This window comes from Sciurus carolinensis (genome assembly GCF_902686445.1).
Source record: "Sciurus carolinensis chromosome 14 unlocalized genomic scaffold, mSciCar1.2 SUPER_6_x, whole genome shotgun sequence".
In the NCBI taxonomy this organism is placed as follows: domain Eukaryota; kingdom Metazoa; phylum Chordata; class Mammalia; order Rodentia; family Sciuridae; genus Sciurus; species Sciurus carolinensis.
Window position 1 is genome coordinate 1,121,578 of NW_025920104.1, and position 72,089 is coordinate 1,193,666.

General features: G+C 39.2%; 1 non-coding gene and 2 pseudogenes across 1 annotated transcript; 2 read left to right on the top strand and 1 right to left on the bottom strand.

Moving 5' to 3' along the window:
* The first annotated feature begins 15,264 nt into the window (after nucleotides 1-15,264).
* LOC124973142 (suppression of tumorigenicity 18 protein-like) lies at nucleotides 15,265-41,268 on the top strand (annotated as a pseudogene).
* Nucleotides 37,874-37,980, bottom strand: LOC124973174 (U6 spliceosomal RNA). The gene has a single exon (XR_007106626.1). It is a non-coding gene; the product is annotated as a U6 spliceosomal RNA (small nuclear RNA).
* Nucleotides 41,269-69,018: 27,750 nt separating the features above from the next.
* LOC124973143 (elongation factor 1-alpha 1-like) lies at nucleotides 69,019-70,318 on the top strand (annotated as a pseudogene).
* Nucleotides 70,319-72,089: the final 1,771 nt, after the last annotated feature.

The window sequence follows — 72,089 nt, forward strand, 5'->3', positions numbered from 1 at the left end:
CAGATCCAACTCCCTTTCTCTTGATTAATGGCTAATTACTTTGAGGTCATCTGATTCACACAGGAGGATTTTTTCCACCCCAAAGACATCAGTGACTTGAGACGTTCCCTCTTACCTGACTGATATCAGGATCAGTCATTTACTTGGTTGCTTTGGCCAATAAAATATTTTAAAAAGTAATAAGTCATTTCCAAGAAGCTGGTTCTGCCTCTTCTTTTCCCTCTATACAGAAATGGCAGTGTTCCCCCCTCCAAAAAATAATAATGGCAGCATTTCTTTGGCTTAAATCTTGGGTATGACAGAGGATGTGGAACACAGCCACAGCCAACATATCATGAGTAAGAAATAAACCTTTATTTTAAAGAAATTAAAACTTCACATTTGAAACTGTAGCTTGTTCTTGGTTTAACTGACTGCTTGAAGTGAAAAAGCAAATCTTTAATACTTGCCTGGATAGCTTCCACAGTTGAGTCAAGAAAACCTAGCAGGAGGTTCTTGAGAATGGCAAGCTTACCTCTCACTGTTTGGCACAAAGGAGTAATTTAATTTTTCTAACCCTACAATGCCCCACATTCTAGTCAGTTCAGACTACAGATAATGGGAAAAAAAAGGAAACTTCAATAGCAATAAAATTTAGATTCCCTTTGAACTCTAAATACAAACTAACTTGTGCCTTGATGCCCTCTTGTAGTTCCTGCTAAAGAAGCAAGCAGTACACAATTCATATTAGCAATCTGATTCTTTCTAACACACCCCTGCAGGTATAGACTAGATAGAGAAATTGATGTCTTATAAAAATTATCAGAGGTGACAGTTTCACCAAATATTTTATCACTGTATAATTAAGTCACTGGTTTTTTAGCTTGTAAAGAGTTTTAAATTATGTCAGCCAACCACTTAGTCAATGTCATGCATTTAAGCTTTTTATTATAGAATACCCATTTCAGGTATTAAATTTTGACATTTTATAGAGTATGGGTTAAATAGTTGTAATGAAGTCATACCAAAATGAAATGGCTCAAACAAGAAAAAACAAAACAACATGGAGATAAACAGGGGGCTGTGGGGGACAGCAAGTAGTAGTTAGTTTTCTCCACAAGGTCATCCAGGACTGATATCCATAGGCAGGACTTTTATCTGAGTTCAAGGCAGTTGTCATTCTAGTCAGAGGGAGGGAAAAGAGAATGGGCAGATGAAATCCAGGACAAGCACCTTTAAAAAGACAATCCAGAAACTGCATATTTCACTTCTATTCATATAAGTGGCCCAAAACTAAGCACACAGCCATAGCTATCATCAGAAGAAGATGAAACTAGTGTCTAAGTTTAGGTAGCCATGCTCCCAGTTAAACCACAGGAGTTCTAATTATAGACTGAAAGGCAGAGGAACTAGACAATGGAGAAGATTTAGCTCTATCTGCCATACCCTCAAACCATCTTTCATCAATAGTCATCAGAAAGCTTCTTTTTAAAAGCATTTTTCAGACTATTGCACCTCTGTTCAAAGCTTGATTTCAGTAAGAATAAAAACCAAAGTCCTCACTATAGTTTCCTATTCTTCCCACTTCTATATCCCCAGTTAACTCTCTAACTTCATCCCTTGCTCCTTGACTTAAAATGGGTTACATCACAAACCTATCAAACTCTAAAATATAATTCAAAAATGTGTTTAATATACCAGATCTAACAGACATCACAGCTTAGCAGCAGATCACACTATAGAGTACCAGTAATTTATCTTCATGATCTGGTGGCACACTGGGTTCTTCAGCTCCCGCTATTGCTCAGCATCCATAAAGAATATCATGCAGACATGAGGGCACAAGTCTATTATCCCAGCTCCTCGGGAAGCTGAGGCAGGAGGACTTCAAGTTAAAAGCCAGGATGGGTAATTTATCAAGAACGTGTCTCAAAATAAAAGGAGCTGGGAATGTATCTCAGTGCTAATAACCACTGTGTCTAATTTGTTCTCCCCCTAAAACAAACATCATGCTGCATATGGCTAGCAGAAGAAAAGCTTTCAAGTTGAAAAATATTTGAATCAAACCATCATAAGTCTGGCCATTTATGTTTGGAACCATCAGTGCTCTTCTCTTCTCTGGAAATAAAACCAAATAGACTAAAAACCTATCTGTGAGGAATTAAGCTATAAGACCAATGAAAGGAAAAGTAGAATAACACATTTGCAATTGTAGATGATGAAAATGTCTTAAAGAAAATAGAAGTATAAGGAACATGGGGGAATTTTAATGGAATTTACTGTCAAAATTAAGAACTTATCAACAAAGGACAATATAAAGTTAAAATATAGTCAAAACACTTAAAAAACATATTCTTCAGAAAGTAAAATGAGAATTACCAGAGAAAATTCAGAATGGCCCATTAAATTTGAGTTTCAGATAGAGAGTGTTCAGGCACAAATAGATCCCAAATATTTCATGATAAATACAAAAATATTATTTGCGATTTACCTGAAATTCACATTTAAAAGGAATACTTAATTTTTATTTGCTAAATTTGGCAACTACAGGTTGCCAAATCCACACAACTTATAAGTAAATAAAGAGAAGTTCATCTTCACCACCAATCAAATAATGCAAGTTAAACCAAAAATACCATTTTACATACTGTATTAGCAAAGACTAGAAAACAAAGTTTTTATTGAAAGGCAGGCATGCAATCTTCATATTTTTCCAATTTATTACAGAAGACTACCTAACCTGGGATACTTTTTAAAATCAGGTCAGTAGGCAATAAAGGTTGATCTAGTCACTGGATAAGTGCAAAGAGACACATTTAAAATCCATTATTTTATACCATACATAGCACAGAAATAAACCCATAACCATGTTCAGGAATCAATGACATCATTTTAATATAAAATATAAATACAAATTAAGTATAATATTTTAAATTTTAAATAAAGATAAACATACTGAATATCATGTGGTAGATAAACAATTGCTCTTTTATAACTAGTACTCTAACATTAATTTTAATACTGGGTTAATATTAATGTAGTTGGTGATCCTCAAAGGTCAGATATTTGGCCTGTAAAAAAAATTAAGAATCAGGATTTATATTTTTTAAGAGTTTTCACATAAAATTGCTTTATCTAAATGAAAAACACAGCTTAACCAAAAAGGAGAGGTGGAGAGCAGAGCAGAGCAAAGCAGAATGGAACAGAATAATGGTTTTGTTCATAAATGTCCCCCAAACGTTCATGTGCTAAAAGGTTTTGATGCCAGCCTGTGGCCTTACTGGGAGGTGGTGAAAACTTTAGGTGATGGGTCCTGGTGGAAGAAAGTCTGGTCATTGCAGCATGTCCTTGAAAGGTATATTGGTATCCAATTGCCTTCCTTCCCCTCCCTTTTTCTCCCATTCTGCTCCCCAGCCACCATGAGACACAAAGACCGTCTCCACTCTGCACTCCCACCAGCAAGTACAGTGCCACCACAGACCCAAAACAAAGGGCCAAGCAACCTTGAACTTAATCTACACTGAAACCCTAGGTTTATCTCAGACATTGTCTCAGTGATAGAAACATAACAAAGAAAGGGAGAAGAATGTGAGGGGGAGGACAGGAAAGGAGGGATAAAATAAAATTAAATGATAAGAGATTATGTAATTTCTCAACATTGAGAGCACCGACATTTTTAACTTGATAATTTTTACTACTATTGGGAGGTTGCCTGATGACTTGCAGGATATTTCTGGCATCAACCAATTAGATACTCCCCACACAGCTGACACAAAGATATCTCTAAATATTGCAATATATCCCCAAGGTGTATTGGATAAGATACAATTATTCTTCCACTAGTCTAAATTCATAGTATGATATTCCAATAGCTATCTAACATTTACTGCTCTACAGATTAATGACTAAGAATGGAGTTTTGAAACATAAGAACCAAATAATTGATGCCTGTGGGATGCTAACGACTTAAAGATAATTATATTTATAGTAGGTATCTATGCTTAAGCTATGCTTTCCATCAACAGGAAAGGGATGATTTGTGTTTAATACTAAGAATTTGATTTTGATTATTATTGTGGGGTGACAACTTGGTTGACTTGTCATTAAAGCTTAATCTCACCCAGAGTTACACATTATTATCCATAATTGTTAATGTGAAAAAAATCAAGCTAGAGGTTTTAATTTCTAAGAAACTATGAATTATAATTCAAAAATTATTTAAATTAACATAAATTATTTAAATTATTCAAACATTTACAGTGTCAAAAATCCAAAATGTAGTATCCAGTTATAACTCCTAATATAAATAAGCAAAAAGGTAATATGTAAAAATAAAGGTAACTGCAAGAAGTTGAATTTTATGAACTATATTTAAATGCTTGGTATGTACCATCACTGACTATACACATTGTTTTCTACCAGAAAAAGTTGCCATATATTTATATTACCAATCTTACATTAAAATGAACTTTAAAATTTGCTTGTACAAGTAGAAATTTTAAAAGGAATTTGAATTTTATTCATTATATATGATACCATATTTCACATATTCAATGTTAGAGTGGCTTCTCTTATCTTCAAATAGGACTTACTATCACACTTGCTGTTCTGGGAACTACCTGACACAATCAAGTAATCATCAACCTGCCCTCATTGAGCCTGAGCTTAAAATTCTACAGAAACTGTGCAATCAACAGGCCAATAGTTATTTCTACTTTATAACACATATGGGTGTAAGACTTTGAGAAATTAATTTGCTGAAAAGGACACTTGGGGAGCCTTAAATTATTGCAATTGCTCAGACATTCTTTGGCTCCTTTACCCTTTTCTTGCCCCATCTCTCAAGTCACAGGGTAGAGTGAAGGGGGCCTGTGGAAAACTAGAATGAGCTAGTCAGCATGTATTTATGCATTTAGTTTACTCTTATTTTTTTCCTACAGATTTTTTATTATACTCTGCTCCTGCAGAAAGAGAGTTTCAGTTATTTATCCCTGAACTCCCACAGCCAACTAAATGCCCTTCATATAAATTCATCCTTAACAACTACTCCATGACAGGAAATGTATAAGTAGTAGAGATGGAGAAGTTAGAGAGAAACCTTGCCCTCCTGGAACATACAGTGGTGGGATGAATCAGGAAAGACAGAATTTTGCCTGCATGAACCCGATCAAGTAATGCAATACACATCAGCACAGCTCCACTCCTCATGACCCTTTCTCCCAATGACAACCAGGTTTAGATGCAGAACAAAAGCAGGTTTTCTCTTTAGAAATATAAATGTGATTCTCCATCCCTGACCACTACCGAGTTCCACATTCATATTTAATTATGTTCACCCCATCCACATGGAGGCAGTTGCAGAGATTAACTGCATGTTCTCTAAAGCCAGAGAATGCTTGGATGTGAATCTCAGTTTTCCCACTCATGAATTGGGTGAGTTAAGGAGGTTTTCTGTACCTTCTTTGTTCATCTGTAAAATGAGGACAAAAACAGCTCCTACCATATACAAATGTTTTGAGGACTAAATGAAAAAATATGCAAAAGTACTTGAAATACTACCTAGAACAGCTTACACTTACTGTGTTAACTATTATTACTAGCATTTATATATTATTACTATATCTAACAAGCATCTAAATCTTACCCAAAGTTGAATTCATACTTTTCCCCCCAAAAGCATGTTCTCCATATCCTCTCATTTTAGTAAACTGCACCACTACTCTCCTGGTTTTTCCAGTTTAAACTAAGAATTTATTACTTCTCCCTTTTCCTCACACTCCCCACCAAGTCCTGTCAAAATATTACATATCCTAACACATCATTACTACCACTACCTTCCCAAAACTAAAATATCACCCTGTTGGCTCCCCAAAGCACAGCAATAACCTCCTATCTCTCCATTTTGATTTCACTCTTACCCCATTACTCTAAAGCTTAAATTAGATGCCACTGTCTTGATGCAGACTTGCCAGTAATTTTACATTAAAATTAGAACACTATCTTTACTTCAACACAACCTCCAAAGCCCCCCCTAGCCTGGCAAGCCCACCACCCTCATCTGCCACCACCTTCCCCCTTAGTTATTGTGCTCATAAAACTCAGTTTACTGTATTTTGACCACTTCTCACTTGTTTCCACCTCAAAGCCCTGTCCTGAGGTCTGGAAAGAAAAATAGTCATGTGAAGCATGGACTCTGAAATCAGATTGGCCGAATTCACAGTCTCTACTAACATATCAGTCGAGCAAATTCCTAATCTTTGTGAGTTTTGTCCTTTATCAAAATGAAGATAGTTCTACTTACTTTAAGTGATTAAGTATTTGGAGTTTAGAAAAGTGTCACATATGTAAGTCTACTTAAATGTTCACTGTTGTTATTATCCCTCCCTGAGATGCTTTTATTTAAGTTCTTCCCTTACTTCAATACATTAAACTGTCCCATTATTTAAATGGCTTCCCCTGTCATAGCCTACCTTAAACAACCTTCCTGTTCCACTCTCTTCTCTTATCATTTCATTGTACTTATTCCTATCTGAAATTATTATGTATTTATTCTTTGGTCCCTATTTCTCAACTTTAACGTGAGCTCCGCTAGTTTGGAGACTGTCTTCTTTGGTGCTATATTTCTAGTTCTAACCCAGAACCACATGTTTGAATGCATATTTCTTGCTCAGGGTAGGAACCAATGCAAATCTCCTAATAATAATATCATACATACAAAGTCTTTCATTTCCTTATCATCTCATTGACCCTTGAAAGAGGAAGAACCATCATCTTACATTTTAGAGATAAGAAATTCCCAAGTTTGAGTGACTTGTCTTCAGACACAAAACTGGAAAATGGTAGAACAAAAATTAGAAGCCCTGATTTCTGATTCTTAGGCTTCTCCCAAGAGGGTAAAAGGATATTACACCCTTCAATTCAATTTACAGAAATGTGAGTTCTTAATCTCCTGTTATTAATCTCCTGATATGTGGGTAAAACTCTTTCCTTCAGTACTAGGCAATTATTTCCCCCAGAGTTTGAGAAGTATTAGAGAATAGTACTAACTCAACAATAATGTACTAATCCTTGGCAGAAGTCAAACTATTCAAGTAGTCAGCAAGAGTGAATAATCCAAGTCGACAGAGAACCAACTCTCAAACTTCAATGTATGTTTTTGGGCCGGAGTTGGGGCCCACAAGCCAGAGCCCACCCAACCTGCGGGTGCCCCAGGCCTGTGACTACCCTTGCCCACCGAGGAGGCGCCCTCGGCCTGTGCCCATCCGACCTTCCCCTTCTGGACTCACCAGCAGGCCAGCCCCACTATCCCCTCACGGTGCCCAGCCCCATCGCCCCCTACCTTGAGCAGCGCGCAAAACTAATGCAACTGGAATCCTGCAGCATCCACCATCCAAGGTCTCCTGGGCTGAACCTTGCCGCCCATCGCCTCCTGCTGGACCGAGCGTCTTCCGTGCTGAACGGGGCCCACGGAGTCCGCACCGGTGTTGCGGCCAGGAGCGATCCCCTGCGGACTCTCCTCCAGTTCAGGGGGCGCTGCGCCGCAGTTGATCACGGAGTGCCAAGAGCCCTGAGCACCCGTGAGGGCAGGGCCATGGCGGCTGCCCCTCAGCGGGAACGAAGTCAGCAGGGGCTGGGCGGGCCAAAGAGCGGCGTCTGGAGCCCTCGAAGGGCGGGCGAGGGTGGGGGCTGTTGAGGACAAACACTGCACGACGCTTCTTCTCTAACTGTTGGCAGCTCTCACTGATAACCCCGCGAAGGATCTGGAATGAGACGCTGTGTGGCCGCCACGCCCCACGCACAGGCCATACGCACGTGAAGCTGCTGCCCGACGCGGATTGTTGGAGAGAGGTAGCTCTGTCCTGGGCCCGCCCCCTGGCGTTTGCCTATTTTCAAACTCGCCCCGCCTGCCAGCCTGGAATTTTGCTGGGGACCTTGCGTCTTGCTGCACCAGCTCCCCCTAGGCACCTGAGGTGGAACCTGCAGCCGGCACAGTCTTGCCTGCTCTGCTACTGCGGGATACTGTGTCATGCTTGCACAAAGTTGGGCCACCTCGCCCTGCTGTAGGCTGTCGGTGCCCAGGTGCTGTGGGCGAGGTGGAGCAAAGGTAGCACAGAGGGAGCTGTGAGAAAATGAAAGGGGAAAGATCGAAGAGGAGCAGCAGTGACTTCTCTCACTGAAGGATTAGATGACTAAAGAATCTGTCCGTCAAAATACAATTGACAGTTTTTTTTTTAAAAATGATAAAAAGTAGTATTTGTCGTGATAATATGTCATAATTTTAAGGAATGAGTTTATATGCCCTACTCAATTTCAAAGAGAAGCATGATTCTTTTTTAAAGGCCTAGAAAAAAAACTATAAAGTTTTATGTATCATTTTAATTTTTACAAAACTGAGAAGTTTTTACATTGGAAATATACTTTTTAATTTTTAGAGACAAAACTAAAATCTATAAAAAGGTGGTAGAATTATTGCATACAATTTAAAATATTCCTAAAATAAAATATTTAATCGAATAATGACAACTTTAAAATCTTATCAGTACCATAAATATCTTTTTTTAATATTAAAAAGGGATAAAGAAATTTAGTATGTGTTGAGAACAATGTGTCAAAATATATAACAAGACCTAAAATATCAAATTTAACATTATTTTAGATAGATTTTATTTCAACTACAGGGAGAGGATAATGGTGGAATTGCTTTTAAGATGTCTGGTATGAAATGGCAAATCCAATTCTGAAAATTGTATTTTAATAGATATTGTGACTCAGCTTCCTATTGTTTCAAATGGTGTTGCTTTTGACATTTTAGATAAGATAACTTATCTTAAGATAACATAAGATAAGATAAGATAAGATAACATATATATGGTGAATACATATATGAAAAATTAAAAATTGCTTTAAATTTCTTATAATACAAATATGAATTTTAAAAGGAAATAAAAATATGTAGCTAAGTAATACCATGTACCTGAGATCTTGTCTAAAAATTGGGCTGAAATAAATATACTTAACAGGTTTTCATGATTATAAATGATAATGTTTCAATGTTTTGTGGTCATTTACACTGTCTTTTTTGTACAAGAATGTCAGTTGATAGTTCCTTTTGATGTTAAGGTAATTAAAGATCTCATAGAGGAAGATTATGGACAAAGGTAGTATCATGAGTTATTTCCAGGTGAAAAATCCAAAGAATGCAAGCTCTCTTTATCTTTCCATCTACATTCCTAGCATGTGCTTTCTACCAGTCACAAGGTGACTGGCAGCACTTCAGTAGTTCTCTCTTCCCACATTTACTAAAAAGAAAGAAGAGAACCAAAGGAAATTTATCTCCACTTCTCTGTTTTTGACAAAAATTAAATTATTTTTCTTTGAAGGATAAAAGACCACATCTTTACTCCAGGATTACCAACACAAGTAATCTCAATTCTACTATGCCTGCCAGAGGTAAAGTGTAAACAGATTGCTAACTGACTTAGATTGTTCCTTTGGGGTGGATAACTGACATCTAACCAAAATCAAGCGTCCATTGGTGAAGAAAAAGGAATGGGAAGGCAAGTGTCATTCTTGGTAAGAAAACATATATGCTAAGAAATAAATCACTAGCCTGTTTAGTAAAAGATTATCTTTGATAGTCCAAAAAATGGGAAGGTATTTTTAAAAATACCATCTAACTGGACATGATATAAAGCAGGACAAATAAAATTCTTACTTCCTTCAGATGGAGCAGTAAGAAGATTAAAAATATCCAAAGGAGATAAATCAGTGTACAATTTCTTGAACAAATAACTGTAATATTTTGATATATTCAAGAAAAGAGGGCTTTTTATCATATGTTTTATGATTACATAACACACACACACACACACACACATACACACACTCACACACACACACACACACACAAACACACCAGGGTTCTAACCCATCAGTGCTAAATCACTAAGCCTCATTCCTAGCCCTTTACACTTTACATTTTGATACAGGGTCTCCCTAAGTTGCTTAGCACCTTGTAAGTTTCTGAGGCTGGTCTTGAACTTGCAATCCTTCTGCCTCAGCCTCCACAGCCACTGGGATCACAGGCCTGTGTCACCACCCCTGGCTGAGTAGATATTATGTATAGGACAGCTTTTTGTCAAGAACAATCTGCAATATCAGGGAAATTATAGCAAAATATCTAAAAACATGATCAAATAAATAAAATGAATACTGATAATGGCCCTGAGTATTTCTTATTCATTGCTTATGGAAATAACAAATAGCACAGCCCCTTTGGAAGATTTTTGGGAAGTTTCTGGCAATAGAGAAATATAATTACCATTTTATCCAGTCAATAACAAGCTTGTTATGAACCCATATTTGTCAAACTTGTGTCCACACGAAAAACTGCATGATTATGGCAATTTTACTATAATTGCCAAAACTTAGAAGCAATGACAAGTTCTTCGATAAATAAAAGGATATTCAAACAGTGGTACATTGAAACACTGGAATAATACTCATTGCTAAAATAATATTCATGCATTTTACCAAGTAAAATAAATCAATCTGAAAAGACTGGCTACTGGATGACCCTTCTATATGCATTTTCACCCTCAAAATACATACAAACCTGCTTCACCTATGAGACAGGCAGACCTATGGCATTGCTCTCCTCTGAGGGTGCCCAGAATGCAGGAGGAGTTCAATACACACATGTTCTGTAAGTGATAATCCTAAAGGGTCTCTGATCTCCTGAGATCACTGACAGAAGAGTACTTGGGAAGAATGAGCTCAGCACTCACAGTGGATAGCACCTATAGATGCACATTCCTATTTTCATTTGCCTCCCCCAAACTTCCTCCTCAGTAGATTGAAACAATGGACTAGTATTCACTACTAAAATGACATTCATGCATTTTACCAAGTGAAAGTGGTAACCATAAAATGGGAGGGAAGTGCCAGAAAATTTGATTTTATTGTTCCACATGAATGCTATTCAATTTTCCAAGTGGGAACCCTGAAAATGATAATTGAATGTTGTCTTATCTTGTCTAGGTTCATCCCTTCTAGTGGTTTCCTGCTGGTAAACAACTGAAAACACAAAAGGCACAAAACAGGAGGCAGTGGAGTGCAGCGTGGTGTGCACTTGCCACTCCCAGGCACTGCCTGCGTGGAGGGTTCCACTGGTCTATATACAGACAGGTGACATGGACATAAGGGCCTTTGTTTTCCCTTAAGCAGGTTGGCTCAGGAAGTATGGTGAGCAGAGTCAAGGAGTGACTTGGCATCAGTGACCCAGCTCCAGAGTTTGGGTTCTTTGTTGACTGCTATGACTGTGTGCACGTAAGGACATAGCACTATAACCTTCAGTTACCACTCCTGCTCTGGGAAAGTGGGCAGCAGAGCTTGTCCTTGGTGAGAAATTTCTGGACAATCAGAAACAGTCTTGAATAGCACACTAACATAAGAAATCCTGTCTGAGATGATGTGGTTTTCTGTTGTATTTTGCCTTCTTGGAGGAAGTTATCATATTCCATTAGTGATGACTTGAGATACTGCATAGAGAAAAGATGTGACTAGTGAATATAACAGGTGACCCTCCTGCAACTGCTTTGAATTGTGAGAGTAGCTGGAGAGGTCATTTTGTCATGATCACTCACCCATAAATACCTGCAATGCTCACCCACACCCAGCTTCTTCACTTCCTCTGGGCAGATGATGGAGAGAATGGAAGGAATGGAGAGGTGACTAGGACACAAGGGGAGATCACCACAGAACTGGACTTCTGACCCTGCAGAGTGGAGACAAAAGGCCCATTTGCATTTCACAGGTTTTCCACACTCAGGAGACCAAAGCTGACGAGTGATGCCTCTGTCTGCACCACAGTCTCAACAGCTTTCTGTCTTCATGTTTTCTGCACAGTGGCCAAAGTGCCCAGGGGTACTCAGTTCCCTAACTGTCAGATGTGGTCAGTGAGACAAAAACCAAGAGCTCAAGAAGGCATCTGTACATCCTGGGGGTGTGTGCAATTGACATCTGTGCCACTGGAGACCCCTGAGACCAGCTTAAGCTGCAGAAGGGCCATGTCAAGGGTCACCATTTGTCTTCCCTGGGCTCAAGTCCTATCTGCTAATACAGAATTCCAATTATCCAGAAAAGTATTAACTTTCTTGTCCTGATATCCTCAGGGGATGAGTTTTTACACACAGTATTGAATCTGCTGGTATCTCTGTGGTGTGCCCTAGGCACACTCTGCAACAGGAGTCAAGTTGTCCCTGTAGAACACCACTGTCTCCCAGAGCCTCTGCTGCCCCCTACCTCACTGCCTTGGTCTGCTTATGGGCTCAGTGGAGGACTCTGCCACCTCCCATAGAGGAATGGGTCCAATGTGTCTATTCTGGGTGCAGGACTGTGCTGAATCTAAGGACAAGCTCTCTGTCAGGTCATGCTGTAATAAAATCATCTGCACTGGCTGGTGCCTTGCTGTCATGCTAAATGTTATTTATTAGTGTTGAAGGAAAGCCATTTCTCTCCTATTATGCAGAGATAGGGACATGGAGGTGTGCTCCCTGATAAGTCAGTCAGTGACAGGTATCACCAGATACTGCGCAATGTCTTATACATTGAAGTTGCCTAAAGTTTAATTAATAACTTTAAAATGTTACAGAAAAATGTTAAATTAGGAAAATGGTCTGCTACGTTAAATGCAGCTCTGAATTCATAAACATAATAAAAAATAAATAACACATAGAAAGTTAATATTTATGCATATAGATGAACATGTATGACTTTCTGTTTCTTTATTTCCTTAGAATTGTCGCCTGGAAAAGTACCTGCACTACTTTTGAAACTTCCTATAGACAGATGCCACCTAGTGTGCACTGTACCAGCAGCTCTAGAGCTATTCAATTAACATGCTGTTAGTGTTTAAAAAAGGAGAACCCAAAACACTAGCTTAAGAGTAGTGCATCTGCAAATTGGTGCAACCACTCTGGAAAGCAGTATGGAGACTTCAGAAAAGTTGGAATTGAACCACCACTTGACTCCTCAGCCTATACCCAAAGGACTAAAAATCAGCATACTACAGTGATGCAGCCACATTAATATTTATATCAGCTCAATTCACAATAGATAAACTGTGGAACCAACCTAGATGCCCTTCAATAGATAAATGGATAAAGAAGTGGTGTTGTACATATATACAACAGAATATTAATCTTAAAGAAGAATGAAATTATAGCATTTGCAGGTAATTGGAGGAGTAGAAAAATATCATGCAAAGTGAAATAAGCCAATCCCCCAAAAACAAAGGCCAAATGTTTGCTCTGATATGTGGATGTTGATCCATAATGGGGGGGAGGGAAGAATGTAGAAAATTTGGATTGTGCAGAAGGGAGGAAAAAGAGGGGAGGAAGTATGGGGGTGGGAAAATGGTGGAATGAGATGGACATTATTGCCCTATATACATGTATGATTGTATGAATGAGGTGACTCTGCATCATGTACAGAGAAAATGAAAAGTTGTGCTCCATTTGTGTACAATGAGTCAAAATGCATTCTGCCATCATGTATAACTATAACAAATAATAAGATAATAAATAAAAAAGACTAGTGCATCCCAACTACGAATACCATTTGGAGGATTAAATTATAACCTTTAAGTTGGCTATGGCAGGAGACAGGAAAACAGCAACAGTGCTTCCTCTCAGCACCACCCTCACACACCATTGGCAGGGTCTGCATGGGGTAGGTTATGGTCAACACTGGTGATCACAGCATGCCAGTTGGGGAGCTGCAAAATACCAGCATCTTTACCTCAGAGGTTTTATTATCCCTGCTGCTCTAAGATGAGATAAATAAAATTTCAAGATGTAACTTGTTTATAGTTACATATCTAATAAGCCTTCAAATCATATTCAGAGCCAGAGGGGTCCAATCCCCATGTCTGTGGACTTCTAAAAGACCTACTCTTTGGGCTCTCCAAGTAAGGACAACGGTGGAGGATGCCTCTGGTTACATGAAGTTTCAGCTCTTTCCTCCCTCCTCTTCCTCTCTGTCCTTTCTTCCCTTCTGGCTTCTCTTCTCTTTCCCTCTCTTCTTTCCTTGGTGAGGCAAGAGGGCAAAAGACACATTTGAGAGTAATAAGATATATACTTGCTTTCCAGCAATAAGCTTGGATTGGAGAAGATGAGACACTAGGGATAGGAAATGTGAATTGAAATGGCTAAATAGTCAATCATCAGAAAGTAATTTACCTGTCCTGGAAGGGTCTTGGAGATTCATGGGTTCTGGCACTTTATAGCAAAGACCAAAATATAGGACTTCTTGTGAAACATACAATGGAAAATGCAGAAGCCTCTCCCTGCTGGAGGATATTTGGACTGAGCCACCTTACTCCATCCATTGCTGCCTTTCCCGAACTTCATAGCATAGATCCATACATTAATTTCAATGCACGCAGCATTCATAATGTACTGTCTTTGCACTGCTCTTCGAATTGTTTCCTGTGTAAAAATTCCAGCAGAGCAGTCTTGTTCTTCCCTGGGAATGGTCTTGCTATTTAAACACACACTTTTCTGTGGTCCCCAGAGCAAAAAGCAGGCTTCTGATGCACTCGCAGAGCAGAGTTTTCATGAGGGGGTTTCTTGATGCACTTGCAGAGACAGAGTGGAATTATACCATATGATGGTATTTCATGCATTATTCAATAACACTTACATTACTCTTTTGATTTCCACTTACCCAAAACAGATGCTTTCTTGCTATTAATTCTAATAGCAACACCCAGACTTTCTGAGCTGTATTGGAGGCATTTTTTAAATTTCAGCAGGACCTATCATTTTATTTTACTTACTGGACCATATTCAAACACCTCTGTGCTGTGTGAGAGGTTCATATGCTCCTGAAACACTCTACTACATGGGAGGACATACCTTCTAAAAGGCAAACAGGGCCTGGCAGGGACGAAGCGCCAGGGAACTGTGGTTATGTAAGTGGTAAGCTGCACTTGGCTAGAGGGCATTGCTGTTTCTCCTCCCCACGGTCGCCTCTGGCCCCAAAGCATATCTCATTGGGTTTGGGACTCAGACATCCAGAGTCCACAGTGGGAGGAGTCACATGCGAGCGTTCCCAGGCTGCCGGTGTTTTTTGCGCATGCCCAGCTCTCAGGCGGTGCACGGGCTGGACAGGCAGATGTACAGCGCAGGTCTGGAGCCGCGCCAGCGTTCTGGAGGCCTCGGCATCGTGTAGGGTGTTGGTATCTGGTTGCTTCAGAGCTGGCGGAGACACGCTGCCTGCACCATGTGCCACTGTGTTCGCCTGACTGCTGCGCTGCCCTGCCCTCGGGGAAGATCACAGCCCTTCCCCTCGGGTCAGGTGGACACCCTGTACTTGGGGAAGACCGCCCTCAGGAAAGGCAACTTCCCTCCAGTAAGGTCGCTGCCCGGGGGTAACGCCACCTACCGCTGCCCTCAGGTAAGACCGCCTCGGTAAGGCCCTAGGGGAAGTCGGCCTCCGGCCCCCGCCCCCGTCAGACGCTGCCCTTGGGGAAGGCCGCCTCCCTCGGGTAGGCCGCCCTCCAGTAAGGCCTCCACCCTGGGCAGGGATTCAGGTTGGTGTGTCCTGGGGTGGCGGGAGCTCCATCTTAGATGGACCCCAGGGTTCTGGGCCTGAGGTCAGGCATCTGGGACAGGGAGGCCTCAGGGGTTAGGCACAGATGGACAGGAGGCCAGGGACTCCCTGTGCTCGACCCATCCTGTGGCAGCGACTGCCATCAGTGATGCACCCTCTCTTGGTAAGGTTGCCACCCTCGGGTCAGGCCACCCTCAGGGTCAGGGCAAGGCAAGGCGGGGCGGGGTGGGGCATTACGGGAAGGCAGCTCAGGGGGATCAACAATGACCTTTTCCCCATCCAGTGGCATGCTTTTTCACTCTTAATGGTATTTTATAATTGATTTTGAAGGGTGTGCACACGTAGAATGGTGTGCATCTAAGAACAGCTCAGTGAAACATCACTAGCCTGGATATGTTTGAATAAACTGACCAAGAAACAGAGTATTGGCAGAAAACTCACCACACTTGTTGGTACCTTCTGATACACAAAGGATTTCAGTGTGCTCTGCTAAATCAGTCTTTTCTTTTAAATTTGTGGTTTTTTTTTTTTTTTTTTTTTTTTTTTTTTTTTTTGTAAGCTTGACAAATCTTTTCTAAGTTCATTACGATATGGCCTTACATTTTCTTTGAAAAATCTTTACTGTTCCACTTTCTGAAGTTTTAAGTCCATAATTCTTCTAGGATCATTTATTGGACAATCCTTATCCATGGGAGATTTTTTTTTTAGATATTTTTTAATGGTCAATGGGTCCATTTTATTTATTTACATGTGGTTCTGAGTATCTATCCCAGGGCCTCACACATGCCAGGCAAGTGTGCTCCCACTAACCACAACTCCAGCTCTGTAGGAGATACCTTCTTTGGGCTCTAAACATATTGCTTTTTCCTCATTGAAGCACATTAGACTGTTTGCTTTATTAAAGGAGATTACTTGCAACTCCTGTTTGGCTTCTCCCTATTGCCAGATCCACCGCTGGTTGTGTTTAGGGATCATTAGGAAGTAAAATGGGTTCCTTGGAAACAAGCACTGTGATACTGCTGCAGATGGTCATGTAACCAAGATGGATACTGATTGACAGGGGCAGGGGAGCTTCTTGTATAGCATGGGCATGCTGGACACAGGGATGCACAGCCTATGCAGGAAGAGCAGGCTGGTGCCTGATTTCATCATGTTATGCAGCGTGACACAGGATTTGAAATTCATGAATTGTTTATTCTAGACTCTTGTTTAATATTTTTGGTTTCTATTTGACAATGGGTCATGAGCTTGGAAAGATAGTACCTAATGGAAGAGAACAATTGTATATACTGTGAGGTACAAATAAAAACATTATTTTAGATCAACCTAGACCTTTTCACTGAAGAAACAATGCCCTCCTTAGTGACACCATTTTATCCATTAACCATACATATGTGGGTCTATTTCCAGACTGAGTAGATAGAAGAGTTACACTGCCCCAACCATTTAATTATGCTGGAACTAATGACAAACTATATTGAATAATATAATTTTATGGTAAGCTTTTACTTCCAAGAATGGCAATCTTCCAACTTTGTTTTTGTTCTTCAAGATTGTCTTTACTCTTCTTACTTCTGTTAATTTCCACAGAAATTATAGAATTAACTTGTCCATTTTTTTAAAGTGCTCTTGGGGTTGGATAGGGATTACATTGAATCTAACATAAATTGGGGATGAACTGAAATCATGCTATACTGAAAAATTTATTCTATGAATATTTTACATCTTCATTTATTTAGATCTTCTTTAACTTTCTCAATATTTCTTGGTTTTGTATGGGTTTTACTTTTCTTTTGTAAGACTTATCCCAAGGATTTCCTATTTCATGTTATTGAAATGGTTTTTATTTTTTGTTTTTATTTCCTAATTATTTGTTACTGGTTTAGAACAATTGATTTTCGAATAGTAACCTCACAAGATTTCCTTCAAACACAATTATGTCTTTGCAAATAATATTTTTTTACCTATTCAGTCATTATACCTATATAATTTTTCTATGAGTCTTATTAATGCAAATTCATACTTCTTGGCACCTTTTAATTAGTCTGTGATATTCTGCTTAATTTGAAGAAATCAGTAGAAATGCTTACTATGAATTTTCCATGAAAATGTTAGAACATATAAATGGTTTCCTTAGACTCAAGGTCTCATAATCTCCATTTCTTTTTCTGTGTAATTCATTGTTGAGGACTCAGACTATATTTGTGGGTGTACCTATTCTTTCAAAATTGGTTTCTTAGCATGTGACAACTTACATTGAGAATTTATAACTGGAAAATATGAAAGACTCTGCTTGTTGGACAGAATTTGGGAATCTGCAGTTCTCTTATTTGTTTTTGTTTTTGTTTTTTTCCTGAAATCTTAAATTTCAATGAATTTATCCCAAATGTAATTCCATAACTGAATCTGGATCTGTAAATTCAGATCCTGTAAAGGTATGTTAATAATCTGAAAACCTGAGATATGATTTGGAAAGTATTTGTGCACTGATAAATTTCCCTGTTGAGGAGTGGGAAGTGTCTGGAGGTTTAAAGCAACAGTTTGATTGAATAGAACAATAAATGCCAAGGTGAATGCATTCTTTTTTCACTTTCTTTCTCAACTACTATAAAAATATAGAAAACAGAGATCATGTTTCTCCTTAACATTTCAGAGCTCTGCAGACAGGAAAATACAACCCAATAGAGATCATTTCTGGAAACCTGGAGAAGATGTGTTGATGTTTTGTGGCATTTCTTTCAATGACATGTAAAGCATGTCATGGCAGTGTCACAGTGAAGTGCCATGATAAAGCCCAAATACTGTGCCTTCTGGGGAAACTCAGAAAAGGGACCATTTGCCATACACACACAGAGGGTCATTTATTATGAAGCCTTAACTTTTATCTCCAAATGCTGCCTGGGCTGTGAGTACTTTGCAGTGGACCAATGCACAGAACATGAGATTTAATGCAGATGCTATGTGCAAATCTAACGTGATTTATGTAATATAAATAACATGTAGAAGAGTGTCATACACTTAGGGACTCTCATGCATATATACCCTGCTGTGTGGCAGGATTTGAGTTGGTGAAGCTTCAGACTGACGGCAGGAGGCACTGTTGAGGAAGTCCAGGGAGCTCTGGGCTGGGAGTCAGATGGCTCTATCTTTACCACTGCTTTGTCACTATCAGCACAGATATTATCTCCTTTATCCTCAAAAATGTGATATAGAAAGTATCATCTACATTCACTGGATGATAAATTTGATGTTCCAATAAATTCGACTGTCTGTTCCAGATGATTTAGCTAGGATTACTGAAGATAATCCTTGTACACTTGGTATCAAATGCAATGATTTATTTTAAGACACACTTGTACTTTAAATCAAACCTTACATATCCCTCCATCCTACACTTGCACAGTTATTATTATGACATAAACATTGCTCTCAATTTTTATTATCATTAAAACATTTTGCTAGGCATGAGGTGCACATGATTGACTAAGGCAAGAGCATAGCAAGCTTGAAGCCAGTCTCAGCAACTTGTTGAAACCCTTTCTCAAAATGAAAAGTGAAAATGACCAGGGATATAAAGCACCCATGTATCCCTCAAAATAACCTCATCAGGGTCAGCTAATATTTCCATTCATTTAGGGAATTGTTGCTTTTTGGTTGTGGTTTTGTTGTTTTTGTTTTTGTTGTTCACTTTTCATTTTATTGATGCACTACAATTATACATAATAGTGAGATTTTTTGTTACATGTTTTTCATGCACACAATATTGCATTAAGGGGATTCTTTTCTTTTTCTTTCTTTTTTTTTTTTTTTGGTACTGGGGATTGAGCCCAGGACACATTTCTCCTGAGCTACATCCCCAGTCCTTATTTTTTTGTTTGTTTATTTATTCATTTTTATTTGTTCTAATTAGTTTTACATGCAGAGGAATGCATTTTGACTCACTGTACACAAAAGGAGCATGACTTTTCACTTCTCTGGTTGTACACAGTGCAGTCACACCATTCATGCAATCATACACATACATAGGGTAATAATGTCTGTCTCAGTCTACTATCTTTCTTTCCGCCACCTCGTCCCACCACATTTTTCTCTATACCATCCGAAGTTTCTCCATTCTTTCCTTACTCCACTACCACTGGACCCCATTTTGTATCATCATCCACTTATCAGAGAAAACATTTGGCCTTTGGTATTTTGGGATTGGTTTACTTCACTTAGCATGATATTCTCCAGCTCCATCCAATTACCTGCAAATGCTATAATTTCTTTCTTCTTTTTTTTGATTTTTTTTTATTATTGAATAAAAATGGGATACATGTTGTTTCTCTATTTGTACATGGAGTCAAGGCATACCATTTGTGTAATCATAAATTTACATAGGGCAATGATGTTTGATTCATTATTTTTTCCTTTCCCCCCCACCCCTCTACACAGTCCTTCCTTCCTCCATTCTTACCACCCTTCTTATCCCTAACCCTAAACCTAACCCTTACCCTAATGCTAACCCCTCCCACCCCCCATTATATGTCCTCATCCGCTTATCAGCGAGATCATTCCTCCTTTACTCCTTTACTTTTTTGAGATTGGCTTATCTCACTTAGCATGATATTCTCCAATTTCATCCATTTGTCTGCAAATGCCATAATTTTATCATTCTTCATTGCGGACTAATATTCCATTGTATATATATGCCACTGTTTCTTTATCCATTCATCAACTGAAGGACATCTAGGTTGGTTCCACAATCTGGCCATGGTGAATTGAGCAGCTATGAACATTGATGTGGCTGTATCTCTGTAGGACACTGATTTTAAGTCCTTTGGGTATAGGGCCAAGGAGTGGGATAGCTGGGTCAAATGGTGATTCCATTCCAAGCTTTCTGAGGAATCTCCGTACTGCTTTCCAGAGTGGCTGCACTAATTTGCAGCACCACCATCTATGTAGGAGTGTACCTTTCTCCCCACATTCTCGCCAACACATGTTGTTGCTTTTATTCCTGATAATCGCCATTCTAATTGGGGTGAGATGGAATCTTAGGGTGGTTTTGAATTGCATTTCTCTTATTACTAAGGATGTTGAACATTTTTTCATATATCTGTTGATTGCTTGTACATCTTCTTCTGTGATGTATGTGTTCATTTCCTTAGCCCATTTGTTGATTGGATTATTTGTATTCTTGGTGTAGAGTTTTTTGAGTTCTTTATAGATTCTGGAAATTAGCGCTCTATCTGAAGTATGGTTGGCAAAGATATTCTCCCACTCTGTAGGCTCTCTCTTCACATTACTGAGAGTTTCCTTTGCTGAGAGAAAGCTTTTTAGTTTGAATCTATCCCAGTTGTTGATTCTTGCTTTTATTTCTTGTGCTATGGGAGTCCTGTTAAGGAAGTCTGGTCCTAAACCAACAAGTTGAAGGTTTGGACCTACTTTTGCTTCTATAAGATGCAAGGTCTCTGGTTGATTCCGAGGTCCTTGATCCATTTTGAGTTGAGTTTTGTGTAGGGTGAGAGATAGGGGTTTAATTTCATTCTGTTGCATATGGTTTTCCAGTTTTCCCAGCACCATTTGTTGAAGAGGCTATCATTTCTCCATTGCATATTTTTGGCCCCTTTGTCTAGTATGAGAAAATTGTATTTATTTGGGTTTGTGTCCATTTACTCTATTTTGTACCATTGATCTACCTGTCTACATTGGTACCAATACCTTCCTGTTTTTGTTACTATTGCTTTGTAGTACAGTTGAAGATCTGGTATTGGGATACCCCCTGCTTCGCTCTTTCTACTGAGGATTGCTTCAGCTATTCTGGGTTTTTTATTCTTCCACATGAATTTCTTAATTGTTTGCCCTTTTCTGCAAGGTACATCTTTGGGATTTTAATTGGAATTGCATTGAATCTGTAAAGCACTTTTGGTAGTATGGCCATTTTGACAATATTAATTCTGCCTATCCAAGAACATGGGAGATCTTTCCATCTTCTAAGGTTTTCTTTTATTTCTTTCTTTAGTGTTCTGTAGTTCTCATTGTAGAGGTCTTTCATCTCTTTTGTGAGATTGATTCCCAAGTATTTTATTTTTTTTGATGCTATTGTGAATGGGGTAGATTTCCTAAATTCTCTTTCTGAAGATTCATCACTTATGTATAAAAATGCATTGGATTTATGAGCATTGATCTTGTAACCTGCTACTTTACTAAATTCACTTATGAGTTCTAAAAGTTTTCTCGTGGAATTTCCAGGTTCCTCTAAATATATAATCATGTCATCAGCAAACAAGGAAAGTTTGAGTTCTTCTTTTCCAATTCCTATCCCTTTAATTTCTTTGGTTTGTCTAATTGCTCTGCCTAGAGTCTCAAGGATGATGTTGAATAAAAGTGATGATAGAGGGCATCCCTGCTTTGTTCCAGTTTTTAGGGGGAATGCTTTCACTTTTTCACCATTTAGAATGATATTGTCCATGGGCTTAGCGTATATGGCCTTATAATGTTAAGGAATGTTCCCACTACCCCAATTTTTTCTAGTGTTTTGAGCATGAAGGGATGCTGTATTTTATCGAATGCTTTTTCTGCATCTATTGAGATAATCATGTGATTCTTAACTTTAAGTCTGTTGATATGGTTAATGACATTTATTGATTTCCAAATGTTGAACCAACCTTGCATCCCTGGGATAAAACCCACTTGATCGTGGTGCACTATCTTTTTAATATATTTTTGTATGCGATTTGCTAAAATTTTGTTGAGAATTTTTGCGTCGATGTTCATTAAGGATATTGGTCTGAAATTTTCTTTCCTCGATGTGTCTCTGTCTGGTTTAGGTATCAGGGTGATATTGGCTTCATAGAACGAGTTTGGAAGGGTTCCCTCCTCTTCTATTTCATGGAATACTTTGAGGAGTATTGGAATGAGCTCTTCTTTAAAGGTTTTGTAGAACGCGGCTGAGAACCCATTTGGTCCCGGACGTTTCTTTGTTGGTATGCTTTTGATGACCTCTTCTATTTCATTGCTTGAAATTGATTTATTTAAGTTGTGTATGTCCTCCTCGTTCAGTTTAGGTAATTCATATGTGTCTAGAAACTTGTTGATGTCTTTGAGGTTTTCTGTTTTGTTGTAGTATAGATTTTCAAAATAGCTTCTAATTATGTTTTGTATTTCAGTCGTGTCTGATTGTGATATTTCCTTGTTCATTCCGAATTTTAGTAATTTGGGTTTTCTCTCATCTTCTCTTTGTTAGTGTGGCTAAGGGTTTATCAATTGTTTATTTTTTCAAGAAAGTGTATTCGTTCTTTGTTGGATGGTATATTCTATATATGTTGATTAAGACTAAATTGTTGATTGTATTATGGTTTCTTTATTCAATTTTTGTTTGGAAGATCTATCCAGTGGTGACAGAGATGTGTTAAAATCACCTAGTATTATTGTGTTGTTGTCTATTTGATTTCTGGAATTGAGAAGGATTTGTTTGATGGATGTGGATGAGCCAATGTTCGGGGCATAGATATTTATGATTGTTATGTCTTGCTGATTTATGCTTCGCTTAAGCAGCATGTAATGTCCTTCTTTATTCCTTCTGACTAGTTTTGGCTTGAAGTCCACATTATCTGAAATGAGGATGGATACTCCAGCTTTTTTGCTGTGTCCGTGTGCATGGTATGTTTTTTCCCATCCTTTCACCTTTAGTCTATGGATATCTCTTTCTATGAGATGAGTCTCTTGCAGGCAGCATATTGTTGGATTTTTCTTTTTAATCCAATCTGCCACTCTATGTCTTTTGATTGATGAGTTCAGGCCATTATTATTCAGGGTTATTATTGTGATATGATTTGTATTCCCAGTCATTTGACTCATTTTTGTTTTTTGACATGATTTGGTTTCTCCTGTATTTGGCTATTCCTTTAGGTTTGTTCCTCCTGTTGCTGATTTGCATCATTGTTTTTCATCTCTTCCTCATAGAATATTTTCCTGAGAATGTTCTGTAATGCCGGCTTTCTTTTTGTAAATTCCGTTAGCTTTTGTTTATCAGGGAAGGATCTTATTTCGTTGTCAAATCTGTAAGTAAGTTTTGCTGGGTATAAGATTCTTGTTTGGCTTCCATTTTCTTTCAGGGCTTGGTAAATGTTGTTCCAGGCCCTTCTAGCTTTTAGGGTCTGGATTGAAAAATCTGCTGATATTCTTATTGGTTTCCCTCTGAATGTAATTTGATTCTTTTCTCTCAGCGGCCTTTAAAATTCTGTCTTTATTTTGTATGTTAGGTATTTTCATAATAATGTGCCTTGGTGTGGTACTGTTGTAATTTTGTATAGTTTGGAGTTCCTATAAGTCTCTTGTACTTGGTTTTCCATTTTGTTCTTCAGATTTGGGAAATTTTCTGATATTATTTCATTGAATGGATTGTTCATTCCTTTGGTTTGTTTCTCTAAGTCTTCCTCAATCCCAATAATTCTTAAATTTGGCCTTTTCATGATATCCCATAATACTTGTAGATTCTGTTCATGATTTCTTACCATCTTCTCTGTTTGGTCAACTTTGTTTTCAAGATTAAATATTTTTTCTTCAATGTCTGAGGTTCTGTCTTCCAGTTGTTCTATCCTATTGGTTATGCTTTCTATGGAGTTTTCAATGTGGTTTATTGTTTCCTTCATTTCAAGGATTTCTGGTTTTTTTTTTTTTCAGTATCTCTAACTCTTTATTGAAATGATCTCTTGCTTCCCGTATTTGGTCTTTTCACTGTTGATTGGTGCGATCATTTAATGCCTGCATTTGCTCTTTTATCTCCTCCTTGAATGCCTGCATTTGCTCTTTCATCTCCTCATTAGCTTCTCTGATCGTTTTAATTATGTACATTCTGAACTCCCTTTCTGACATTTCTTCTGCCATGCTGTCATTGGGTTTTATTGATAGATTATCTAGGTTTGTCTGGGACATTTTCTTCCCTTGTTTTCTCATATTGGTTAGATGTCAGTTGGACCCTGAGATATTGCAGATTTCCTCTATTGGCTTATAGTGTCCCTGTAGATTTCCAGTGTATCACCTCCCAGCTTTCATTAGCCTGAAGTCTTGGAGGAACTTGATAATGCAGTGCTTCCAAAGAAAGCTGTCCTTAGCCCCCTACTGGTTCTACGGTTTGGAGCTGGCTCTGTGCGGAAAGGTTCTCACCTGACTGGCCTGCACCACGCAGTTGGCTGTGTAGGAGGAGCCCTCCGCTGGAGTGTGCAAGGCTACCTGGGGAAGACTCTAACTGCCCTGCCCTTCTCCGATAAGCTGCCCCTATCTGTACCTGCCACCCAGGCCGAGCTTCATCCGGTGGGGGAGACTCACCCCGTGGCTCTATTTCAGTCCGAGTCTCTCAATGCCTCCCCTTCTTGAATCCTGGGTTCTGGAACGACTGGAGATGCAGTCACCCTCTAGTCTGCCATCTTGGATCACCCCATGGAAAGAGCCTGCGGTCGGAGGGGGCAAGGCCACCTGTTGAAGTCTCTGACTGCCCTGCCCTGATCCCAGAGGCTGCTTACGGGTCGATGTTCTTCATTGGCTTGGGGACTCGTGGCTGGCTCTGTGTAGAAAGGCTCTCACTGGGCGGTCTGCTCTGAGAAGCTAGCCTTGAAAGGTGTCTCCCGCCGCAGGGGGCTGGGCTGCTTGGGGAAGTCTCTGGCTGCCCTGTCCTGGTCCCTAAAGCTGCTTGCGGGCCGGAGCATGCCACACTGTCTCCGGGACTTGGAGCTGGTTCTCATCCGAAAGGCTCTCACTGGGGGGCCTGCTCCGAGAAGCTGTAGAAGCTGGCGGTGTGGGAGAGGCCCACCGCTGGAGTGTGCAGCGCTGCCTTGGGAAGACTCTAGCTGCCCTGCCCTGCTCCCATAAGCCACCTCTATCTGGGCCTGCCACCCAGGCTGAGCTTTACTCGGTGGGCGAGACTTACCCGTGGCTCTATTTTAGTCTGAGTCTCTCAATGCCTCCCCTTCTTGAATCCTGGGTTCTGGAGCGACTGGAGATGCAGTCACCCTCTAGTTCACCATCTTGGATCGCCCCCCCCCAGTCCTTTTTTATGTGAGACAGTTACTAGCTAATTTGCTAATGCTCTTGTTCACATGCTGAGCCTGGCCTTGAACTTGGTAATCCTCCTCTTTCCACTTCCCAAGTTGTGGGGATTACAGATGTGCACTACACCCAACTAAGGGGATTCTTCATTGGGTTTTGCAGTATGTTTTTTCATTGTGGCAACTCAATAAAATCTTCAGATTGTGTAACTGTCCTGTATACCCACATCTGGATCATTGGGATGAGCACCTTCCTTCTAATTATAGAGTTATGATTTTATTCAGTTTATAATTCAGTAAATTCTCAAATGCACACAGAATTCACACAAATCTCTTGTCCTGCTCTGGCATCATGAAAGAGACAACATCAGTTTGGGTACCTGTAGACTTGATTTCAGATATTACCTCTCCATCAATTACTAAGTTATCTGATGATAGGTATAATACATATCCTTAAAGGTAATATTAGATGATAATATCTACATGTTGTGAATATTATTATTTTGTAAGGATCAGCTCACCTCATAATCAAAGAAAGAAGGGATTTTTTTTCCCTGACTGGTCATTAGCCTGTCTCACGGATGACTGCCTCCTGATTCCAACAGATCTTTTCCTCCGTCCCTTCTCCCCAGTCCTCTCCCTGCTCTTCCTCCTTCTCCTCCTCCCTTTTATCTTAAACTTTATTGTGGTAACACATTTACTATCATACCTACCTCTGAACTCCTTTTATACATTCTTGTTACCCTCCATATGGTGTCATACAGCAGGTCTCTAGGGTTCATTCACCTTGTTTGAAAAGTTTTGCCTGTTGATCCTCCTTTTTCCGCTCCCCTCAGACTCTAGCAGTCACTATTTCATTCCTTGATTCTATGAATTTGATTATTTTTTATTCCTCATAGAAGTGGAATTGTGGATGTTTTTCCTCTGTGTCTGACTTATTTCACTTAACATAATAAAATTAATATAGGTTAACAATTATGCTCAAGCCTAAAAGTCTTTCTTCTGGATAATTCACCTTACCTCACTTCTGCCCCTTCTCCTTATGAAGTGAGTCTCTGATGACCAGGAGGGTAGTGTGGGTGGTTCTGTGTGTCTACTCCAGGTTCCTTACACAACAACTGTGTGGTAGACACCGTGTTTTCCCTAACACGTCAGCAGACTCTGCCCACATCCATCTCCACTTGATACCATGTATTCTTACAAAGGAATTTTTGGCTTTCATGGTGATCTGGTTGTATTCTCCATGCTCTGGAGCACTTAAATTTGGGCACTTCTGGTCACTGGAAATTTGAATTTTAGATATTTTTGAAAGCACTTAGTTATTTGGGGAGCTCACTCATCTTCTTCTATCAGCATAATTTCTAATTCTCTAGGTTTTCATCTTATTTGAAAGATTTCTGAGTCTTGAATTATCTATTCTTCCAGAATCATTTTCTTTTCCTTTTTGCTGGAAGGAATAGCATTTCCCTTCCCTTGGGTGTTCTTGTATCTGGTCTTCTACATACAAGAACTCATGAGCAACCAGACGCAATCTGTTTTCATGAGCAGGCCATCATATTTACACTGATGTTTATTCAAGAACACTTGAAGGTCTCTGTTGAGCAGTATTACTAAGGATTTAATCATCTTTTAGAGGTGGAGTTAGTAACATTTCCTCTGGATTTTTCCATCTAAAACCTCTGCATTTTTCTTTGGAAAGCATTGAATAAATATGTCTCATAGACTTGCTGTTGGTTGAACTCTTTGGTCTTCATGGATCCTGCCAAGAAAATATTTATCTTAACTTCACACAGAGAGTGATCTGCATTAATTATGAGTGAGGTAGCTATATGTAGGAAACGTGATGAAAGGGCCACACTCAGGGGCATTTCCAATTAAAACCATGCGAGAGCAGAAATAAGGATAAACTTGTCCATTTTTGTGAAATCCAGTTGTATTTCTCCTCTTTTTATTTGTTCTGTGTGCCAAATGAGTGAGAAACTAATGGCAGAATGCTATGTAGCATCTTTTTACTGGTGTGTGTGGCGGGGGGAGAGGGAGAGGAGAAAGTAGGGAGAGAGGGGAGAGGAGAGGCAGAGAGAGAAGAAGAGAGAGAGAGAGTAGGGGGAGAGACAGACAGATACTGGGAATCGGTCATTTGGATGTTCGTAGCTGGTCCTCTCACTCAGGCGCCCCTTCATTCAAGTCCTATCCAAAGACCTGTGGTATCTACAGTTCAGGGCACAGCTATGGCAATGATAAGCAGATTCTGTGGCAAAAAACTATTTGAAAACCTTGTGATTTATCCATACTGGAAGCATATTTTGTATCTGGTAGTAAATTTTTCACATCAGCTGTTTCTTAGGATTAGAAGACCATTGCAAATCTTGTTTCATCCCTCTCTGGGTATTCAGTGAAGTGCCAAGCAAAGCACAGATTAACATATGCTTATTTAGTATGAAGGGTGATTGTTTTTTCAAAAAAATGTTTTGTGCTACACAGTGAAATAGAATACACACAGTTAATGGATTCCATGGACAGACTGTTCCTGTTAGTGCCAACTGCTAACCCTAAACCTTTGGTCCCAGGTTTTCAAAGGCTTTGGTTAAAGCCAGATTAAAAATTCCAGAGAATGCTATTTTACCATGTTCTTAATTTGCCCAATCACTACAGTGCTGCATATGATTGTGCCATGGTGAGGAAGAAGCAGGCTGAAGAGCAGACTCTGGGTGTCCCACTTAAGGAAAGGAAGTCCCTGCTCATGATGCTGCAGCACCACAGCCCAGACATGGACTGCAGGGGTTCAGGGAAGGCAGGACCAGGACAGCAGCCTCTTGGTGACATGTGGTTGTGCTGATGCAGGTAGTGGGGACAGAGATCTGAGGGCTTCTGCTCCTTGGTATCAAGGAGCAGTCTTGATGTATGTACAGCCTGGGGTGAGTATGGCTGTAGAGACGTTTTTGGCATTTGGAAGAAAAAACAAGCATTGATTTCCTTCGGCATTCACCTCCTGAGGATGCATACTTTTAATTAGCACCTAGGGGGTCTGCAGATAAGCATCATGGTCCCTGCCCTGAGTTCCTATGGGGGAACTAGATGGCCATGACTCTTTCTGAAGAAAATAAAAGCCTTAAAGTTGAAGAGTGGTTTTTGTATGCAATATGATGAGTGTCTAATTGCTGAGGGATGCCTTCAGAGTATAGTTCTTATTTAAGCCTTAAAATATCTTTTTAATGCTCAAGTTATCTATAATGTTCATTATTGATTTTCATTAATTATTATTGTGGGTGTATGTACACATAATATAGCTAAAACATTTATTTTTACTTGTTTATGAATATATATAGTCATTAATAGTATTATTTAGCCCCCAAAATAAAATTAGTAATTTAGCCCACCCAAATGTAATTGGTAATAACAGCATAAACCAAGGCAGATGGTTTGTGACCTTAATATTGTCCATATTTTTTAATAAATACATATAGTAATGGACTGTAGAATTGACTTAAAGTCATCATCCTGGTGATTCCTTCAATAGGAAAATTGTATACAAAGTATATCACTGCGCCTATTATTTCTAAAATAAATCATTGAAATTTATCTTCAGGTACATGTTATAATTGGTACATTAGCTTCTTCATTCTCCTCAAACACTGGTTGCATTCTTTGTGAAATGTGGTTATTTTGAAGCTTTAGAATCTGTTTCTCCCCAGCTCATAGCTAGTCTTAGTGGATTTTGTGGTCATATATCTATAGGAGTTGGAAAATAACTGATGGCTTGGTGCAGGACACTGAAACTGGAGACATGCAAGTTTCGAAAATTACAAAAAAGCAAAATCAAACTAATGCTTAACTTAGCAATAGATGAAATGAGGTGTATGCATGTTCTAATAATTCTGAATGTGACTGTCTAAGGAATCAAAATATACTAAATAATCCTTTATTTGAAAAGAAATTATTATACAAAGGGCACCAGTATTCTTAGATAAGAGCTATTTATTAATAGCTATTATTTATTACAACTATAACTATTAAAATATGATAAATAGAATTATAGGAATATCCTTTGGTCTTAATTTAAAAGATATAAAAGTATATTGACTGAGCACATATCTCAGATTAGATTTATTCTCTTTAGACTATCTTAGCTGTCTCAGGGCTCATCTATAAATTAAAATCATTCTCATTAAATTTTTTATTTCCTTGAGATGGTCAGTTTTACTTGTTTTATGAAAATTACAGGTTGGATCTAGTCTTAGGGAAAGTCATTGAATCATGGCAAATAGAGTTGAAGTCAGCTCACCTAGCTAGCATTAATTAGCCAAATATTTAAGAAAATGAGTCTAATTTTGCATCAACATTTTCTCATAAGTCCTTGAGGCCAAAAGACTGTGTCTAGGTTGGTGTCTTCTCACCTTTACTATAGCTGTAGATCATCCTGGATGCTTAATATCAGCCAGGTGAATACATTGCTGAAATGTATTTAGTTAAGCATTCAGTTATATGCACTGAAGAACACCTATGCAGGTTTACAAATGCTAATGATTATGTTTATATTTAGTATTGGAGCAACTACTGATGATAATGAATATAGTGAAATTGCAGCAGTAGTGACCATTATTTTTTAGTTTTTCATATATTCCAGGCACACACATTATATCCCTTATTCCATATTACAGTACTACAAAGTATGTATGATTGTGGTCATAGTTTTACAGATGAGATCTTTGGGAATCAAAGAGATTCAATACTGAAGGTAATGCAGCTTACAGGTGATAGAAATAAAATAATTAAGAAACAATTGGAAAGACAAGCAAAATAATTATTTTCCAGTTAGTCATGCTCTATAAACCAAATCTTCCCTGCCTCTGACTACCTTCAGAATGCAGACTGAGCAAAGTTTTCACAGCATCAAATAATTAAATCTAAGTTTCTAGAAATGGCAGGTCAGCCCTCTACACAAGTTACCACTAGCCCAAGAAGAAGCTGAGCTAGTGCCCAGCCCGGAAGAACTGCTTTCCATCTAGCCTCTCATGTACTCTGGGTACCCCAGAGTTTTTACCTGGCCAGATGTGTGCCAAATTGTATTTTCAGCTGGAACATTCAGATAATGCATGTATGCAGTGTCCATGAAGGCTAAGGTTATCTAGAAACATTTTCTTCTTTTTTATGGCACAAACTATATTCCTTATTCTCAAATGTCTGTCTCAAAGAGATGCAGGTGGGCATTTATAGGGATAGAAGAGAATGTGGACAAAACCACAAAAATGCACCTTCTTCACTGGGAATTCAAGCTTATCACTCTCAGGATGTAGGACAAGCACAGACTTTCCCAAGGTAGACAGGTACAATGAGAATCACTTTCTAAGTGGAATTAACCAAGAAAGTGCATAGATTTCCAACAATATGACCACATGCTCATGATTTGAGGATATCTGTCCTAGACATTGAAGTTCTAGGGATTGGAATGATGTCTTTTAACAGATCATCTCTCAATGAATTGCAAATAAGGAATAAAACACTGCATTTTCAGAAATTTGAATGATGAATTCATTTTTCTGGGGGTTTTTATTCCTGGCAGAACTTGCAATTTCAAGAAGCCTGCGTAACTAAGTTGCCTATAAAAGTAAACTTGGTAGTTAAAGAAACAGAACTGAAATACAGTGATCATAAGATACAGTTACAAAGAAGGAACCTATTCAAAACATGTTGTGATTTTCAGAAGAATTTTTTTAAAGTTGTTTTTAAAACAGAATCGCTAATGTTAGGATATGGCAGTGTATTGGTATAGGATTACCAATTTGATACCTTGGACTAATGTAAACAAGCAGATATGAACTTTTATACAGGAGTAAAAGTTTTTTTAAAACCCTGTACACAAGGAGAGCACCCTGGTCCCACCTCCCTCCTCACCCACACTAGAGCTGCACACAGGACAGAGAAAGGCCTGCACTGATCATAGTCCACTCTTGACCCAGTTCCTTGGCTGTGTCCCCACAGAGTGAACCCTCAGAATTGTCCCACCTTCCATCTTTATGGTACTAACAAAGTCCAGATTAGTTTGCTTGTTAGGTTTGTGTTGTGCTTTTTGTTTTTTATCTGCAGGATAAGGATCATCTTTTTCACTATTGCTTGATAACAGTGGTATTTCTGGTTCCTTTGTACGAATTCACTCTTTTCAAACATGTGTCCATGTTTTATGGTACATTGTAGCTGTAAATAATGATGAGGTGTTGTTACATATTCATACATGCACCCAATGTAACTATATAGTTTGGCTAAATTCACTCTTGAAAATATCCAAACTTAGGATAATAATAGTCTGTTAGTATTCTGAGCAGTTTTCCCTGGGAGTGACTGTGTTTGATAGACATCAGTCATGGCACAGGTATGCTCAGGCTATAGGTTGTAGAGTAGCATGTCAGAGAGGCAAGGACACAGAGTTGGAGCCAGGTGGCCCTGATCTACAGCTCTACCCTCTGCTGGGTAGTGGTGTGGTTTTTAGCAAGTCCTTAACTCCCTAGAATTGTGGTTTATCTTCCATACAATGAACCAGAAAAGACCTTTCCTATAGTTACTGTGAAGATTGATTGAAATAACATTTGGAACACCTTGCCAGGGACATACCATTCCATTGTCCTAAGAAGGATGGTTGAGGCATACAGTCATGGGGTTGCTGGACCATCCTTATTTTGAAGATAAGGAGCCAGGACTCATGAGACTGAGGACGTGACCAATGTCATCCAGGAAGGCAGCACTGGGATCTGGAACTCATACCCTGTCCCACTCAGAAAAATAAAAACTAGCATTTACAAAAAAAAAAAAAAAAGAAGGAAAGAAAAAGGAAAGTGGCCCATCGCAAAGATTTGTCAGGTTCAAAAGCAAACTGACATTTTTTTCTTATGACCATTAAGAAAGTCAGGGAACTATTTGGGAATGTGGAAATTTGATTTGTAGTGTGAAGAACACCCCTAGAAACCAGCACATGAGACACACCTAGGCACCTCTGCAGATGGGCATCTCTTGTCCTGAAGAATAATTAATACATATTTTTCTGTAGCAAAACAGTTGAACCAAACAATTGTGTAAACTGGAAATGATGCTGAATGCCAGCAGTGAGCAGCCTACAATGAAGTGCATTGCCCTGCCAGTGTGCCTGCTGGTCTTGCTGCTCTCTCTGGTGATCTGCACTTAGTAGACACACTTTAAACTATGTAGCTTAGCAGCAGAGGTCAGTACTGCTGTCTACAGCATTCTCAGTCAGCCCAAATATGTGTACTCAGGTAAAATGTCCATCAATCATCACGGGACACCTGGAGTAACTAAGAGGAGTGAGAGAATGGATAAATGAATTGAGCATGTTCACTGAAAGTGCTTTTATCTGTAATTCATCTGGTAAAATTATCATATTTAAATTTTCATATTTAAAATTTATCTTAATAGCCAGCCATGATACTGAGAAAAGCTCCATTTGCATTGTGGAATATGTTTAATAGAGTATTGAAACCTAGGTCTGAAGCCTTGGCTCCTCTTGGAGAGCGCTCGCCTAGTAATCAGGAGTATTGAAACCTGGAGTCCCCTTGTGTGCACTTCACAGGCAATAGGCCCATCCTACCTAATATTCATGCCTCATATCCAGACCTTTTTCTAGGAACTAAAGTGTCAAATTTTTCAGTTTACACTGAACAGATACCAACAGAAAACAGTACCCTACAATCAGCATTATTTAGAGGGGCCAGTGACAATTGTGACTGAATTCTTCCCTTCCTCCAAAAATGCCTGAACCACAGTATGGGAGTGGGAAATACAAGCTAATCAGCCCCTCTGTAGACTGTTATAGACACCATGTGGAGGGTGTTCTGTGATCATGTACAGCTCTGGAGGAAGAAAGGCACACAGTACTAGTGTCAGGGCTGTGGGAGTAGGTGTTTGCCAGGAATACCATGTACCTTTTTGTCTGATTTAAATTCTTACATTTTCTCTGACAAGGACTCTCAAAAATACATCTCCATTGTATTCCTTCCTGGTAATTATCTTTCTAAACCAACACTGCACTGCCAGGATCAACTAAATATTGCCCTGGTTACTAAAGGCTGGCTGTTTTGTACCCTGTTGTGTACTGGAACCACCCATGCACTCTGGTCATGGCATCCTGAGATGGTCAAAGCCTCAGTGGGTGCATGTACCCTGGAGTCGGATCTGAACTGTCACCCTCCCTGGGCAAAGGGTGGCACTGGTGGCCATCCCAGGGTGAAAACTGGCTCTGGCTATGTTGGGCAACTGGCTCCTGGGGCCTGTTTGGCCACAGATACCCTGATGCACAGAACCCAAGGTAGCTATGGACCAGGGACAGCTAGCTCACATCTGCATTCTCCAGTCAGTCCTGCTCTTGTCTCATTTATGTGTCACACATGTTTGTGCAAATACTGAACCAGGAACCATGTCATTATTCAGGCTACCCTCTGATCTCCTATTGTCCTGTTTGGGTTCTCCTGAATGTGGAATTTTACTTTGCAATCACAAAAATAAACAGGAAACTCAAAAGCTTCAGAGTTCCTTTAGTTTTCATCTTTATGTGGATGTATTTTATTATCTTAGAATATTCCACAGTCTCTGAGAGTACATCTGAGAAAAGTAGAGAACATAAACCAAATAAGCTTTGAAAGTATATTGCCATGCCAACAACAGCCTGACGGACATTTCCATCACAATATAAGTCTTACGTACATTTAGTTCTTCTGATTGGCTAAGATATGGGGATACATAGAACAAGTTCAGTAACAATCATTCCACATCCATAACTCTACTATTGTTAAATATCATCTTGTCTTGGTCAGCAACCCAGAGGCACTTAGTTCTTAATATGCTGAAAATTATAATTGTTTGTATAAAGACAATTTTAGAATATTAAGCTCTAAGTTTTATTTTAAGAGCATATATATTTTTCTCTCTAATGTTTATAAAATTAATAATGACCCCATATTACATATATTAAGTATGTGTATGTGTATATACGTGCATGTGCATGCACACACATATGCACAGGGCTATGTATTTGTGTGTGTATATATATATGTGTGTGTGCTTGTGTGTGTGTGCTTGTGTGTGTGTGTGTGTGTGTGTGTGATATTTTGAATTCTTGATTTTCAAATACTGGTGTTCTTTTTCCCCAGAAAAAGTAATAAAGCCTGTGGGTAAGAATCTTCATTCAACTGCAGAAGAAAACTTCCCTCAGAAAGACCAATGCCCTTCTTATCAAGAGCTGGTAGTCACATCTCTAATACACTTGGAGAGATTTGAAAAAAATCCATCTGTTGAGACCATAAGTGGAAATCTGAATGACAGTGGCATCCAGTCTTTATCAGCAGAGAGTGATGACAATAGCTTTGTTTTCTTCTGATGATGAAAGCGACAATGTGGATGACTCCCAGACCCACTCTGCTCTTCCAGTGACAGCAGAAGTAACTCTGAAAGGGCAGAGAATGGGTAGGACAGTGGCCCCAACTGTTCAGAAGACACCAGACCTCATAGAGACCCAAAGTACATGTTAGCAGGTAAAAAAGATCTATTGGAAGTTCCTGAAATTAACACCGAAGGTGATAGATTTGTCCCTTGTAAGAAGAGAGGTGATTCCAACCCAGATTGGGGACAACCACAGAATGCTCATATGGAGCCCTTGGATGGTAGAGCTGAGCCTTCCTTCCCTGAGACCAAGAAGGACCACGGGGAGAGCATGGCCACAATTGCAGAAGAGCCCAGTGATCTGGAGAAAGACCAGGGGAACCTAAGTTTGCATGTGCAAATCATTGCTCTGCAGGCTGAGCGAGACTCAGTTTTCCACAGTACGTGCAAAGAGCTGGGCAGATCTCAGCTGGTGCACCTGATGGGGGTAAGGCAGCAAACCAGAGCTATTGAAATGGGTGGAAGACCAGTCATCTTTTACAACAAATGTAAGAAAACATCTTTTAATTCATTTTAGAAGAGCATTTTCTTAAGGTTAAGAGATTATATTTTATTATTTCTTCCAGATGCTTTTTGACAACTTAATGCTATTTGAAAGTCAGTTTATGCTGGGCATGGTGGCACATATCTGTAATTTCAGTGACTCAGGAGGCTGAGGCAGGAGGATCTCAAGTTCAAAGCCAGCCTCAGCAATAGCAAGGTGCTAATCCACTCAGTGAGACCCAGTCTCTAAATAAAATATAAAATAGGGCTGGGGATGTGGCTCAGTGGTCAATGTCCCTGAGTTCAATCTGTGGTACCAAAAAAAAAAAGGCAATTCATAAATGGGAAGTAATTATTTTTATCCCTACTCTTCACATTTTTAAATCTGATTAGTTTTGCAGTAATTTAAACATAAAAAAATATTCATTGCATGTATTTTTTAAATGTAATTACATTTTAAAGTCTATCACACCTTTAGAAACTACTTTATTGGATATTGTTAGAAGTAAAATAGTACTAGTTGCATTTCAGATTATTTTCATTATCAAATCAAGTCCAGAAATTTAATTTTTCTTCCCTACCCTCCTTCAAAATCTTCTGGTTGTTTTTGAGCTTCAAACTGATGTCAAGTTACTTTTCAACTAGGCGGGATGCTCTGATCCTTCTTGGATCAAACTGGGTGTAGTGGGTTTATGCAGTCTTACTTGCCCTCTAATGCAGGGCCACAAATATCTGGGTCAAACTTGAATTAACAAACTGAATACATTTTGGGAAGACTTTAAAATTGGTCCTGTGTCTTTAAGAAAATTGGGTCTGCTCCCCATGAAGTATTCTGCCAGTTTTTTCATCAGGGTCTTGCACCAGATCAGCCCAGTTGATTTCAACAGTTATGTGGAATTTCTCAGGATTCCTTCAGTGCCTACAAGTCCCATTTAAGATAGTTATTTTCAGAAGCCAGATTCAGAACTCCATGGTTTGAATTTTTTTTTATAAATCTTAGGTAATACTCAGACTCAGAATTAGGGAAATAATATCAAGATCCTAGATCTAAAGGGCTTACAAGAATCCTATATTAGTATGGTTTAGAAGTTATAATTGTGGGGATTTATGCATAAATGAATTATATATTTTTTAATTTAATTCCATTTGAGTGCTCACCTGCAATCTTGAAAAATAATGTCTTTCATCTGAGAGCTGAGAAAACAGAAAAGACTAAAACAATGTCATGAAGCAAGGAGCATGATCATAATGCTATGCAAACGTCCTACAGAGGGTGGAAGTAGGAACAGAATTCTAATGACTGATGTGGGTTTCTGGACAGACATTGTGTTCAGTTCTGTGCACTACCATTAATATGCTGCTTTTTTAAAAAATTGCCTGTTTTCTTTAATGAGCTACAACTCTGACAAAAAAATTAATTTTACAAAAGTTACAAATTTTCCAAATCTGTAATTTCTTTTTTTTTATTGTAAACAAATGGGATACATGTTGTTTCTCTGTTTGTACATGGAGTCAAGGCATACCATTTGTGTAATGATAAATTTACATAGGGTAATGTTGGTTGATTCATTCTGTTATTTTTTCCCTTCCCCCATCCCTCCCACCCCTCTTTTCTCTCTATACAGTCCTTCCTTTCTCCATTCTTGCCCCCCTCCCTAACCCTAACTCTAACCCTAAAACTAACCCCTCCCACACCCCATTATGTGTCATCATCCACTTATTAGCGATATCATTCTTCCTTTGGTTTTTTGAGATTGGCTTATCTCACTTAGCATGATATTCTCCAATTTTATCCATTTGCCTGCAAATGCCATAATTTTATCATTCTTTATGGCTGAGTAATATTCCATTGTATATATATACCACTGTTTCTTCATCCATTCATCAATTGAAGGGCATCTAGGTTGGTTCCACACTCTGGCTATTGTGAATTGAGCATCTATGAACATTGTTGTGGCTGTATCTCTGTAATATGCTGATTTTAAGTCCTTTGGGTATAGGCCAAGGAGTGGGATAGCTGGGTCAAATGGTTGTTCCATTCCAAGTTTTCTAAGGAATCTCCATACTGCTTTCCAGAGTGGCTGCACTAATTTGCAACCCCACCAGCAATGTATGAGTGTACCTTTTCCCCATATCCTCGCCAACACCTGTTGTTGCTTATATTCTTGATAATCGCCATTCTAATTGGGGTGAGATGGAATCTTAGGATGGTTTTGATTTGCATTTCTCTTATTACTAGAGATGTTGAACATTTTTCCATATGTTTGTTGATTGCTTGTAGGTATTCTTCTGTGAAGTGTCTATTCATTTCCTTAGCCCATTTGTCAATTAAAAATATGGAACGCTTCATGAATTTGTGTGTCATCCTTGTGCAGGGGCCATGCTAATCTTCTCTGTATCATTCCAATTTTATTATATGTGCTGCCAAAGCGAGCACTGTAATTTCTAATACATCATGTTTCATTGATTTTAAGAGATAAAGTTCCTCCATTCTGACGAATTTGAAATCAGAAAGGTACACACTAGTTTCTTAATGGAATACAAAGTGATGTTTCATCCTACAATTAGTGTCTGACTACCAATGAAATCCAGAATTTGTATAAACTTTTTGAGCTATAGTGTAAAATACTTCTTGGTTCTCTGGTTATTTTTATAAGGCATTTTCAACTTTTGTTTTCAAAACAATAGAATCTGTGTTTGTTAATGGTGGGTCACTTGGAGTCAAAAAACAATAGAATGTCCTGTGGTATAGAGCCTGTTCCTGCTCTAGGGCATTTAATTCTGCAAGATCAGGGCTATGCTTATATAAAACAGGTAAAAAAAGTGAAACCCATGTTGCAGGGGAATTTTAGGCTTCAATAAGAATGCCCATGAGTTCACATTAAGTACTCACATTCCTCTTCCTTGTTCCTGGTGGGCATGCACCAGAGGGAGTTTTCTATTCTGATATGCACTCGATATTAAATGAACATCCATCCTGACTGATAGCCATCTTCTTCAGGCAATTCTGACTTAGCATACACTTTGGACATACAATTGCACTGTTAAGAACACTGGAATGTTAACATATCATTTTACCCAAGACTTCAGATGAGTCAGCAGTTCTACAGTAAAATTCCAGCATACTATGGCTACTGAGCATTTAGAGAGACCATGGATCTCAGTGTAAGTAGAGTCACCATGTAATTTATTGCCCAGCTTATGACACTTTTTAAGTAAAGGGGGACAGTAGGAACTTGCATAGTTGTTATGGACAGAACAACATATGGGGACTTCATAACAGTTTTTTTGAAGACAGTCCCAGGAAAACTCAGATCTAACATACTTAAAGTATAAGGTCTCCCTCATTGTGCAGCACTGCAAAAAGAATAAAAAAGAACCAACTTTGAGAGTTTCCAAGAGTTCAAGCTCTGGCTTGTCATCATGCAAATGGGCTCCTCCCTTCAGAGCATTGTATCTGCATCTTTGTTTGGGCAAGCAAGGAAATATTTGAAGAAAAGGTGCCTGGCTCAACCTGGGCAGTGCCAGGCTGTGTGATCTCCAGCACCCTCTCTGTCTCCCCACAGACAAAAACATTATGGCACAGAGTGCAGTGCCTAATTCCAGACCTTTCCCTGTGGTTTAGAAACATGGCCCCTCCTGGAGATCTGAGAGAGGAAGGGCATCAGAATGCACATGGCTATTCTTTGCTCCCTGTGAGCAGCACTCCATGGTGAAGTCAGCCCCTCTTGCTTCACTTGAATCAGACTTCAAGAATTTTGACTAGGGATCTACAGATTTTATATACCTAAGTCAACTTCAAATTTGGCACCAAAATTGGATTAAATAAGAACAGATATGCTTAAAGTCATGGAACATCACAAACTCTTAATATACCTTTTGTGTCCTTTATAAATACAAAGACTCATGCCTCTGGTCCCTGACCCTTCCTCCATTTGTAATGCATGCTATAACTTGAAGAGTCCTTGCTTCTCCCTCTTCCACTGAAACCATGCCCCCATATAATTAATTGCATCACATACCACCTGCTGTGCCCATCTGCCCAGGATGGGTGTTACATGGTATCACAGTGGCTTGTGTCCTCACAATAGATCACCCCAGAGACTCTTCTGCATCCTGCACAGTGGCCTTTTCCTGGTTCCCCACCTGGAGAAGGAGCATATGAGGAATCCACATCCTTGCACACAGAGTCCTTTCCCACAGTCCACTCCTGGAAGCTACCTGTGCATAATCACATGGATTATTGCAGGTCCTTTCCCATGTTCCACCCCTGGAAGCTTCCTGGGTAGAATCATGGATTATTTTATTTTTGCTTACAGCATCAAGCATTCTCTTTATTCCCATTGCTTTGTGTGCTGAGAAGCATGCAACCCACCTGCAGTCCACTTTTCTCCCTCTGCTAGGGCTCACAGTCTTCTCTTTCTTCTTCCAGACACCCTTAATACTGAGAAGAAACACAATTCCCTGTGACTGCTATCATTCAGAGCATGATTTAGGGGCAATATTGGCTCTAGGACAGTATTTCTGTCTTGAGCTTATCTAACCTCTCCATCACAAATATATTCATTTGTAATCAGAGCCTGGTCCACGTTATCTCAGACTTCCTCAATATTCCTGTTTTTGCTCATTTATGTTAAGTATTTATATAACCTTTTATCTAACCCTCAGTACCATGAGTGCCAGGAAAATCATAAACTGCTGAACTTGTCTTTGGTCCCCTTATCTGCAGCCTGTTGTCCTGTGGCAGCCTGACTGAATGTGTTGCAGGTGACTCTTGCCCTGTCTGGATGCACCTGAGAGCCACACCACACCTGGCTTCCCAGCAGCTCCCTCCATACCACCAGGAAGGTGGTCGCTGCCCTCTACACCTGTCTCTGAAAGGCCCCACAAGATTGTTGCCTTTCCAAGTGGTGCTGTTGCCTCAGTTCCCAGTCCCTGCAGTCAGTAAATCAAAAAATTGTCACCCTAGTCACTGTGCTTGAAGCTTCAGTGGCAGCTCACTGAGCTGGGATCTGGCAACTCTGCAGCCCTTGGTTAGGCAGGACAAAAGTGGGTCCTGACTTATCAGTTGCTCTGCAGGAAGCTACTTCTGTGTATGCATGAGCTGCTGGGTAGTCCTCAACCCCAGGGCCACCTCCTGCTAGGGAGGCCTTTCCCAGGTATGGTAGTTTATTTTGTAATTTTGAATCTGACTTTTTCCTGACTCTTTCAATAGGAGGTGGTTTGGAATAAAATATATTCTTCTTTCTCACTTTTTCTTTCTGCTTTTCTTTTCTTTTCAGGAACCTGTTCACCCTCTGGCAGAGGGGTGATTTTTCATAATGAGACTTTAATTGCAATATGTGACATGACAACTGAAGACCATCTTTTTATTTTTAACAGTCCCCTCCCCGTGTCCATCTTTGCTTAGGAAACCAAGGAAATTGAAAATGTGCTTTACATTTCCACAGATCTTAGCTAAGGTTCTTTCTCAAGGCCATGTGGAAAGAATGTTTCTGATGGTCAAAATGAATGAAGTGAGAATGTCACCTTGCCAGGTCACTGTTGAATGGGAAAAGAAGGAAGAATGACCACATGGATGTCTCCATTTAATTTCTCTGTAGATTCACCAAGGCCTGAGAAGAGGAGGATCAGGTACCCCATCCCTGAGTGTTATGGCACAGGACACATCACTGGGCATTTCCCTTATCACCAGTGCCTCTCAGGGTGCCCCCACAAAGTGTGATTCCCCCAGGAAAGTGGGCACACCTGTCCTAAAGATGTGGGTGTCACGTTCTAAGTGCCAGAACACCACAGTATTGTGTGTTTTCTCTTCCAGTTTGGAATGAAATGGAAACAGTTTTCTCTAGGTCAAGCAATTTCCATCTAGCTGTAGGTTTTAAAGTAGAAAGGATTAGTAGAAAATTGGACAATAAGGCCAACAGGCAAAGATAAGATTGCCATTGAGAAGAGAGAGTGTTTCCCGTGCTTCCTAGGATGGGGTCTCTTTATGCCACTGGGGAACATCCAGGTGAGTCAGGAGGCAGGAGTAAGAGGAACTTCAGGCCAGAAGAGAAGCCTTCATCTTCTGTATAAAGGAACATACAGGCCAGGGTAAGTGGGCTAAGGGTTTCTGGTTCCTCTAGATCTGGGTATAAGGTCTGTCCCTATTCTCTGGTCCATAACCCTAGGGTAATTAAAGAGGGAAAACAGTGACCTGGAATATTAGGACCAAATCAGCCCCCTGGGGTGCTGGTTCCAAAGTGGTTACTTGGCACTTTAAGACTGTTCTCCACTGATCAACTGCATGCCGCCTTTAGGAATTGGCTCATTCTGGAAGGAGCAGTTCCTCCTGGGTCAGCAAGTTCCAGGTGCCAGAGCATCACAGTATAGAGAATAAGCCACCCTGACCTGTGTCACGCAGCTCTTTCTCAGACTGAAGCATGGCCTCCAGTATGTCCAGGATCAGGTTCAGCCTCAACACATCACAGGGAGTTCTCCAGCACCCTTGTGGCCTCCACTCAAACTGAGAAAGTATGCGCTCTGCAGCATTGTCCTGGGACATCCTGTCACACTGAGAGCCTTGAGTGAGGGCAGCCCTTCATTCATCTCCCCATTGCTCTCATGCTGTGAACTGGGTCTCTGCAGATAAAAAAAGGACTATGACATTTCAGGCTGGGAAGATGTAACACATTTCTTGAATCTCTCTTGAGATACCTCTTGGGCCACACAAACTCGAAGAATAGGGGCACCTTAGCATCCCCTTAATACCAAGAGTTAGCAAATCACTAATCTAATCAAGTTCATCCTGTGCTACTGAGTTAACAGTTCCTTAGATTGATTCTCAAATGGTCACTTAGCCATGCCCTACTTCCTCCTCCCTCCCTGGTTCTAGGTGTTGAACCCTGGGGAACACTACTTCTGAGCTACATCCCCACCCTTTCATTATTAAGTTTTTTTTATGTTGAAACAGTCTCACTAAGTTCTCAGGACTGGCCTCTAACTTAGGCTTTCCCTGCCTTAACCTCCCAAGTAACAGGGATTACAGGCAAGTGCTCTCAACCATACTCTTGCCTACACACATGTCAGTGGATGGTGATTGGAGAGAGAATCAAACTAGCATCACTTAGGAACTGAAAAAGACCACAGGCAGAACCTCATATTGTTGAAAAGGCAGCAAGAGCTATGTGGCAAATATTATTTTCTAAACACTTCTCCAGGGGAGAGTACATATTTGTGGAAGAAAGGTCATGGATGTTTCAGTTTAAATAAGATCCAAACTGTCTCTCCAAACCAGTTGAGTTGGCTACACCTGGGAGAGTTTGGGGACCAGATCCAGGATGTGTTGGTGTAACCATGTCCAGTTTTGTATATTTCAAGGGAAGATGGGAAGAACCTGCACCTTAGTGGGACATTAGAACCATCTTGTTTGAGGAAAGAGCTTTAGGTATAGAGTCTCCAAGGAAGTGACCTCACTTCCTTGACCGTAGAACACACAGAACTTGGAACCCTAGTAGCTAGGCACCCACATTCCAGATAAACTCCCATTCTGCTCACTTGTGTTGAGACAGCAAGTCCAGAGTCATGAGGTCTTCTTCTCTACTCATCTTTGGATGCTTATTTCTCAGGAGAGTCCCTAGTAGGGGCCTTTCCCAAGATTGGAAGCACTGTATCAATGCTGGGACCAACAATTCTAGTGATATTTCTTGAGAAGATCAGAGGTGAAAAAGGACAGGCCATTGGAAGTGAGTAGAATTTGGTCTTCCACTCAGATTCCCATTTAGATAGCACTAGAACCTCAGAAGTTTTTGTCTGTGTGTGTTTATATTTGTGTCTCACATTTGTGACTCATTGAAATTGATGTTGATCAAGCTGTGATACTATCCTTTAAAAGATCACCCACCATCTTACATCATTCCCTCAGACATAACTATATATTTGAGTGGGTACAAACTAGCACTTCACAAGTCCTAGTAACTATACTTCTTTTCAAGTCTTCTCCAAACACCTTAGAGAGCCTTTCTACTCATCTCAGAGAGCCTGCAATACAAACCTCAGAGAAAACTTTTGACTCACCACAGACACCTTTCCTATTCACTGCAAATAGCCCTTTTATTCACTTGAGTGAACACTTATGCTCTCATCAATAAACCTTCCTACAAACCTCATAAAGTCCTCCTACACCCTTCAGAGGTCCCGCCCTACATGTCAGAGAGCTCACCCTAAATAAAAATTAGAACCCACTTAACACCTCAGAAAATCTTTCCTTCACACCTCAAACTCACTTCCTACACATCTTAATAATGACTCCCTACTAATACCAAGAGCTTTTTCTACACACCATTATATAGTGCAGTCTCTGAGTTGTGTAAGTTTAGGCAATGTTTTCAATGTCAGTTTTCTCTGTACCAAGACACTCCAAGGTGCATGTTGTAATTTAGCCTCCCATGCTCACACTTGTAAATGACAAAGCTGTGCCAAATTCACTCCAGCAGTCACTGGTGGTGGGCTATGGTGTTTTTTTTTTTTTTTTCTGGTTTTCATACTCAAATTTCTGAGTCTATAAGGTTCTTTGAGTATTCGATATTTAATTTTGGTGAAATCTCTTCTTCACTCACCTAGGCTGAGAAGCTTCACACCCACTGCTTTAGTCTTAAAATTTGGAAGGCAGCTTCTTCTACTCTGCTGTATTCCAAGTCTCAGAAATTAGCATTTAAAAAACATTTTCCTCATGTTTACTACAGATATCATATTCCCATTGTAATATTTTAAGCATTGTTAGGTTACACAGTTTTAGAAATTGAAATATTATGTCCATTGTAAGCAACACCTTCTCTTTCTCCTCAGCTTTGTCCATTAAAAATGAAAATAATTTAGTGTCTTTAATTATGCAAACAATAGTTCATCAATATTGATCAGTATTAAGCTCATTGATGTGCACAATTTCTAAATTATGTTTTGCCTAAATTTCTAAGTCACATTAAATAGCAACTAAAATGGCACAGAGTAAAAGAATTTTGAAAATAGAAGTGTATTAGAGTCCTAGAATTGCATTAAGACTGAGAACATATTTCATAGCCTTACTTTTATTTGATCTTAATTGTTACACAAATGAGTTGAATATATAATGTATAGATAGTAATTGTTGTACATAGTAGTGTTGTCAAGTTTGTCCCAACAAAATTACACATGCGTGAAATTTGATTTTAGTTCATGATTCAATCCCTTTCCTGCCCTCTTTCCCTCTGTCCCTCCTTTCCTCCATTGTTCTCTTTACTCTTCTCTGATAGACATCTTTTCCCTTATGTATTTATTTACTTTTTATTGATTCTTTTTACTTATACATAACAGTGAAATTCTGTTTTTTTATTTATGCATGAACATACCATCATTTTTGAAGAGTTTGTTCTCCATTGCATTTTCTTTCTAGTCCTTCCAGTTGTTCCCTCAATATTTTTCTACACAGCGATGTTCCCTATATCTTCTCATAATTATATCCTTTCCTTCTCCTATCCTTTGTTTTACTCTATCTTCCACTTATGAGAGAATACATTTGACCTTTGAGATTCTCAGTTTGACTTTTTTCATTTAACATTGTATTCTCCATTTCCACCAATTCACTAGCAGTTGACATAGTTTAATTCTTCTATATGGTAAGTAGGATGACATTGTGTATGCATACAACAAGTTCTTAATCCTTTCATCCACTGATGGACATCTGGATTGATTTTATAATGCAATTCTTGTGAATTGGACTACTATAAATATTGAAGGAGCTGTATCACTGTGCTGTGCTGATTTTTGTTATTTTACAAAAATAAATAGGAGTGGGATGTTGTGGTTCCATCTCTAGTTTTCTGAGTAATCTTTAAACTGCTTTCCAGAGTGATTGTACTAGTCTACAGTGCTTCAAACAATGCACAAGTTTCCTTTCTCTCCACAGTCTGGCCAGCATTTATCACTGTATTCTTGATCATTACCATCCCAACTGGAGTGGTCTTAAATCTTATTGTATCATTTCCCTGATTGCTAGAGATGTTGAACATTTTTTGTATGGTTGTTGTCCATTTGTGTTTCATTTAAAAAAAATTATTCTCAGTATTTTTACCCACTTAATTGTTAGGTTATTTTGGGGGTGCATGAAGTTTTCTGAGTTATGTAGGCTGAATATTTAACCCTATCAGTGGAGTAGATAGAAAATACTTCCACCCATTCTCAAGGGAGAATATATTTTTGTATTCAGCTTTCAAACTTACAAGGTAAATATCTTCCATCTAATAATAATAACAGAAAACACAGGAACAAATTAAGGAAAAGCAAGAGTCTACTTAGTCTTTTCTTTTCAATTCAGAGCCCAATTTCTTAGTGAATCATTTGGAGCATGAATGTCTGAAACCGATATCTCGAATTCTGAGACAACAAATGGAAGAGAATCAAGAGGACTTGAGTAACATGGAGAAAACTGCCATGTTATTGAAAAGCCTATACCTGCAAATTTAGTTTTTCATATTTAAATATTTGCTATGAAAAATCAGTGTGAAATAGCTGTTAAGCAGTGGCAAAGATGTGCCCATAATACAGGATACATTATGCACAGTTTTGTAAAATTTCTCTAACAGTAAACCAGGGTACCTTTCTGGAAAGACTTGGTATTTTTGGAAAAGTAGATATTCTTTGGAATGTAGATTGATAAATCCTGAATAAGAATTAAAAAATTGGCTTATTAATTAAATAAAATACTTAAATCCTTTAATAATATCTTTTAGGGTATAGGACTATTGAGAAAAAGATGTAGTCTGTGTTCTCAAGAAATGACTAGAGTTTATGTGGCATTTCTAGGCAGAGGAACAGCATTGCAAAGAGAAGGATTAGCACATATGGAAGTGCAGTGGAATGAGAAGGAAGAAATTACCCTTACTTTAATTATTTATCATATTATTATGTTCAGACAGCATTGTGTAAGAGTTTTAGTTCACTTGTGGAATTTTGCAAATTTACTGTTTTTGTTGTTTTCCAGAATGACCGTACACCACTTTTACTTGCCATAAAGTATAAAAAAGAGCTGATGGTAGAGACTTTAATTAAGAGGAAAGCAAATATACCTGCTGTTGAACTGAAGGGATGGTACAGTACTTTGTTCATGTATAAAACCTTAGTGGTATAGTAAAAATCACTCAAGCAAAAATGATTAACTCAATAGGAAGGAAAATATTAATATAGTTATTTAGAATAGAGTGATATATATATAAACAAAAACCACAGTTAGGATAGAAAATCAATTATTCAAGCTGAGCAATATAAATAAATGTGAATATGATTCAAAAGTATTGGCAGATATTTGTTATTTGGTTTGTGGTCATGTGATCTTTTGTTAGCCAAAGAGTTTTTCTATTAGTTTTGTAAATTATGGACATTTACTTTACATTTTGATTCAGTATTGAAAATTTAAAATTTTCTTTTGTATTTTTAACTTATACTTCTGATATATTGTTCTTTGAAATGATGTATTGAGCATAAATAAGCATTTAAAATTATTTTGTCATTTGGTTGACTTCTAAATTGCTTTCCTTTTAGAATATTGATGCTACATTATTCCTAAGTGTTTATTAATTTCTATTGCCAGAAACTGTCAATTATTAACATATTTTGATGCTTTTGTTTTTAATTGGAAGGGGCAGGGAAAAGAAAATATTTTTAATGGGATAAATGTTTATTTTAATAAAGATAAGATATAGACAGTCAATAAAGAGAAAAAAGATAAGCCTTAGGTTTATGCATTAGATTTCTTTCCTAGCTTTTGTAGTGCATCACATTGAAAACAATACTTATGACTAAATATAAATGTATTTCTTGATCTCTATTATTATTACTATTTTTATTATTATTAGCAGCCTGGAAATAACCTGTTGTGTTAGATCTTTAGCTGACTGTGAGTTGCAATACATTACATCACACTAGGAAAGAAATGGAGCTTTCTTCATTGAATTCTTTACCATTTTCTGATAAATGACTTAATCATAGTTACTGTTCATTGAAGGATTTTAAATTTGTAACTTCTCCCTCATTGGGAAAAGAAGTTTCTTTTTTTTTTTTCCTTTTTGACTTTGAGGTCATTTGCAGAACTGAACATTTGCTGTTCCAAGATGTTTATGTCTACTAGTATCTGTAAAGTAAGATTTTGAATTGGAAAAATATTATTCAAGTAACTCTTTTAAAATAATTAAGGTTGAAATGATCTCTGTTATTGTAGAACAGCCCTCATGTTTGTTCTGGAATATGAATCAGAACACATAGCTGAGCTGCTTCTCCAGAATGTTATTGATGTCTCTGCTACAGATAACTTTGTACAGATGGTGTTAGCTTATGCTGCTGCTAGTGGTCATAGTGGGTAAGTGTTTACATTAAAATACTAATCAACCTTGATTGGAGGCTCAAAATAATAACAGCTATTGCATTTTACACATAAGGTGAAATTTTCATGGTACAGCTATGTAAGAAACAATACTGTGTTAGAGTACTTCATCAGCCAGCAGTCCTGCAAGAGTCTAGATGAGAAGTGGTGATAAATGTGAGTTTTCTCCAAGGTTCCTTTCTTCCCTCTCCTCTCCTTTTCTTCTCTCATCTTCTTATACATCCTAGTGAATTGCTGTACCACGGAAATGCATCACTAGCCAGTATCTTAGGGTTTTAGAGCTTTTATCATCAGGGTTCCCAGCCTTATCTCTGCCATTCCAAGTGTAATTCCTGACCATGGGGTATAAACCGTGTCACACTTTTTCTGAATTAGCTATTTGGATCTTGAAATGCCTAATTGACAAGAAAAATCTTTATACTCTCCCATTAAAATTAGCTTTTCCACCATCCTTTAATTTCTTGAGGAACTGAGGATTTTCTTAAAGTCTAAGGAGAGGAGAGAGGACTTTTAAAATGCTTTTGTTTCTGTCAAATCTGTTGCTGCTGTGTTACTCTGCAGTCTGGTGATGATTACCTTTTACTACAAAATGCCCTTATTGATTCCAGTCCCTGAGTGTTTATGGTAATACACACTTAGACTTAAAAGTTACAACATTATTTTAAGTTAGGGTTCAACACTTATTTTTGGAAGAAGTCCTTAATCTTAAAAGAAATTAATTGTGCAAGAAGAAAGAGCTATTGTTTATAGGGACATGATATTTTCTGAGTTCAAGCTATCTATATTCATTTAATATACTTACTTTATTGCCCTCAATGCGTGATCATTACATCTTTCTTTCTTCTTAATATAAGCTTATGGGTGCAGTGGCATGTGTGTGTTCACCCCAGTTATTTGGGAAACTGAGGCATGAGAATTGCTTGAGCTCAGGAATTCCAGACCAGCTCAGGCATCATTGTGAAATCCCATTTAAAAAACAAAAGAAAATAGGACAATTTACAAATAATTGTCAAGTTAGCAAAATGTCTGGAATGACAAATTTGAACTGCATTTTATAAAGTCTGATTTTATATTTATGTTGTCTAAAGCATTTTTATGTATTGAATATAGTTTTTGTTTTTTATATCAATATTGAAATTCAAATTTTATTAATTTTTCATACATAGTCATAGGGAATTAATTCTTCAATATATGAAATCAGAACCTAAAAATTCTGATAATATCAACCCAGGTAAGATTACTGAAAGTGAATTTTTCTTGGTGTTCATGGCTTATTTCAAAAAATAGGAGTATGCTGGGTGCAGTGTCAGCTGTCCTGTAATCTTGGCAGCTCAGGAGGTTGAGGCAGGATGATTGCAAGTTTAAAGCCTCAGCGACTTATTGAGGCCCTAAGCAACTCGGCAAGACACTACCTCAAAAATTAAAAAATTAAAAATTAATAAATTAAAAATTCAGCTCCCCTGGGTTCATTTCCTGGTGTAAAAATAAATAAATAGGAATAATAATATTCTTATGGCAAAGGAGCTGTTATATATATATATATATATATATATATATATATATATATATATTACATTCATACTGTTCTTAATTACTTTCTTAATAGTCTAGAATTCATGATTATTTATGCCACTAATTGTAGGAAATTTATAATCTAAAATGATATTGTCTAAAGAAATTTTATGTTAATGTAATTTAATTAAATTTTATGTTAATTTAATTTAATTTAGGTCCCTGAAATCTTACATATTTTTGTATAAATAAGAGAAGTATTTTCAAATTATTATGTTGTTTCCTCTACTGGAGCTGTGGTCATAACAACATAAGAATATTCTCTGATAATTGCTCCTACTGCAATTAGTCCAGAAAATTTATGCTATTTGACACTTTCTTTATGCTCCTGAAACTGCTAATAATATTGTTTTCTGTCCATCTTACAATTTTTTAGTTAAAATTACAGTCATGGAACCAAATGTTTACTTTTGTATAAATCTTATGTTTCTTCCTTGCATTTGAATAGTACAAACTATGGGACATAGGACTTCTTAATTCATTAACTGCCTATCAGAAATATAATTAGTATCTATTATAGAAAAGTCTTCATATAGGAGCCCAGAGGAATACTCTGCAACAAAGAATCACAGTTATATACATTTAATGTTACATATTTTCTATTGTGGATTAAATAAACATTTTATTCTCTTCTCTAATAGTGGATGGAAATTCTACAGATGACAATTTAAACAGGTAGGATTTTATATATTTTTAAAAATATTATGCTAACTGATTAGAGAATGTAGATAAAAGGAATAAAGATTTTTTGAGTGTTCCAGTCTAGGATAGACAATTGTTTCTAACACTTGTTTATTAAAGTCATCATGGTGACTTTGAAAGTGCCTGTACTATTATAACCTGTTATTTACTAATTAAGCAACTATCATTTATAGAAGTTGACTCTTTGTCCCATGTTCCCATAATTAGTAAATGCCAGGCCTGCAGTTAGACTGTAAGCTTGCCTGACTGACAACTCCATTGTATTCCTCCACTGTATAAGTTGATGCCAGTGCAGAACTAGAATCAAGATGCAGGTCTATATCATCAATTCAGAAAGGCAAAATAAATTGTATGTTAATTCTGATTCATTATTTATCTGAGCAGCCTGCTTATAGAGTTTTAGAAAATATCTCACAGAGCTGTGGTCACATGTTTTCTTCATAAACAGGATCATGCTAGTTCTGTAGAGGAATTATTTTACTTGAAGTTAAAAATACCTTTGTGTAGACTATGTTTTATTAGATATATTAACTCTCTGTATAGAGATATCTCTACTTCGTGATTTTCCAGTTTGGTTTCCTTCAATACCCTCCCCCCATGTAGTTCTGTTTTTATAAAGCTGTTTTATAAATCAAGAGTTACATTTCCCTTCAGGCAACTATTCATAATTAGTTTTATGAAGAAAATTTTTCTTTATACTATTTTTCTTTTACTCTGATTAAAATCTTTTCTTTAATTTTTACTTTTACTTTCTGTTGTGCTCTCTTGCTGTTTCTTTTTTATTCTCTCAATTGAATATTCTTTTTTTTCTATTGACTGAATCAAAAGCTCACTAAATTCTAGAATTTAAAAAAAAATTTAGCACCTAATCAATATACCCACTCATCCTTCATTATATGTTTGACATGCTGGCCAAATGATGGTCATGAGGGGAACCTGAACTTATAGATATTAAAGGGACTTTTCTGAGTATTGAAAGGGGTAGCAAAGAGATTTGAATTGAGGTTTCTCAATTCCAAATTCAGTTCTTTTCCTTATTATCACTGTGTAGTTAATGTGTTTACAACAGACATAACAGGGCAGGAGTGACTGTGGAAAGCAACTGAAGTGGGTAGGAATGGAATTACTAAGTGAGGCCAGTGGTAGAATATCAGAATAAAGCTAAACAAGGGAAGGACAAGACTGAGGAGGAACATCACTGCATTGGGTAGAAATAAGGATTATATAAAATAGATCAAAACCTTGGGGTTTATGACCAATTTGATTAACAACAAAACAGACATTCAGGACACAGAGTATGGGATGCTCTCTAGAAGGCATATTAAAATAGAATTTGAAGAAATTTAATTAAAGTATAATTTCCCATTATACTCTTGTTCATTTAATTGGAATAAGTGACAAAATTCAAGGTTCTGTTGAAAGATATTAAAACAATTTGAGCCAGTGGGAAAATATTTCAGAGTTTACAGAGATGTGAAAGTGGCTTAGAGACTAAAACACTGGGGACTAGAATCTGTGGAATACATGGATCTATGGCCTCTAGCAGGTTTCCATTGTCTTCCACTTTTTCCAACTCACTGATGTCATTCCCATGTATATGTGTGATAGATCCTGGTAGATCATGGAGATAACTGATGGGCAAGTCATCAAAGAGTTTCACTTCAGTAGTTGGTAATGCATTTATGCTAAGGCCTGTGATTTAGACCCCATTTAGCTTATTTTCAAGAATCAGAAACAAAAACAAAGAGTTCAAACTCTTGTTTCTTTGAATGTAACCTTGTGTCAGGAATGTGCATCTTCACAGGATGTAGATTTAAAAGATGGAGTGAGCCACTTAGTCCTGAAAAGGAGAAACTGGGGAGTTGGATCCCAGAGGAAGAATAATATTTCAATAATATTTAGGGAAACACAGGCACAATTACCAGTATTCTGCTTTTGTCACAATGTTTCCTCTTGAGTGTCTGATTGCCTGTAAATATAAGTGCTTGCTAGTTCATGTGGATCTGAATAAAGTGAGACCTACACAGGTAAAAAGGTATTTTATGATGTATAATATTTCAGTGTGCCTTACAATACTATTCTCAAAAACAGCATATTCTTGAACATTCAGTGTTTAATTTTTTTTAAAGTTTTTATGAATCTCATTATACTGTTTGTGGGTAAAGGGAAGCAATAGGTTTATTTATTTATTTATCTATTTTGATGGGTCCTGGGGATTGACCTCAGGTGCACTTATCCACTGAGCCACATCCCCAGTCTTATTTTATATTTTGTTTAGAGACAGGGTCTCCCTGACTTGCTTAGGACCTTGCTTGTGCTAAACTTTTTTTGTTTTTGTTTTTCCCTTTTTTTTTTTGTACTGGGGACTAAACCCAGGGATGCTTAACCACTGAGACTTATCCCAAGCCCTTTTGTTTTATGTCCTGTTTTGGGACAGGGTGTTATCAAGTTGTAGAGGGTCTCACTAGTTTGCTGAGACTGGCTTTGAACTTAAAATTCTCCTGCCTTAACTTCCCAACTTTCTGGGATTACAGGCATGCATAACCACACCCTGCAAAATGGGGTATTTTCTGTAGGTGATATCCATGCTGAAGAACCGGTACCACAATTTTCAAGCCAGTTTACTTAGTCTTTGATCCATGGATAACCAAGAGAGAGTCTGCATCTTGCTACCTTGTCTTGGGTTATCGAAGGTTTGTTCCACTTCAGGTAAAAAGAAAATATTATAACAGCTATTAATAGTATTTCAAGTTCAGCATTCAAGACAGGCAGTTTCTGAGAATAAACTGTTCTCAAGTTCTGCCAATAGAGTGGCTGTCAGTCTGAAATGTAATTAAAGAGTGTGTTCATTGAGGGGCTTGCTTGTGGCTCAGTGTAGAGCACTTGGTTGACATGTGAGGCACTGATTCAGATTCTCAGCACCAAACATAGAAAAATAAATTAAAGATCCACCAACAAAATGGGTATGTTCATTGACTATTTTATAGTTTGAAAAAGTTGAGGCAGAGTTCTATAAAGCAGCTTAATTTGATTTTAATCAAATCAATGAGCAGCTCAGCAATAGGTATTCTTCAAATATTTTACTCTCTTTCCTTGATTCATTAAAAGCTTGATGTGATTCTCCTTCTTCTTTGGGGACATTCTAAGAAAGAAAAAATATTTAGGTGTAAATGCACCAATGATGAAAAATTATCCTAATAGTTTCCTTTTCTGCAGGATATAGGAGAAAGATAACACATTTCTGAGCCATTACAATATAAAATCAAACTTCAATTCTTCAACTTACTAATTTGTTTTTATTATTATAGAAGCAAACACTGACACTAGGGAACCAGAAATCAGAACATTACCTGACAACTGTAATGCTGATCATAAAAGGAAAAAGGTGGTTGAAACCACTCCTGTAGAACACAGAAGAATTAAGAACATTCCAGGTTTTCTCTTCATATTAGTTGACCCAAAGATAAAATTTAAAAAAAAATTCTCAACTGTTTTTACATATCATCTCTCATATGCACATAATTATGCAAAACAACCTAGATATAAGTATAAGGCCTCGGGGTTCTAATAACAAGGATTGCAACAGTTGTGGTTTATGTATAGAATCAACATTTGTAGAATATGGTGGGAGTAGTCAATTCTGTGGTAAGTCATCATATAACAAAAGAATCAGAATGCAAGCCAAAAATATGGCTTGGTTAATATAAATAGGAAGAATTCATTTATGAAGGGAAGGTTATACTTGGTCTTTGGTATGTTATGGTAAGTTCCTCCTCTTTCTAGTTCCTCAGGGCTTTGTAATGAAGGGTCATTGAATATTGTCAAAGACTTTTCCTGCAGCTATTGAAATTAGTTTATGATTTTTCCCTTGATTCTTTATCTGGTGTATTTGTTTTGTTAGTTTGCATATATTAACCCATTTTTGCCTTCTTTGAATAAAACCAACTGGCTCATGGTGTATAGTGTGTGTGTGTGTGTGTGTGTGTGTGTGTGTGTGTGTGTGACCCCCAGAGATTTAACCAAGGTGTACTCCACAACTGGCCACACCTCTGGCCCCTTTTGTGGCTCACTTTGATTCCAGGTCTCTAAATTGCCCAGGTTGACTGAAACTAAATCACCTGACACAACCTTTTGAATTTCTGGGAATGCAAAAATACACCACTTTGTCCAGCAGTGTTTTTTGTTTTTAATGTGATGTTGAATATATTTTGCAAGTATTTTATAATGATTTTTAGACTACAACCCTTAAGGATATTGGCCTGCAGTTTTCTTTCCTTGTTGTGTCCTTATTTTCCTTTTCAATCAGGTAATACTTTCTTTATAGAATTACTTTGGAAGTGTCTTTCCTTCTCTCTTACATATAATGGTGGGGCTCTGGTATCAGTTCTTTGAATATATGATAAAATTTGGCCCTGTGTTCACCTCTGGTCCTGGAGGCTTTTTATTACTACTTCAATATAGGTCTGTTATTACGTTGGAATTTTGTATTCCTTTGATTTATATTTTGAGTTGTTTAGATTCATATCTACTACTTCATACGTATATTCTAGGCTTTTCATTTTTTTACCATGTCAGTCTTCATAATATCTTTCTAGATTTTCCTGTTTATTGAACAATAAGTTTTTCCAGATAATTCCTAGTAGTGTTCTGAATTTCAGTGATGTCTGTTTCAATATTCCTCTTTTGGTTTCTAGGTTTATTTATTTGTTTCTTCTTTCTCTTTCCTTTAATTACCTTGGTTAGGGGTTTGTCAATTTTGATTCCCTTTTCAAAAATAAACTCTGTTTCTTTATTACTTTGTAGTTTTTCTTTATTTTCTATTTTATAGTTTAAACTCTGATAAGTAGTATTTCTTTCATTGTACTTGTTCAAACTGATTTATTGTTTTTCTAATACCTTGGGTTGCAACATTAGGTTTTTTATTTAAAATCTCTCAAATTTTTAAATGTGGAGAGTCATTTTTATGAAGTTTCCTCTTACAACTGCTTTTGCTAGATCAGGGGAGAGAGATGAGAAGGGAAAAGAAAGGTACTACTATGCAAATATACATATATATCATAAAGAATCCCACTACTATGTATAAATATGCTTCAATAAAGAAAATAAAACACTCAAAAAAAAGAACTGTTTTTATTGTGTCCCATAGATTCTGGGATGCTGTATGTTTATTCTCATTTTGTTCTGAGGTTTTTAAAAATTTACCCCAAATTCATCAGTGATCCATTGGACATGCAGATGTATTGTTCATTCTCCAAGTGTTCATACAGTTTTTGTAGATTTTTATTGTGGTTTAATTCTTTTTACTAGTTCATTATTTTTGCACATAAGATCAGGGTTAATTTTGACATAATTATAAAGCATGGAATAAAACTTTCTCCAATTAAGTACCCAATACTTTCCCATTCCCTTTCATCCTCCCTCCTGATATTACCATTCTTTAGTCCACAGATCATTCTTCTTTTTGTTTATAGTTGTCTTAATTTGTGCTTTATGGATATACATAAAGGTCAAAGTCTCAGTGGTATTCTCACATGTGTACACAGGAAAGAATGTTCAGATTCATTCCACCATTGCTCTCTTTGCTTTTCCTCCTCTCTCCAGCCTTAATTCATTTCCCCTACTTATCTGTTTTCTTTTCTTTTTCATAAAATTCCTTATTTTTACCCTTTATTTTTGTCTAGCTTCTTCAAATGATAGAAAACATTCTTCAAATGACAGAAACCTTTTACTTTATAAGTCTCTTGTCTATTTTACTTAGCATGATATATTTTCCTGCTTCATTCACTTACCAGCAAATGACATGATTTCATTCTCATTTATAACTTAGTAACACTTCTTTATAGGGACTGAGATGGTAGCTTGGTTATAGAGCCTGGCATATGTGAGGAACTGGGTTTGATCCTCAGCACCACATTAAAGAAAAAAAAAACAAAATAAAGATAGTGTTCATATAAAAATAAAAATATTTTTTAAAAAATCATTTATATCAAACACACACATATATGTATTCCTATATATATATATATATATATATATATATATATTGTTTTGTTTATTAATCTGCTGATTGGTACCTAGACTGATTACATGGCCTGGCTATGTTGAATTGTGCTGCTATATATGTTATATTTCTACCATTATTTAATATGCTTATTTTAGGCCTTTGAATATGTATCAGTAACTGAGATAGCTGGAACATACAGTGGTTCTATTACTATCATTTTGAAGTTTCTCTATAATGCTTTCCAGGGTGATGCTGCTAATTTGCAGTTCCATCAGTGACAGATGCATCAACCTTTTCCTTGCATTCCTGTTAACATTTATTAAGAGTTGACATTCTAACTGGAGTAAAGTTTCAACGTACTTGTGATTTGTATTTCCTTTACTACTCGACATGTGGAGCATTTTTTCACACACTTATTTTCCTTTGAATTTCTTTTTTAAAGAAGTATCTCTGTAGTTCTTTTGTCCATTTATTTCTTCGGTCATTTTTTATTTGGAGATAAATGTTGTAAGAATTTTACATTTTCTAGATTTTAATCCCATATTTGAGAATAAGGTGGCAAAACTCTTCACCCATTCTGTAGGCATATTTTCTATGTTATTAATTGTTTCCATCAGTGTGTGTAAGCTTTTTAATTTGATGCCATCCCAACTCCTAATTCTTGATTTTATTCATGCACCTCATTATTGATATTAATTTTGCAAAGACATCTCCCCGAGTCTTTCTCAGAAATGCATTGGTCATTTATCTGGTGATGCATATCAAAAAGAAAAACGTGGCATAACAGGACCTATAGAAGTTAAGAAGCACATATTATAAAATAACATTGGCTATAATGTTTATTTAAAACATGGGTGCTAGTAGATTCTAATAGTTGAAGAATTAAACATAATAAATACATAGAAAGGAAAAAGGGTGAAATGGTAATAAGTGACATATCTTATTAAGTTTCAGTAACAGATTAAATTGAAAATGTCAATAAAGTAGTTGAATTTCATTTCAGGATCTGCTTAGTGTGGAGGTCCTCTCTGCCACATCCCACGTGGATGAGGAAAGGGTTAACTGCTGGAGGAGGGTGTTGACTGGTTTTCAGTCTATTTCCCAAAAACTTATGTACTCAAGAAACACACAAGAGCCAATACTTTTTTTTTAAAATGAGAGGGGGCATGACAGGCTTGGCTATACCATCTCTGACCTCTAACAACAACTACTCACCCAACTTTCCTTTATTTTTAATACACAGATAAAGGAGTTTAAGACCTGGAGGAACTTCTTCTGTGATTGACAGGATAGAGTGGAGTTAGGGAAGCCATTCTCTTAGGGGAGGTATTCCAGAAGGACATAGGAAACCACTGGAATGCAGCACCCACTCCGGTAATCTGGGACAGACTTTTGTGCCTGTTAGTTCCTGGAAATCAGGCCTCTGCATCCTGTAACTCAGCCTAGTCTGATTCTGCTAAATAAGAATCTATTGGCTTCCAATAGCTTATATCAGAGGAAAGTTGGTAAATATAAAAGGGGAGAGGAGAAGAGAGAACAAAGAGTAAGAAAGTTAAATATAACAGACAACAAAATAAAGCAAAAGAAGTGGGAGCACATTTTGAAGAGAGGTAAACTCAGGTTAAATATTAGAAAGTGGAAGAGCACAGCTTTAGAAAAAATTGAGTTTCCAGTAACAACACTGGTCTGAGAGTAAAATTTTCCAACAGTAATTTTATTTATTGACATTGGAAAGTAATTAAGAAATGCATGCCACATCATGCAGGGCTATATTTGGTTTTCCATAAATAAATATAAACACATATGATACACCATAGATGTATATAATTTATTGTTATATGAAAGGTTCTGACTTCCTAGAAAAGTAAATATGGTGTGGAGTAATATAATCTGGAAAAGAAAAAGGTAGGACTATTGTGAAAGGATCAGCAAAGTATAACCTGATAAAATGTTCATTGAAAGATTATGAATACTAATACACCTACAATTTAGGGAACAAAATATGAGGATTTCAAATAGGCAAGTTATGTTAGAGGAACTGGAAGAGGAGTAGCTATACCCAAGAATGCTCAAACTTTAATGAATCAAATATTGAGGACCATGTTCAAAATGCACATTGTACTCAACAGGTTTTTGCATACACATTTCTGAAACAGTTAAAGATGTTTCCAATGCTCCTGATCCATCGACCACATTCTGATTTGCAAGGGAAGGAACTGCCTTTAGAAAGTCTAAATGAAGAGCTATTGCATGTTAGTTCAGTCATAACCAGATACAGTGAAAGCACAAGTATTTTTTTCTGAACATATCTCTGTGGAAAGCAAAAGGACAAAAACAAGGAAGATAGAAAAATTATATTCCTAGCCAAGTAAAATGACACACTAGAAATCACAGTGAACCCAGAGACTGGTATAGGAGGATTGCAGGTTATAGGTCAGCCTCAGTGAAGAGTGAATTAATAAGCAATTTAGCAAGAAGTTATCTCAGAAATAAATAAATGAGTCAGTCAGCTAGTAAGTAAATAATGTTGTGGATGAGGCTGAGTCATATAGGTCTCCTGGGTTATATATCTTGTACCAAATGTATGTATTTTTAAATACAACTACTGAATAGGGAAGAAATTGTAGTAGGAATAATCCAAAGAATGTAAAATAAAATTAATCAAGACCAAAGCTCTAGAAATTGCTTTTGAATAGCTAACAGGAAGAGGAAATGAGGTACATAACCCTGGAAAGAAATGCAAAGGAAACAGAGGAAGCATTTCAGCTGGCCCAGCTTCTTTATCTTTGTTCATTAAATTAAACTTCATTGTATACAGGTAACTGAACATTGTCTATCTTTTGTATTTCTGGAAACACTCACTCCATTCAGGACTGCATGAACATCACACTGCACTGTTACCTTCTCATTATTCATCTGTATTCACACAAAGGCCCTTCATGTCTACCACCCACAGCATTGATATTGGTCTAGCTACACTGCATATGCAGCCATCAGCCTCTATCCTTTCCCTGCCTGTTCTGCCCTCTGTCATTACTCCCCAAGTATGGTCACACTAATATGGGTCCATTTGGTGCTTTTCTCTATGTCATGTTACAGCTTTCCCTGTTTTTACCATTTGTTGCTTCTGGTTGATAATCTCACTCCATAAGCCTCTCTTCATACCAACCTCCAGAAAAGGCACATTTTTTTTTTTCAACTACCTCTTACCAAAAACTTATTCAGTTCTTGGTTCAAATAATTAGAAGTGTTGACACTGAGGTGACAAAAAAAATCCCCAACGTTCTGGGAGCAAATGAATTAGATTTGTACAGAAAAATTTTACAGGTCACTTTTTTAGGTACTAAGTAGAATAGTCACTGGGTTACCAACGTAGGTACATGGGGTAAAACACTATGTCAGGAAAGATAGTCATTGTCCTGAAGGACTGAACAAATAGTTTGCCTTCTAAAAGAATAAAATCAATTCATCAGAATAGTGAAAAAAAAAAAACACTTTAGATATGAAGGTATTCCCTGGCAAATGAGTAAGAAGTATGAGTCATTAGGAAAACAATATTGATGAACAGAGCATGTTGAAATGTTATTACAAGGAGAGAATGTGAAATTGGCAATTTGGATATTTTGTGGGTATTTTTAAAAATTTATTTCTGGGAAATTTTTAATTTTTCTGGAGGGATAATTCTTTTGAGTTCTTATGCATTACACCTGTTGACCACAGCTCCATGCTGAAAGTCTGAATGGAATAGGCTTGCATGTCCAAATGATACATTTTCAACTGGGGGAATTCATTCGATGAAAAGAGGAGGAAAATGTTGAGATGAGGGAGGATGGGCATATTCAAAAGAGTTTTTTATTTTCCCCCACAGCATCTTGCCTTTGTTCATGCTAGGTGAGCACTCTGCAAAAGGAGCTATCTCTTCGTCTTCACAGTACCCCTTTTAGGTACACTCTAGATCTTCTACTGGTCTGACTCTGTCAAATTCTCTGCAGAAAACCCAGCCCCAGACAAAGCCAAACAATTCCTAAGGAACTCTTCATCTTCCTTTTCACAGCAATCCTGCAAGAAACCGTTTGTGCACATCAAGACCCACAATAGAGCAGTGCGTCATGAGGGGAAAAATTTTTCTCTTTCTATTGAAGGAAGAAAAGGGTTGTAGCTGAGCACTGAGCAGAAAATGATATCAATGAGCATGGAGGCCAGGGGACAGGAGGAGAGGCAGGCCTATGTGGGATTCAGAATATGCTCAGGTTGTAAGTATGAAGTGAGATTTCTGACATCATTCACACATGGATCCCTAGCCATTCCAATCATAATCCGCTGATTCCTTCTTCACTCCTTTTTTCCTCCTGGCATTGTACTCTGACAATTTGTAACCAGGAGATAACTGGGCAAAATGCACAACCCAGTGGAGGTGCTGCATCTTGCCTACCATATTCTTAATGGGTAAGGTAGAGAAAAGTGTCACTCCTGGGCAAAGTCTTTTTCATTAAATGAGGGAATACATCAGACCCTGTCAGTAAATCTAAACAGGCAAATGGAAGTGGTGATGGCTCATGGGATCTGGGGTCCCAGGCCTGATGTTTGCTGGCAGAAAGGAAAAAAAAATCCTCTTCCAATGTTCACCTGTCACTAGTTATATTCGAAGCTCTTTCTCCCAAGATTCAATGGAGTGAGATAAGTGGCTGAAAGTCATATCCTGCATCCCACAATCCTTCAACTTCCATAATGTCCACTCTAAAAAGGGCCTCACTTTTGGTTCCCAGTGTTGCTGTTCCCTGAGAGGAAAAGAAAGGAGACTGACTCTATTCTCAGTGGAAGGGGTGGGCTTTGGGCATGGCAGGTGTGAAAGGTACAGAGGTTCCAGGCTCCGGTAGGAGCACACACTTTCTCTCTCTCCCCAGAGGCTTTCTCAGGGATTAGGGCCATCTGGATGTTGAGGAGTGGCTTCTGTGACCTCGTGCCTGCAGCTCAGAGAGTGCCTGAGGTCAAAAGGGGTGTCATGACAGAACAGTGGCATCATGGTTCCCATGGCAATCAGAGACGTTTCTGATCTTGGTGGCTTAAGACTGAGATAGAAAAGAAGCACCAGCTCCATGGTGACAGTAAGAAGAAAGTGGAAGGGAGCCAGGGCCAGAGGCCTGATCTTTCAAGAAATGGGATCTGAAACTGTTGATCCAGTTGAAGTGGAGCTATGGGGTCAGTGGGGCGTGGCTGAGTTTGCCAGGGATCACTCCGGGACCAGGAAGGACAGGGGACCCTGCTGAAGACTAACAGCTTGCACTACACTCCAGGCCTGCTAGATGGCACTGTGCTGGTTTGGTCCCACAGGGCATCATGACAGCGTGGTCACCTACCTCCTGCTGTGGGCAGTGAACCCCCATGAGGTCTGGGGCAGAGACAGTGGACTGCATTAGGGTGTGTAGGACACCCAGCTTAGCACTGGCCCCATTGGCATTGCCCTTCAAAAACACCCAACCATGTTGGGCAGACCTGGAATTTGACAAAGTCAGGCAACTTGCCTAGGGTCCTATCAGCCACACAGCATGATGGCTGCTGACAGCTCAGGGCAGGGGAGCATGGAGTGCAGCTCCCTGGCTTATGTGCTCCTTGAATTGGGAAACATCACACCCTGTCTGGTCAGTTGCCCCTCCTTTCTGAGATATCCCTAACAGGAGACAGCTGGAACTTGGGGAGATGGTCTTCCAAGTGCAGGTGTGTGGCTGCTGTGATGGTTCATGAGGAGAACAGGGAGCCATTCACTCAGCAGGTTGGAAGGAGGACACGGGGGAGCTGCGAGGCAAGGAGAGATGTTCTGTGCTCACTCCACCTGCAAGGGCCAACCACCTTGGCTGCTGCCTTAGAACTGAGCTGCACTCAGAATTTGTCCTGCCATGATTTTTCCACAGTTTCTTCAACTCATCTACAGAGGCAGAAATATCTAGCCCATCTCTGTTCACCAAAGGGTTCATTCCCTTGACCAAACTAGTGCCTCTGTGGCACAGGACTCTCTGATAAATGGCCAAGAGTCCTATTTCCAGCCCCTATAAAATACAGAGCCCAAGTCTGTGGATGAAACCAGAGCCTACCCTTGGCACGATGAACACATTTTCACAGGGCAGAATACCAAACATGACATGCCTCATTGTGAAGAGGAATGGCACAGAGCTTCCAGACTGAATACTCTAAAAGGAAGAGTAAGGACCTCTGAGGGGCATGAAAAGCAGAAGGGTGTTGGTGTTGAAAACCAAGTTCAGTGAAGGGACACTAACAAAATGGGCATTGCTTAAGGTCTGTGTCCAAATTTCAGGACATTTCTTTAGCTTCAATGTACTGTACAGGTACAGGAGGTACTCAGTGCCAGGTCATTCTGTAAGCAACCATCATGACTGACTCTAATTCCCCTTGCAAGGACTTCAATGCCTCTTGCCAATTCCTGGATATTTCCTGTTGCTTGTAAGGGACAGCTGATGATGTATATGCTGATTTTTAGTTTTTTCAGCACAAGACCTCTCAGGAAAAGCTTTCCTACACCACAGCCTCTTCTCCATTGACCTTCAGTGTAGATGACTTCACCTTGGGACAAGCAGCACAGAAATGTGGTTCTGAAAATCAAAGGTGAACCTCAATATCAGACATTTAGTCCAAACCTTTCTGCTCAAAAGCTAATCTGAATAACCAATAAAATGGACAAAAGCTGAATATCAAAAGAGCACATGTTAAATAACATGCCAAAGTGTGATTGGCCTTAGTGAGCAGGAATAGTGGATCTGTGGATAAGTGTAGGGGCCAGAGGAGAAGGTCAGACCCCTTCTCCTCTTGCTTAAGGTCTCATCCAAGGGGATGGTTGCAGACAGCACCCAGGTCAGTGCTTTTTACCATCAAACATTAGGGTGTTTAGAAGGAAATTCTAGAAGGTATGTGATGTAGGTCCCCTCTCTCAGATTCATTCTTACTGTACTGAGCAAGTGTTGCTCCCCTCAGTGTCACCACTCAGACTTGGTCTGAAGATTGATAGATGGGAATACCAAGCTCTGTGATGGATAGGATGCAGAGATTCCTGGCACAACTGAAAGAGTGTGAGGACTACTAACAGCCCCCAGAAGAGCAGGTGATCCTGGCAGGCATGCTTTGCCAAGACATGCAGGGTGACCTTGCCAAGCACAGCCATTGGTTGATGCCATTCTGGAAAGCCAACTCTACCTGCACCTCCTGGACATTGTGGATGTGGTCCTATTGTGTGCGTGTGTGCTGGTCTAGCAGAAGAAACTGCAGGAAGACTTCTAGCTTCTAGAGGTAAACCTGCATGTTGGGGCAGGGTGCAGAGAGAGTTGGAGGCTTATTATACTATACCCAACAGGACATGAACTCAGTCAGGGTGACCTACCCTCACTTGATCAACTTTAACTGGCTGGGAAACTGAAGGTAAACTACCTAATCATCAAGTCCATGTTCAGTGGTTATCCTGTGCTGCAATGTGCTAAATAATGAAAAAAAAATCAATGGATAAGACATGGTCCACATTTGGATAGCTATGTCCTTATCTTGTAAACCCAAGATATCAATCTGCAGTAAGTCTTGAGAAAAATAATGAGGTGCCACACAAAATGATACCATGTCCAGAAGTGAGTAGACAAGGCAAACCTTTACTTCTGGTAGAAGGCTATGCTATCAGAACCTGCCTAGCAAGTGCCTGGGTGGGCTCTCCACCTGCTTTTATCTCTAACCTAATGCAGTGCTGCCTTTCACTCTGACTTGAGGAGTTTGGGTTTACAGTCTACTCAGTTGAATAGTTTTACAATTAGAGCAGGGAAAAGGGAAGTGTTACAATTGGATCCAATTAAGGTTGAATACTAGATTCTGAAAATGAACTACCAGACCTTCTATTTCTCACACTCTGAAGACCAGAAGCATCTCTCCAGTCATCTGATGGTACCTTGGATCTCAGCATGTTTGGCATCACAACCTGACTTTATTGATAGAGAGTCACTTGTAATCTTTATTTGCCTATATACTATGAGGACTGTGCTTCATGCTCCTCTCTAAACAGTGGTGTATATGATTAAAGTGTTTCTGGGTGATGCTGGGTAGGTTCCAAATAGTGATATGTCTAACCAAAGTGGATATATTTGGTGCCACTGAGCCACATCCTAAACCTTTTCATTCATTTGTTTTTATTTTTACTTTTGAGACAGGTACTCACTAAGTTGCTTAGGGCCTTGCTAAGTCCACCCAGCAGACAGAAGGATTTGTAAAGAGATGGCATACATCTGGCAGGACACCCAGGGACTGTCTCTGGGCCTGCCCAATTTTCAGTCCTGTGTCTGGGCCCCCAGTTTCCTTAAAGGGTAAGTACCCCTGTTACTGGTGCCATGTCCCCTTGAACTCTTCCCTCCAGGATTGTTTTCTCACATGGATTGTGACCACTTCTCACCCTGGCTAATCTGCAAGTGTTCCCAGAGCTGAGATGACCCTTAGAAAACTAGGCTTATGGTAATTCCAGGCAAAGAAATGACCCTGTCCTGGACAATCTGCAGACCCTGCCTCTGCAGGGGTGCAGGATATTCCACACCTGGCCTTTAGGTGCTCTGGAGTTCAGTTGTGTGGGGTTTGGGTCAGTTTGGGAGGCAGATTCCACATCTGACTGGGAGTGGGTCAGCACAGGAAGTGGGGCCCATGTGTCCTGTCCACAGGGACCTGCTCTGCCTCCCCAGCACATACTCACCACACAACCTTCTTTCCAGTGAGAAACTACATGGCCTATTGTTATGCTGTCCTTGGAAAGCTTAGCAGGGCTCACACCACTTATTTGGTGGACATGAGTTGCCCCAGTCAGCTCTGTGCATCTCTGTATTCCAGAGCTAGAAATATTGTTGGGCAGGAGAATTTGCCTTCAGAGACAAGCTTGACCAACTGAGCAGGTGTACAACTGTTTTACCTATTACCAGTGGCACCAAAATTTACTTTTCAATCATGTGATGTCAGGCTGGCAGACCAAGCAGAACTCACAGAACTTCCCAGTGCTGAGGGGAGTTCTGAGCCCTGTGGAACTCAGTCAGCTGCCTTGACATCTCTGGTTGCATTTACAGGCCTCAGTGGACAGGTGAGTGGCCAAGGGTTTCTACTCATTGACCCTGGGTCTGATTTGTTACAGGGACAGGCTGATTTCAGAGAACTCAGGTAGAACTGTGACTGTGAGTTCAGGAGACAGTTTGGAGACAGGGTCATCATGTTGCCAGAGGGAAGAGAGAGTGAATAGTTCTGAGAATTGAGCCAAGCTGTAGGTTTTTGGGGTGCTGGGCTCATAATTTCAGGAAGGGATCAGCTCAAAGTCAGATGAAGGGACAAAGGCAGGATATCCAGGTGCCCAGTGACACTCCTGTTTGTCAATACAGCTGCACTCACCTGCTGACTTACAGACCCAGTAAGCCTTTCCTCCTCTCATCACTTTTCAGCAGGATATGAGGAAACTGAGTCTCCACAGTTCCCAGAGGCCACACCAGGATTATAGATGCCTTTGGCCCTGGCCCAAGATATTCCTGGATCCCTCACAACCCAAGGCCACTGGCTGCAAGGGAGTGTCATCTCCTCAGGCTGTAGGACCATCATCCCTATTCAGTTCCCTTCCTTCCTTAGGTGTAGACCAGGGTTTTGAGTGGATATGAGTATTCTGGGTGCTGACCCTGTTACCTGGTCAGAGACAGGTGTGACCCCAGGCGGTGGGGAGGATGTTGCTAACAAGGAACCCACATCAGGAACCTGAAAGTGGCAGCTTCCTCTGCTGTCATGCTTGCTCCTTGCTGCTGACCTCATATCCTTGGCTTCATGTTTCTTTCAGAGATCTGGGTGATAGTCTTGGAGAGAAAAGCATATATAACTACCACCTAGAGATCCAGCTGTCTCTGGGGCTCATTTCCCATTGGGGATCAGTTTCTTATTTCATGGAGTCATCAGTGGCCAGAGGTTCTACTCCTCACCAGTATTGTTGAGTCATCTCACTTTCCTCCATACTCAACTCTCCTGAGGCATGATCCCAAAACCAGGATAAGGTTATCATGAAGCCCAGGCTATTCAGTGTGGGACTGGTGCTCAGGGCAGCCCCCAATTTGTTTGGTCACTGCATTGTGTAAACTTCTCTCCTTTTCTGTGCATGCTTGTGACATTAGAATCTCCCATGACTACAGCCATGACAAGCTTATATCCAGGCCCAGCTCCATCCAGGTGTGTGACCTCAGGTATGTTCCCATGATCTCCTACCAAAGACATGGGGATGATGATAGGGCCTGCTGCTCTGGCTGCTACAAGAAGTCAAATGGCTGTTTACTGGAAACACAGGAGCAACACCAGAGTGATGAGTGGTCACCAGTATAATTCACTGCATTATGATCAGCTTCTGCCTAATTTACTCAGCTCTCAGACTCTTGCTAAATGTTTTCAGTTTTCAATACTTTGCAGAAAGTTATAGATAAACTTCTAAAGTATTTTAGGATGTAGTATTGGTCTCCTCTGAGTACTCTTGTTGCCTGGCTCACTGGAGCTCAACCCTTGCCTTTGTAGCCAGAGTGGAGGGTCCAGGCAGTGAAGTGGATGCTAGGTGCCATGCCTTTCAGGGCCAATAGTTTGGGGACACACACTGAGATTGTCTGATGTTTCCTCCTGGGAAGCTGCTGCAGCCCAAGGCAGCCTCTGCTGTGCACTCCAGACCACTAGAGAGTGGTGAGATGTACCAGGAGAAACTGACCACTATCCTGCCACCCTTCTTCACATTTGCTCTGGGCCTGGTCTCTGCCCTCTGGCTGCCAGCAGTGATGGGCTATATCCCTCCATGGCTGCCCTCAAGGTGTGGCTGTTGGACCTTCCACTAGCATCCTCCGAGGAAGTCTGCTTCTACAACAGGCAGCACATTCACCATCATGGACTGCACTCTGTGATGAGTTCTGCTGAAGTCACCATGGCAACTGCTTTCATTGGTGATCCTGGCTCTGCATGTAAGTTACCTTAGCACAGACCTTGATGTTCTGCATAGGAAACTTTAGCACCTTGGGTTTATTTTGAGGGGTAGAGTGTGTGCAAAGGGTCTTCTTATCAGTCCCTCCTGTGCTCCTCACTGCAGTCTTCTGCCTCACCTGCCAGGACCATGCCACAGAAGAGTCCATATTCCTTCCACTTACCCACAAAACCCAGGGCAGAAATTTTTTTCAAGTTTTCTTTATGGTTATCATTTACATGTGCATTTTGTCTATTAAATCCAATAGAGTCTGTGACCTCCCTTGTGGAATACTGATTCAACTGCATTTCTTCGTGTTCTATGTATAATATTTTCCCTTTCCCTTTTTGTTTTCATGAAGTTTATGTATGCATTTTTATTTATTCTTTTCTTTATTTTATTTTATTTTATTTTACTTTTTGATACCAGATATTGAACCCAGAGGCAGTCCTTTTACCACTGAGCCACATCCCCAGCCCTTTTAATATTTTATATAGAGACAGGGTCTTGCTGAGTTGCTTAACATATCTCTAAATTGTTGAGGCTGACTTTGAACTCAAGATTCTCCTGCATCTGCATTCCCAGACACTGGGATTAAGGGTGCACACCATCACACCTGCCTTCTATATGCCTTTTTTCTTTATTTTGGCACATCTACTTTTATCACACCCATAAACTCTCCCAGGGTTTCAAGAACCCCATCTGAGAATTCTCTGCAAGGGGCCTCCTCTTCCTGTTGCCACTGCAAGGGTTAGCTTCCAGAGCTCAGTGTGGTGGTGTCACCATGGCTGGAGGTTTCATCCCTGCTTTGCTGGGTGGCTCCAGTACTTGCTGAATGCAACCTTGTTCTTTCTTCCTTGACTCCCTTGTTTTCTTAGAGAACATCCTCAATTAGCTTTCACAACAAAGCACCAAGAAAATAAATTTTCTGTATTGTTGAATGTCATAAAATTGTCTGAAATTAACCCTCCCACTGGACTAACCAATTGGCAGGGGCAGAATTCTGAACTAGAAACACTTCCCTTCAGAAATGTCAAAAAACTCACCTTTTTAAAGAAGTTTGGATTGTTAAGCAAGGTGTTCAGTTCTTGACAGATAACCTGCCTTTGCCTGCTCAGAGTTTTTGGGTTCCTACACATCTTACAGTTCTGAATCTTCACACTGGTGGTCCTGGATTTGACTTTTGAATTGTCTTCTTGTTACACCTTTCAGCTTAAAACTAAGTCTCCTTTAATCCCTGGGTGTCTTCTTGTACTGTTCCCATTCAGCTGCCTCAAGGCTGTGGGCCTGTCCCTGCTTCCTGAATACAGGTTGTGGATGTCCTCTGCTTCTGTCTCTCAGAGTGCTTTCCAAGTTCTGATGAAAGAGCAGGCAGAAAAAGCAGGAGTGGAGACACATACCAGGTGATCAGACAGGTCTTGGGCAGTTGGACACAAGGGAATTTTGTCACATTTGTGACAGGAGAGAGATCAGCACACTCTCCACCCAAGGTCCGGGTTCTATATCTGAGACCACAAGACCAAAGCTGGTTATTCTGCCTTATATGCTTAGGGAGGAGAGAAACCTGCCTTGCCCAGCCATTTCCTCTTACACCTATGTACACTCACAGCTGACCAAGTCATGACAGCTCATCTTTAATAGTGAAGCAGCTTTTTCACAATGGGCTTGCCACCAGAACACTGGTGTCATGAAAATCACAGCTAAATCAAAGCCAAAATGGGAAAGGAAAAGACTCATATCAACATCGTTGTCATCGGACACATAGATTCAGGCAAGTATACCACTACTGGTCATCTGATCTACAAATGTGGTGGGGATCGACAAAAGAACCATTGAAAAATTTGAGAAGGAAGCTGCTGAGATGGGAAAGGGCTCATTCAAGTATGCCTGGGTCTTGGATAAACTGAAAGCTGAGCGTGAGTGGGGTATCACCATTGACATCTCCCTGTGGAAATTTGAGACCAGCAAGTATTATGTGACTATCATTGATGCCGCAGGACACAGAGACTTCATCAAAAATATGATTACAGGCACACCTCAGGCTGATTGTGCTGTCCTGATCGTTGCTGTTGGTGTTGGTGAATTTGAAGCTGGTATCTCCAAGAATGGGCAGACCCATGAGCATGCCCTTCTGGCTTACACACTGGGTGTGAAACAACTAATTGTTGGTGTTAACAAAATGGATTCCACTGAGCCACCCTACAGTCAGAAGAGATATGAGGAAATCATTAAGGAAGTCAGTACCTATATTATGAAAATTGGCTACAACCCTGACACAGTAGCATTTGTGCCAATTTCTGGTTGGAATGGTGACAACATGTTGGAGCCAAGTGCTAATATGCCTTGGTTCAAGGGATGGAAAGTCACCTGTAAAGATGGCAGTGCCAGTGGAACCACACTGCTTGAAGCCTTTGGATTGCATCCTGCCACCAACTCGTCCAACTGACAAGCCTTTGCATCTACCCCTCCAGGATGTCTACAAAATTGGTGGTATTGGTACTGTCCCTGTGGGCCGAGTGGAGACTGGAGTTCTCAAGCCTGGCATGGTGGTCACCTTTGCTCCAGTCAATGTCACAACTAAAGTAAAGTCTGTTGAAATGCACCATGAAGCTCTGAGTGAAGCTCTTCCTGGAGATAATGTGGGTTTCAATGTCAAGAACGTGTCTGTCAAAGATGTTCATCGTGGCAATGTTGCTGGTGACAGCAAAAATGACCCACCAATGAAAGCAGTTGGTTTCACTGCTCAGGTGATTATCCTGAACCATCCATACCAAATCAGTTCTGGCTATGTCCCTGTACTGGATTGTCACACAGCTCACAGTGCTTGCAAGTTTGCTGAGCTGAAAGAAAAGATTGATCGCCATTCTGGTAAGAAGCTGGAAGATGGTCCTAAATTTCTGAAGTCTGGTGATGCTGCCATCATTGATATGGTTCCAGGAAAGCCCATGTGTGTTGAGAGCTTCTCTGACTATCCTCCTCTGGGTCATTTTGCTGTTCGTGATATGAGGCAGACAGTTGCTCTGGGTGTCATCAAAGCAGTGGACAAGAAAGCTGCTGGAGCTGGCAAGGTCACCAATTTGCCCAGGAAGCTCAGAAGGCTAAATGAATATTACCCCTAACACCTGCCACTCCAGTCTTAATCAGTGGTGGAAGAACGGTCTCAGAACTGTCTCAATTGGCCATTTAAGTTTAATAGTAAAAGACTGGTTAGTGATAACAATGCATCGTAAAACCTTCAGAAGGAAAGGAGAATGTTTTGTGGACCATTTTTTTTTTGTGTGTGTGTGTGTGGCAGTTTTAAGTTATTAATTTTTAAAATCAGTACTTTTTAATGGAAAAAACTTGACCAAAAATCTGTCACAGAATTTTGAGACCCATTAAAACAAAAGTTTAATGAGAAAAAATGAGTGAAGCAAATTCTGAGATATTCTCAGACACATCTTACAGGGAGAGAAAGACAGGGTGAGGCATGGTGAGGAAGTGATAGTTTTTACCTCAGAGAGACCAAGTGTGAGTGGAGAAAATGGAAACCTTAGTGGCTGGTGGTTGGTTCCTGTGCACCTGCCAAAGGAGGATGGCAGAATGTACTGCACATCTTCATGGTGGTGGAAGGGAGTGCACAGCAGATCCTGGCTCAGTGGAAATTTGTGGAGAGACTGGGATGTCAGAACACAGTTTGAAGTCAGTGGATCCAATGATAATTTTGTCTCTGGAATCCTGAGAAAGCTTTTGGTATCAATGTTGGGACAGATCCTTCCAGAGACATAGGTGGAGGCCAAGCATACTGAGCCTGGCTCTAGGGGCCCAGGATAGTGGGCTGGATGCTGTGTCTGCCTCCCCACTTGAGGCTGTGTAGTGCCACACATGGACCACACTCCTGCTCCCACCAATGGGTTGTGGACTTTCTTTACTTACAGGATTTACCTACCCACCCTAGTAGTAGTCCACAGAATTTGTACCTGGAGGAGGGTCTATGCACAAGTGTTTTGTCAGCAGAGGTAGGCAGCTTCCTGGTGGCACTTCCCCCACAATAGTCTCCTGAACCTTTCCTCCTGAAGAGGTAAACCCCAAGAGCCACTTGGATTGCATGCTGCTGTGTGCAGGCCATGAGGTAGGGCAGTGCCTGGTTTACAGACCCACTACCTCAGATTTTGCCAGTCAAGGTCTGTCCTATGGATTTCTAAAAACAGTAATATTCCCTCCAGACTGCATCTCTGAAAACAGCACTGCTTTTCTTTTTTTCCTTTGGTACTAGGGTTTCCATATCTGTCCAGGGTCACTTTTCCACTGAGCTATATGTCCAAACCTGTATGTTTTTATTCTGAGACAAGATTACTGAGACTGGCCTTGAACTTGCCATCCTCCTGCCTCAGCCTCTCATGTTGCTGGGATTATATGTGTTCACTACTATACCAGGCCTAAAATCTGCAGTTTTCCCCTCAAAGCAAAGAATGTAGCAAGCACCAGAGCAGATGTGAGCATTCTGTTCTTTGGCAGGTTCTCAGGGTTCACCCCTTTCCTGCAGTCAGCCTGGGACTCAGCAACCTCTTCCTGTGTTTTATTTCCCAATGTTGGTTGTGTTTTGAGCAGCATTGTTTCCAAGCTGTGGGGTATTTGTTGTTGTTATTTTATTTTTTTGTTTGTTTGTTTTTGTTTTCTGTGTTTTTTTTTTTTTTTCATACCAGGGATTAAATTCAGGAGCACTCAACCACTGAGCTACATCTCCAGCCTTATTTTGTATTTTATTTAGAGACAGAGTCTTACTGAGTTGCTTAAAACCTCACTTTTGCTGAGGCTGGCTTTGAATTCTCGATCCTTCCACCTCAACTTACTGAGCCACTGGGACTACAGGCATGTGCCACCCAGCCCAGTCATGTTCACAGCACATCA